Source organism: Quercus robur, chromosome 7 (assembly GCF_932294415.1).
Source record: "Quercus robur chromosome 7, dhQueRobu3.1, whole genome shotgun sequence".
In the NCBI taxonomy this organism is placed as follows: domain Eukaryota; kingdom Viridiplantae; phylum Streptophyta; class Magnoliopsida; order Fagales; family Fagaceae; genus Quercus; species Quercus robur.
Window position 1 is genome coordinate 17,485,527 of NC_065540.1, and position 60,948 is coordinate 17,546,474.

At 34.7% G+C, this 60,948-nt stretch overlaps 2 protein-coding genes and 1 long non-coding RNA gene across 3 annotated transcripts; 2 read left to right on the forward strand and 1 right to left on the reverse strand.

The window, feature by feature from the left end:
- The first annotated feature begins 8,112 nt into the window (after positions 1-8,112).
- On the forward strand, positions 8,113-9,275 carry LOC126692562 (uncharacterized). Its single transcript, XM_050388200.1, has 2 exons — positions 8,113-8,391; positions 8,505-9,275. The coding sequence occupies exons 1-2, from the start codon at positions 8,227-8,229 to the stop codon at positions 9,036-9,038; spliced, it is 699 nt and encodes a 232-aa protein (XP_050244157.1). The 5' UTR covers positions 8,113-8,226; the 3' UTR covers positions 9,039-9,275.
- A 22,076-nt stretch (positions 9,276-31,351) lies between these two features.
- LOC126692563 (WRKY DNA-binding transcription factor 70-like) lies at positions 31,352-33,653 on the reverse strand. Its single transcript, XM_050388201.1, has 3 exons — positions 33,185-33,653; positions 32,664-32,768; positions 31,352-32,174 (listed from the first exon to the last, which is right to left on the reverse strand). Exons 1-3 carry the CDS (start codon positions 33,529-33,531, stop codon positions 31,682-31,684), a joined length of 945 nt encoding a protein of 314 aa, XP_050244158.1. The 5' UTR covers positions 33,532-33,653; the 3' UTR covers positions 31,352-31,681.
- A 21,233-nt stretch (positions 33,654-54,886) lies between these two features.
- Positions 54,887-56,279, forward strand: LOC126690856 (uncharacterized). Its single transcript, XR_007644751.1, has 4 exons — positions 54,887-54,966; positions 55,256-55,332; positions 55,928-55,962; positions 56,077-56,279. It is a non-coding gene; the product is annotated as an uncharacterized LOC126690856 (long non-coding RNA).
- The last annotated feature ends 4,669 nt before the right edge of the window (positions 56,280-60,948 follow it).

Here is a 60,948-nt window from a genome sequence, read left to right on the forward strand (position 1 = left end):
GTGCTGGAGTGGTGATTCGTAACCATCAAGATCTTGTTATTGCCTCTCTCTTGCAAAAAATTTCCCAAGCCTTTGCCCCCCTGGAGGTCGAGGCCTTTGCTGCTACACGGGCTTTGGAGTTTGCTATTGAGTTAGGAATTACACATGTTGTTTTGGAAGGTGATTCCCTAATGTTGATTCAAGCTCTGAAAGATGGTTGTGTACTTGTGTTGATCTATTTCCTTGTGGTTTGCTTTTGGATGATGTTCAATATAGGTCTAATTTTTTTACTCAATTGCATTCTCTCATATTAAAAGAGAAGGTAATAAGGTAGCTCATTGTTTGGCTTGATTCGCTGTTAATGTGCCAAGTTTTTTATTTTGGATGGAGGATATTCCATCACAATCTTTTTCTGTACTCCAGGCTGATTCAGCCGGTGTTTCTTAATTTTTTAATACACTATCTTTTTCCTCAAAAAAAAAAAAATTCAAACTTCAACAAGCAAATTTCCTCCTTAATCAGCGCATCTTCACATTACCTCCATATAAATATAAGTATCCTATAGATATTATAAAGGGTAAATTACAAGTTTGGTCCCTAACTTTTACATTTTTTTTTCAATTTAGTCCCTAACGTTTCAAATGTTTCAATTTAGTCTCAACATTTTTTTATATTATGTCAAAATAGTCCATGTCGTTAAGTAGTGGATGGAAAAACTGACGTGACTATTAATGAGATTAAAATATTATTTTTATGCCACATAAGATGCCATGTGTCCCTAATTTAAAAATAAAATATTTAGAATTAATTTATTTTCATATTTGAAAGTTTTCTCTTCTTTTCCTTTGCTTTCTTGGTAACCAAACAAGTTAAAAACCCAAAATTCAAAACCCAATTTCCATCCTTTTCCCACATTTTTCCAAGGTTTTCATAATTTCTCTAGCCATAAAAAACCTCCAGTAGAGAAACACTAAACAATAAATGAATTTGTCTAATTGTTTTTCTCTCACCTCTTCTTTCTCTCACATGGATTTGGTAATGCCAAAGCTAAAGTGTGTAATGGGAATGGGAAGACATGCCTAGTGGAAAGCTACAATGAAGTACGCAGATGACATGATTGGTTTGGCTTTCGTGCAATTTAGCTCTAAGAAGAAGTGTAAGGAAAGTATTGGTGGCAGTGAGGGTGTGAATTTGGGAGAGATTGCTTGGAATATGAGGGGTGTTGAGGGCAAATGGGTCATTGTCAAAGTTCATGAAGGAGGAGATTCAGGAGGTTACGTTGCTGATGGTGTATGTGATGATGATGTTTAGTTGATTTGCTTGGCATTTGGAGGATCATGATTTGCATCATTAGGCAACTTGAATTACTTGCATATTATGGGGAGATCAATCCTCTTGGTGAGTTTTTGATGAGTGAGTGTGGGTCCTGCTTAATTGGGCTTCCTCTATTTTTTTTCTAAGTTTATAATGTGTATTTGTTTGGTTACCATGAAATCAAAGGAAAAGAAAAGAAAATTTTCCAAATCTGAAAATAAACTATTTCTAAATATTTTATTTTATAAATTAAGGAATTGTGGCATCCAATGTGGCAGCTTATATGCCATAAAAAATAATCTATATATATAACTGAAACTTTTGAAACTCTTACAATTTTCTACATCAACACAATATCTAAAAAATTAAAAATAAAATAAAAAATCTATTTCACTCAAAAGCAAAACTGGATACTTATCTTTAAAAAAACAAAAAACAAAATCGAGCTTAAGAGAGACTCACATTTAGGACTCTACAATAACACTTTCCCACCGTCTCTACTCTCTCCTATTTAAGAACTGCTCTCCCTCATTTCTTAGTCTCTTCAAATGTAGCATATCATTGCTCCAGAACGATCCTACCATCATTAACAAAAATACGGAGACCAAAGGCAAGGTGTTGCGTGCCAAGCTGACTATTGAAGATCAAGTTATTGCTACAGCATATCATGATAACGTGACAGACTCTCTAAAACCAACCATTCTCTCTACCTCTCTAAGATCTTCTTTTTATATCCCCGATAGTTTCTGAAAATACATTCCAAACACAAAAGTCTACTCAAAGGCACAGAGAGAGGACAGACACCCATGACGGAGCCATAGTTGCCGTTACCCATCAAAGCCATCACAAGATCTCCATTGTCATAAAAAGCAGGCCCAGTTACCAATGCTTCAAACTCTAGCCCCAGTTTGCACAGGTGAGATGCTCTGTATCCAATTTCTTTTAGTTCTTTTATTGGTGTTGTTGGCATATAATTGGTATTGGTAGTGCTACTGTTGTTGTTGTTGTTGTTGTTGTTGTTTTTTTTTTTTTTTTTTTTTTTGGCTTTAATTTTGTGGACTTTTATCTAGATTCATTTGGCTACCTCTTATAAACTTGATTTTTTGGCCTATTAGGAAGTTTTTTATTGGAAATTTGGGATTTATAGGTAGTGCTACTGTTGTTAGTGTTTTTGAATGTATATTGAAAAGAATTGTGGATACGTGAAAATGGGGTCATATGTCAAGCATGGTACCACAAAATTATGGTGGAGCGACTCAACATCTAAGAGACTATTAATAAAATAAAACCAACCAAATTTGGGCTGGTAGTGGCGAAGGAGATGATTTGTACTCTTGTTTACTTTCAAAGAATAGTTGGTTGAATCAAAATCCAAATAATTGGTGTTAGCTAAATTACCAACCCATGAGTTGTATTGAAATTATATATAAACAAACAAAAGAAAACAATTAGATTATTAGATAGAATCTAGGGATAAAACATAATGATGAGACATTTGAATTTAAATAAAATACAATAGTTGGAACCAAATCCAGTGCAAGTTTATCTGAAAGTTGTAGAAGCTTGAATTGGAATTTTGATTTGCAACATGATTCTGTAGAGGCAACGTGAGCTGTAGATCAAAGGCATTTATCTTAACAGGGTCTAGAGCTTACAAGTAAATAAGTAATCAAATTCAAATAGCACTTTATGCATTTCTGTATAAATAGAAAAATTGTATCCATGAATCATGTACCTATGTAAAAATTAGTACACTGATCACACTCCACACAGATTGAGTAATGAATTTTGCTTTTGATTTTGGTGAGTGAGTGATTCTACTCTAGGTTCTAATTTTAGTTTTCTGAAATTTAGCCGCTGTTAATTATTAAACAAAGAGTTAGAGATGGAATTTGAGAAGTTGCTTGATTAATGCTTTGTTAGTGCTCTTTGATTCATCTTTTCTTTTTCTGCTCACAATTTGTACATGGTTTTTTTCCTTTATGAATTTGTATAGCTATTTAATTGACTAGTTTAGAATTGTTATGGTTTCAATGATGTCCATTGGTTATTTGACTTATTTCTAACTATGATGTTGCTAACTAATTGTCATGTAAGCCAAATCTAAGTTTAATGTTATAATTTTCCTCTACCATTCAAAGATGTTGCATAATAAATATATTCAAGCCTAATTCGTAGACTGTCCAATCATCTAACATAATCTCAACATGTTCTATTGACAAACTTATATCGATGATAATTGAGATGTTATGGATTGGAATCCTATTTTAATTTAAATTTAATTTGATTGATATTTTTCATTCACTAATTTAATGTTTCCTATGAAGGATAAGAATTTCTGAGATTGAAATCCTAATGTACAATTAAAGAGGAAGAAACAAAGGATTGTTTAAATCTTCATAAACTAGTTTTTTCGTGCATCACACGGGTTTCTGACTAGTATTTTAATATTACCGTTAGTCATGTTAGCTTTTTTTATCCACTACTCAATGGCAAAATGTTAGAAATTAAATTGACATATTTGAAATAATAGGGACCAAATTGAAAAACGATGTGAAGGTTAGGGACCAAACTTATACTTTACCCTGTTATAAAACTAATTGGTTCAAATGGCTGTTGGACTCAAATCTTTTGGTAATAAAATAATTAAGAAACTACAGTTACTAGAAAAAAAAATTGTGTTTCAAAGGTTAGATATGAAGGTAAAATTGTATAAAGGGGCATTTTATGGACTAACTAATGGCTTATGTCCCTTCTCTTGAGAAGTGCTAGAATTTGTATGACACCCCATCAAAGCATGGATCATCATTAAAATTATGAATGTTTCAAAATCTCCGACACGATTACTTTCATGGTCTACTCAAATTATTAAGTATGTCACAAATCGCATAGATACGTTGCTATTGAGCCTCATGTGCATTCCATATGGCTTACACTTGCTCTTCAATGTCGTGATTATTACTCAGCCTAGTTTCCATACCATATCACTGAAAAGATTTTACATGTGAATAAAAAATCTGATATATGGCTAGATCTCATGAATAAAAAATCTGATATATGGCTAGATCTCTTTCTAGCACAATAAAATTCTTAAATCCATAAGGGTTTCTTGAATCAACAAAGAAGACACCTTAATTTTATTGAATGTTGTTCTAAATTTGTAATATATATCTGTTTAAAGTGATCTAGAAAATTTATTTTACAAAAATGACGCAATTTAGAATTTAAAAGTTTTTTTTATTTGAAAAATTTTATTTTATATTTAAAATACCCTATCCATATGAAAAATCCTCATAGCAATGTTGCCATATTTTGCATGAAAGACATTTAACATGTTTCATGATTTTGACATGATCATCATGGTATTAGTACAAGAAATCAATTCAATTGGTGTTAAAATTGTTAAAAATACACAAATATCAAATTGATGGTTTTACAAAGAAGTATTTAACAAAAACCACTATTACTCTGTTAGGATATTGGAAGAAATTAATAATTTTGTATAGCTTAATCCAAATATAGATTCCTTTTCCAAAACCATTCTCAGAGAAACAAAAAGGTAGATACATTATAGAATTGATGGAACAATTGCAAGCCCAATCTTTCATTTTTTTTTTTAAAGCATAATATACCTCAATTCAACTTTAAATAAATTCATTTCAAACTTTGCTCAAATTCATATTCCACAATAATAGGGCCCAGTTTAGAATCAGCTTAGCACATTTTGGAGTCTAAGATGACAATTTTTAGCATGACTTCTCTTATTTTAAATATTAATTGAATTATATTTATGTTTTAATATTTTTCATTTAAAAATCTATTTTTCTTGCTTTTTGCTGCAAGATAGCTACTAATCATGTGTTTCTGTTCAACTTCTGCTAAACTTTTCTTTCCAATTGGTAATATCCTTAATTTGCTCAATTTTTTTGTGATATATTTTATCTAAATAGGATTTTAACATTTTTAATGTTGGATAACTTGTTTCTTCATACGAAAAAGTAAGATGTATTGTTAGTTATTATTTTATAATTAAGCTATACATGCATTAGAAAAATAATATAGCATTTTTACATAACTTAATATGTTAATTGAACTATTTTCATCTATTTATAAAACATATTTTAAAATTTTTAATTCTAAAAATATATCTAAATAATTAGTATCATAATATATATCATGTTTAAGGTACATCATTGTGTATTGAACAATGAATTTTAATAATGGATTTGTTCAAAAAACTATTAATTATAATTTTTAATTTTGATAGAGAGAAATGCAGAGTAAAATTTTGGAAGGATTAAAAAATTTAACTCTCTTAAATTTCCGTAGACATAGTAAAATATATTATTAAAATGCACAGCATTTAAAAAGAATATAATATTTTTAAAAATAATTTTTATTCATTACATTTTTGGGCCATAATTAAGATTTTTCCATTAAAAAAGTGATAGATAAGACATTCTATTGGCCAATAGAAGAAATTTTTTATATTTTTTATTTTTTGCTCAGAGAGAGAGAGAGAGTCCCATTTTAGAAGTGAAAAAATGAAGAAGAAAAAGTTATAGCTATCATTTTTAAAGGATCGCTAGCTAAGCGAGTTTCATGCTAACATTCTATTTGAGTTTCACTTGAGCAAACTGTCTTGCCACCGAGCAAAGTTCCGTTTATATCACCGAGCAAAGTTATTGGGCTTTAATGTTTCCTCTTGAACCATGGTTCGGTCAAGCAAAGTTGTTCAAATTTTTAGAACTCTGCAATATTATGCAGACAGGTTTTCCTAATAAGACTAGCTAGAGTAGGATATTACTTATTAGTTATTACTAACGGGCCTCTAACAATTTTAACTATATTTTGAAAGTTTGTGACGTTCAGTGGTTTCTCTTCATTTACTGTGTGTATTGGTGTTTCATAATAAGACTTAAAGAAATTATGAAATTCTCCAGAATTATCGGTATACTTTAGACTTTACTGTATCCTAGAGGCAATTTGTTAGGAGCCGTTTAGCATTTTTTTTTTGGTTCTTAAAGACAACAATTCAACATGCCTCAAAACCAATATTTCTATAGCTCTTCTTGTTTTCACCTCATTTACTAACATTTTCCATATATTACAATATTTCAGCCATTGAAAAGTTCGAATTACATCAAGAATCCCACTTATCATACTGGTGCTTTAGATTTTCCTTGTTTTTGCAAAGAGATTTTGGCCTTGTTTTTGTGGCCTTCAAGGCATTGTCATCAATATACTATATACACAAGTACAGATTTTCTTATTATTGAAACTTTTGAGAAGCTATGGGCCTATGGCCTTAACTCATAATGAGGAACTACTCCATTGCTGATGGTTGATACTTGATAGGGACTCTAGTGGAATGATTAACTGTCCACTGCTGGGCTGTGCTTCAGTTTGAAGCAATCTTCATCCTTTATTAATGTAATAAACTTTCCATAGTTGACAGTCACTCAAAGCACTTATTTGAAGGATTTATAAATGGGAACTGTCCAATTTACATCTTTTAATAAATAATAATGATCAAACAATGTCCTGCATTATATGAAACAAATAGATTACTCATGAGTGCGCATCTTCTTTTTGTTCTGAGAGATATCTTTTTAAATTTTTAGTACAGGCATTATAACATCTTTTCATTAACAACTCCCATCTACGTATGCCACCATTATTGCATTGCATGGCAGCTCATTCTAAATCAAAGAGAAAATACTAAAACTATTTCTAATTTAATTATAAAAAGATTACTTAGAGAATAGTATTTTAAATGATAAATTTTTAGCATTTACCACATCAAATATTAAAAATATCCCAACATCAAATCTCTCAAAGGCCAACAAAATTTAGCATTTGGTAAAATACATACGCTTTTACCAATAGAAGTATACCATGTGTACCATATGTTATTATTTTTTTTATTCTTTCTTTTCTTCTTCTCTCTCCTCTCACGTGTCAGGTCTCTCATTCTGTGGTTGAAATTTTTTTTTTCTTTTTTAACTGTTAGGCGTTTGTGGCTAAGTTTTTTTTTTTTCTTTTTAATGAAAGGTTGATCTTATTTTAGATTATTTTAATGGTAATGTATTAAAAGTAAAAGATGCAATTTGGTGTGTATTGTCAAATACTATGTTAATATAGATAAAATAATTTTATAATATATTAAAATATAATTTTCTAGAACGCCTAATGTTATTGCTCTAATAATTTGAAAATAAAAATATTACAAACTAACTTAACAATGAATATAATTAGTATTACTTTAACAAGATAATAAATAAATGTTTAAATTATGTTTATTTTAATTGGTAATGTATTAATATTATAAAGCTTATGTAGTAAAATATATAGTATCTTTGCTCAATCAAAAACAACTTTTATTAAATAACAATTTCCTTTGGGATGTTCTCGAATTGGTTACTAATATCTAGTCCACCAATTAAACACACGCATAAGTTCAGAAGATGAAAGAATTTTTCTTGTTTAATTGTATCAACCTGACTTAATTAAGTGTTATAGCCAATCCAAACTATGATAGACTTTTAATTTGATGATTCATCCAATTCCGTAGGGGAAACAATTTTACTATGGTAACATGGTTGCGTAAGGGTAAGGCAATAGGGGCACGGCATCATTGAATAATTCCATTATAAATTTAGTGGGTAGGACACTTGAATCTACTTTTTGAGTAATAGGCATTTTGTATATGTAGTGCAATGCTCACACGTCTCAGCATCATATTTTAATGTCCACTCTACGATTTCCACAAATGAACCCACCCCATCATAAAACAAAGAAAATGCATTACCTTGTCAGCTAGACTTTACTATCATGACCTGCCAAATGCAGAATATCATATCACTTGGCTACACCTTCATAAATAGGTTCCTTTGGCTACCAAACCATGCATGCCTTCAATATTGATCAAAGATGGGAGGACTGGTTGTTTATTTGGACACCATATTGGTTCCCTTCAGTCTCTTCCTTACAGCAGGTTACCATGTCTATCTATGGCTTAACTTCAAGAAGAAGCCCTTTAGTACCAACATTGGAATCAATGAAACAAAGAGGAGAGCATGGTTTCGTGACATATGGGTAAACTCAATTAGCGTTGCTCCAATCACAACAAATCATGTTGACAGTTGTGAAAATTATTGTGTCCTTAGCATTACTTTTTTGCTAATATGTACCCGTGTTTTGCTATGCAGGGTGATGATAAGAAGGGTATGCTGGCTGTGCAAAGCTTGAGAAACACTATATTGGCTACCTCATTCACTGCTTCAATAACAATTCTTCTTAGCGTGGCACTTGCAGCTCTAATCAACAATTCCTACAAAGCAAGCGAAACAATCCACCTCTTTGACAACCCTATTTTTGGCTTGCAATCTGGTGGGATGTTTGCTGTAAAGTTTGGCTCAGCATCACTTCTTTTGTTGCTTAGCTTCTTGTGTAGCTCTATGTCCATTGGGTACCTAATCGATGCCAATTTCTTGATAAATGCTGCTCCTGAATTCTCATCACCTGAACACACACAAATCGTGTTCGAGCGAGGGTTCATGTTGGCTTTTATTGGTAGCCGACTTCTATGCATTACCTTCCCTATGTTGTTATGGCTGCTTGGTCCAGCGCTAGTTGCTTTGTCCTCAATGGCACTAGTTTGGTTGATGTATGAATTTGATTTTTTGGGGAACTTCAAACAAGGTGACAAGCAAATTGGAGGTGAACAGAACATGTACGCATGATTTCAAATATGATATAAAGATGAAAAACTGAACTTGATTGGAAGAGAGAGAAAAAGGGCCAAGTTCATGATGGCAAAAAAATTCTCAAGCTTGAGTCAAAAACTTTATAATGATGTTCAAGCCTCGGTAGGCAAGATAAAACTTGAGCTTGACTTTGTAATATTAGAATTGAAGACTTGAAGTTACAAGGATTTTCTTCTTTTATAGGAGGAATTGATATCATTGAAGTCATTTTAAGGTGAAGATTTATTATGTCACCTTAACATTAGTATATCAAGTAGAATAATAAGATTCTAAACTACCTTGTACCATGATTGTTGCTATACTTAAGCGTAGTATTTATTGTTGCTATACTTCTATTGAACCACCTCATCCGCCATATTATTAGTCTTTTTCATATTTATTTTTTAAATTTAATTTTTTACAATATTAACTATATAAATATATTGACTTTACAAATTCATTTTAAACGGTTTTAACTTTACATATTCATTTACTAAATAATAAATCAATGGAAAATCAAAACAAAAGTGTTGTCTAATATATTCTTCTTGGGCGGTTTTAAATTTAAATATTATTGTGCCCTTTTATCTTCCTTTGGCTCTTCTTATTCTCTTCCTCTAACTATAAATTTGTCACTCTCTTCAATTCTATGCATATTTTTCCTATACAAAAAAGGTTCTCTCTCTCTCTCTCTCTCAATTTTTTTTTCTATTTTTTGTTGGATTTTTTTTTTATTGCATTTCTACCTTAGATTGATGAATATTTGTGTTTTTTAGAATTTTACTTTTGATTGTTTATAACTGAAAAATGAAATCAATAAAGAATAAAAATATTCACAAGTCTTGCTTAATCATTGATGGTAGAAAATATACAACTTGATAGCCGCCTACAGGAGGATCTCCAACTAGAGGTTTGTACCCTCACTGTCCTATTATTGAATAATTCATATGTGTTCCTTGATGCAAATATTTTTTTATCATTTTATTTACAACACTAAATACTTTTAATGAATGGTGTTTGTTGTTGATCTGATTTGGAAAAAAAAAATCATACTATAATATGTTATATTTTGTGTTGTCGTCACATTTTAGCTTATTTGGAAAACTATAAGATAGTTTGAACAAGCTGATGAAGAACAGTTAGTTCAGTTAAAGATGATGGTCTTTGTACAATTTCCTTTCACTATTTAAAAATATTTTGTTGAACAAATCAGTAGTAAATTGTTATTTATTTTTTATATGATGTTCTTAGATGCTTGAATAATTGTTTTAAGAGTTTACGAATATTTTATGTTATTCTTCATCTTCCGTATTGTGAGGGTGAAAGGCCAGGGAGCCCATATCTATGTATATATTGGGCCAAAAGTCCAGTCCGAGTAAGAACACCTCCTCGGCCAGGCAAGGCCGAGGACAAAGGGAATGGTCTGTCATTAAGAGTGACACTGGACCATTTCGTAGAAGATGATAAGTATTAAGAAAGAACAGGACAAAGGAAGGCACGGAAATATCTAAGAGAAAACTACTATTATTGCATTAAATGCTCTGCAACTAACTGAACCAAGTTTTTCAGCTTTTACAACCACTCCCAAAGACTTTGAGGAAGGGCTGATGGGACAAGTATCAGAATGATCAATCTAAATCTACATGTGGACGGTGGAAATGAGAGGAAGACAGTATAAAATAGGGGGAAAGGGAAAAAAAGAGGGGGGGGGGGTTTGGCGACCGAACTTGTAACAAATTCTTAAGAACAGTACTTAAGAATCAACCTCCTCGGGTGAAATCCGAGGATGTCTTTCCCTATTAAACTGATGCTATCTTTCTTTCTTGATCATCAGAACCTATTGGTCGTTCGTTTAATTCGCTAAGGTCCAAGTTTCCAACCCATTCTCTATAAATTCATTGTATTGGGCTCATTACACCAAGATTTCATACATTTTGGGCTTGGGCACTAAATCGTGACCCTACAATTGGCGTCGTCTGAGGGAAACCTAGTGTTTTAGCGAGTTGAACGCTCAACATACCGAGGCGAGGCAGCAATATATCAACCATTGGTGGAGGAGACCACTTTAACCGTGGTGCATGCTATGCGGAGGATTGCTCCGTACGGAACAATATTGGGGGCTTTTAATATCAAATACATATCTCGTGCCTCCGTCAAGGGCCAGGTTCTCACGGACCTGGTGGCCGAGACCGCTAAACCCTCGTCAAATGAAATGACAGAAGCACAGCACATAGATGGAAAATTAGTTAACACGGTTTTACTGCATGGGATCCTTTGTCCAGAATGGTACATGTTGATGGCACTACAAATCAAAGGTGATCCAAAGTGGGGCTAACACTTTACCATCTCTATAAAGTGCTTGAACAAAACCTAATGCATGCCTGAGTCCTCGGACCAGATGCTTGGGGGAAATTAACATTTTACCATCTCTATAAAGTGCTTAAACAGAACCTAACGCATGCCTAAGTCCTCAGATCAGATGCTTAAGGGAAATTAACACTTCACCATCTCTATAAAGTGCTTGAACAAAACCTAACGCATGCCTGAGTCCTCGGACCAGATGCTTAGGGAAAATTAACACTTTACCATCTCTATAAAGTGCTTAAACAGAACCTAATGCATTTAGATACTTGGGGAAAATTAACACTTTACCATCTCTATAAAGTGCTTAAACAAAACCTAATGCATGCCTCAGTTCTTGGACTAGATGTTTAGGGGAAATTAACACTTTACAATCTCTATAAAGTGCTTAAACAGAACCTAACGCATGCCTGAGTCCTTGAACCAGATGTTTGGGGGAAATTAACACTTTACCATCTCTATAAAGTGCTTGAACAGAACCTAACGCATACCTGAGTCCTCGGACCAGATGCTTGGGGAAATTAACATTGTACCATCTCTATAAAGTACTTAAACAGAACCTAACGCATGCCTAAGTCCTCGGACTAGATGTTTGGGGGAAATTAACACTTTACCATCTCTATAAAGTGCTTGAACAAAACCTAACGCATGCCTGAGTCCTCGGACCAGACGCTTAGGGGAAATTAACGCTATGACATCATCATAAATGTTGAACAGAACCTTAGCACACGATGGTCCCCTCGAATCACTTGCTTTAAATTCCGCATCCTTTGATGGTTGCGCTGTTCACAGTATAGAGCACACGGTTATTTTCCTAGTTATTTCTACATAGTTAACTTATTTAAAGTTAGCAGCTGGGTGCTATTGTTGGTTTTGATAAAGTCAGGGTGACAACTTTTCGTTACCGTCAACAACATCAATTCTAAGTCCCATTTAAGAGAAAAATACCAACACGCCCATTCATGAAATAATTATTGCTGAAAAAGGAAAGATTCATAAAGTAAAAAAAGTGCAGCCCTTTTTTATTAAATAAAAAGTACATCATACACAAAGTGGCTTAGGCAAGCTTGTTTCAAGAACTAACTATAAAAGAAAAAGCACATAGGAATGGTAGATCCACAATCTTGTTCTAGCAGCAATCGAGCCAATATGGATGGTACTGGCGATGAGAAAGAAGAAGAAGTGGAAACACTTGATCCACAATCTTGTTCTAGCAGCAATTGAGACAGTATAGATGGTACCGACGATGAGAAAGAAGAAGAGGCGGAAACGCTTGATAGACCCCTCTTCTCCTAACTACAAGATGTTCTGATATCAAGGCTGAGAAACAGGAAACCTTTCTATCCTTGTCCTTGTTGATTTGCTTGATCAACCTTGGGTTGTTTTCACATCTATGCACACACGATATATGTCGCCAGGTGAGACCCAAACTTTGTCACACCAAAAATCTGATGTGATCTACACCTACTTTGGGTCTTGGTTGAAGGAGGAGGGACTTCTTTCTTGCTCGGTTGAAAGGAAGGAACATCTTTGGCCTTTGCTTCCCTTGCCTTAATTGCATCATCCTAGATCTTGGCGGCATCCTTGGTTTCTGAGGAGGGCTTGGTTTCCTTGCCCTTGCCTTTATCCTTAGCCACCTCATCCCCTAGACTTTGATCACCGTCATGGCAGAGTCCCTAGGAATGCCTGAAGGATTAAGAACTTGAGATTCCTGCAGAATTCAAGGATCTATAAATAAGGAAGAACGATTCCCCCAAGGTGTCTTATATAGAAGGCAAAATCTAGTGGAAATTAATTTGCCCGAATTTCAAAGAAAGAGTTACGAGCGAGATAAATCCCGCTCAGTTTCCAAAGAAATCCTCAACCATTGGATTTGCGTTACTTCGTAAAGATATTAATGAAGGCGCGCCTCGTGTACCGAAACGTCAGGAACGTGACTTGGATAAACTAAAAAATATCTTGCGATCAGAAGTGGTGTAAAATGGGCGCGAATGGGCTATTATCACATCAAGATCCTTCTTTCCTCCCATGAATAAGAAAAGAAGAATCCTGATGGGCTATTGTGAGGGTGAGAGGCCAGGAAGCCCATATCTATGTATATATTGGGCCAAATGCCTAGTTTGAGTAAGAACTCCTCCTCGGCCAGGCAAGGCCGAGGACAAAGGGAATGGTCTGTCATTAAGAGTGACACTCTGGACCATTATGTGGAAGAGGATAAGTATTAAGAAAGAACGGGACAAAAGAAGGCATGGAAATATCTAAGGGAAAGCTGCTACTATTGCATTAAATGCTCTGCAATTAACTGAACCAAGCTTTTCAGTCTTTACAACCACTCCCAAAGACTTTGGGGAGAGGTTGATGGGACAAGCATCAACATTATCAATCTAAATCTACACGTGAATGGTGGAAATGAAAGGAAGATAGTATGAAATAGGGGGAAAGGGAAAAAGGAAGGGGGGGGGGGGTCTGGCGACCGGACTTGTAACAAATTCTTAAGAACAATACTTAAGAATCAACCTCCTCGGGTAAAATCCGAGGACGTCTTTCCCTATTAAACTGATGTTATCTTTTTTTCTTGATCATCAGAACTTATTGGTCGTTCATTTAATTCGCTAAGGTCCAAGTTTCCCACCCATTCTCTATAAATGCTTTGTATTGGGCTCATTACACCAAGATTCCATACATTTTGGGCTTGGGCACCAAATCGTGACCCTACACGTATCTTATTAATGTATTCTTTGAGATTTTTAAGAAAACAAATTCAATTTTGTGTTTAAAATTATTTATTTATCTATTTATTTTTCACATATTAGATTAGAAGTTAGATAAAATTATGACAACATTAACACAATACTTATTCTTTTCCCAAAAAAAAAATTATCTACTTTTTCCCCCTTTGGATTTGTACTCTTTGTTTTTTTTTTTTTTTTTAGTTACTTTAAAGTTTGTTTAGAACTAAAAGAATAATTTTCAAATTTTATATACTTTTTGATGACACACAAAATATTATAAATAACTTTTATTAAAAATTAATATTTTTACTATTCTTGAGAAAAATTGTATTGTTTTGATCTTGGTATGACAGAAATTATATATATTACATTTGTAGTTGTTGCTATAATAAATGAAAATATGATTATGTATTACATTACTATTTATTAAATTAGTCTAAATTGAAAAAATATATATATTAATGAGAGTACTTGAAGATATTATCACGCACAATTCATGGGGTACACAATTAGTTATTAAAAGGGAAATGCTAACAACTACCCTTAGGGCATTGGTTAACAATCAATTTTAAAAAAGTTTTGACATTATTTTTATGGAAAATGAAAAAAACTATTAAAATATTACTTTTTTTCTTTTTCCATAAAAACTTTATTTAATTGGATTGTTAACCAATTATAAAATTACATTTTAGTATGAAATGGTCATTGTTTATTTCAAAACACAATATTTTGATTAAATGCTTCCGTCCCTATCTTCTGTCTTTCTTTCTTTTATTGTGTGTGTGTTTTTTAGTTGTGTCTTTTAAGCAAAGAGAGATGCTACGTCTACAACATTTTTACAACAAATCACAGGTGGTTAGTTGTTATTTGTTCAAATTTGAAACTAACAGTAAGATTACTTTTTTGCCCTAATAATAACAACCTACCACTTAGAATTTGTTGTAAAAATATTGTAGACATATCATTTCTCTTAAGCAAAATAACGAATCATTTTAATAAGGTATTAAGATCCTGCTTATTTATAATTTTATTACTGAAAGTGAGAGGTACCATTTCACAAATGAAAATTTAGTTTTTCACAAATTACTATATCATTTTAAAATAAGTTATTCCTTGGTTGTTTTTTCCTTAGCCTTCCAAATTATACAAAGTATAGAGGAATAAAAAATGAAGAGTTGTTCAAGGCTTCAAGTTGTTAGTTAGTTATCTTAGACATGGATGCCATCAATGGCCCAACGAATAGAGAAAAACAAAGATTAATACAAAAAATTATTCAATATAACGGAAGGACATTAAAATGATTCTCGCAATCAATAAAAAGAAGGGAAAATTACACTTTACCACCCTAAACTATCCACTAGATTACACTTTGCACCCTAAACTATCTAACTGCATACTTTGCACCCTAAATTATCACACTTATCACGCTTTGCACCCTGATGTTATTTTTACTGTTATATTTAACAGAATCTTGTTGCATGTGACAAGCACATGCTTCTTACTTAGGTGGAATAAAATTAAAAGACTGAAACACCCTCTTCGTTTGCACTGTTTCTAAAAAAAAAAAAAAAAAAAAACACGCAGCTTTAGAGTTTCTCTTGTATCTTCCTTGGCCATTGACAAAGTTCAAATCTTCTATTAAAGGTTAGCAAAATCAAAATGCACGGATGTAATTCTTGACTGATTTTTTTTTTTCTTTTTATTGTTCTTTTTATCGTTCTCTTCTTGACTGATTTTGAGAAACACAAAGTCCTCGTACCTGCTTTACCATAAGTCTCCCCCCACAAGGGCCACCACCACCAAATAAATAATATAAAAAAACATAATAATAAAAAAAATAAAATGTAATATCTGATCACAACCCAGAAATGCTTTAAATTCCACAAATTGCAAATCAAATATCTGAGAATTAACCACTTGTCACAAATTGCTAAATTGTATGATACAATACCATGGCCTTAATAAGTGTAAAAATACCATGCAAATCATTGCTGGAAAGCAAAATATTTTTGAACTCACAGGGTACCTGGTACTAAACCACCATGATAAAGTGCTTTGAGTTCCACATGATGATGACACAAAATAAAGTGCTTTGACATTAATAGCTTTACTCTTTTTTTTTGAGGAAACAGCTTTACTCATTGCTCACAGATGACAATGACACAAAAAATAATCCAAATGTATAGATTACGTAGAACATAAAATTGTTAATGCCTAGTAAAAATCATTGTTCACAAATTAACAATGACAAAAAAAAAAAAAAAAAAAAAAAAAAAAAAAAAAAAAAACCCAAATGTAAGGATTACATCTTGTTAATGCCTAATACAAAAAGCTTGCACAACCCAACACAAACTAATTATATTTGCTCAAACCCAAGGTTTTTCTTCTTCTTAGCCTGCATCCTTTGAATGGCTTTTTCCAAAGTTGGCACCACCACACGCTCACTATTAGCACCACCACCATATATTGTTAATGGTGCCGTTGAAGTTCTTACACCGGTGGAACTTGCAACAACAGCCTTTGAACCTCCAGCCCTTGAATTTACAGCACTTATAGCAATAGTCTTTAAACCTTTAGCCCTTGAATCTACAGCACTTGCAGCAGTAGCCCTTGCACCTCCAGCTGCTTGCTTCTTGTTTGTTGTAGGTGTCTTCTTAGCATTGGTAAACACTGTACCCTACATTATAACACAAAAAAATATATAAATATCAAGAATTAACGATGGAAAACATAACATAGAGCACACAAAACTAACCTTGTCTTTTTTGGATGGACATGTTCTGCTATTATGTCCCACCTTCTTACACTCAGAGCACTTGATGATTGTACCAGCCTTGCTTAGCTTATATGGGTTTTTGGGTTCTGAAGGATGCCTCTTTCTCTTTATCTTGGGTCTACCACATTGTATCTTATCCTTGGGTGGTTCCAAAGGATCTATTGATGTCCTTCTCCACTGTTCCATGCTAGCCACAAGGTAAATTATTGGTTCATATGCCTTCATGTATGTCTCAATTGTGTAATAAGGATGCACATAATCTTCAGGTACACTTCCATCAAATAGTATGGCAGATATGGCATGTTGACATGGGATGCCAGTAAGATCCCACTTCCTACACTCAGTGAACGATAAAAAGAAAAAAAAAAAAAAAATCAGTCAAGAATTACATCCGTGAATTTGAGACTTCTCACATCCGTGCATTTTGATTTTGCTAACCTTTAATAGAAGATTTGAACTTTGTTAATGGCCAAGGAAGATACAAGAGAAACTCTAAAGCTGCGTGTTTTTTTTTTTTTTTTTTTTATAATTTTTTTTTTTTCAGAAACAGTGCAAACGAAGAGGATGGCCCCACGTGAGATAGAGGGAGATGTGGAAAAATTTAGGTTTTGTTTTAATTAATTTTGAGGAAGGGTGTTTCAGTCTTTTAATTTTGTTCCACTTAAGTAAAAATCATGTGCTTGTCACATGCAACAAGATTCTGTTAAATATAACAGTAAAAATAACATCAGGGTGCAAAGTGTGATAAGTGTAATAGTTTAGGGTGCAAAGTGTAATCTAGTGGATAGTTTAGGGTGGTAAAGTGTAATTTCCCCTAAAAAGAATGTATTTCTATAAATTGTTAATTTTAAAAAATTTACATAGTCATTGAAATGATTACTTGTATAGTTGTATTGATCAAGAGGATCACATGTAGGATCCAATGGCCATGGGAGGGTACAATAATTTCTTCATTAATACACACAGTCATTTCCATGCTTATTGGTGTCAAGAATGGATAAAGATTGACTATGTTCACTTCTTTCTCTAATTCTCTCCAGGTTATGTGATAATCACCACCTTGGTAACAACTAACAAGCCTAGGGTTCAAGGGCTGGTGAGGGGGGTGGATCATTTTGTGGGACTCTTATTTCTTAGTCCACAATGCGCACGCTTGGGATTCTTTCCAATAAGGCCGAGTTTGCTTATTATAGTTGGGCCACAAACCCCATAGGTACTTTGGGCATTATAATAGGAAGAATCATCCAGGAGCTGAAGCAGCCTATTGTAGTTGGATCGAGCCCAACATGGTTTTTGTTTTTTTAATCAGATGATAAGCTTATTTTTATTAGTTATTTAAAAAAAAAAAAATTGCATAAAAGTACAATTATGTTTAGGAAAACTGCGTGAGTTAGAGGGGTTATATACTTCACTAAATAAACTAAAATGAACGGACCAGATAACCCAAACTTTTCATGGGTTCCTTATTGCTTTTTTTTTAATGAATAATATAAAATTATTCAAACTGAAACAAAAGATCACATCTAAATCAAATCAAATTATGAGACAAATGAGATAAGAATTCTTCCCACAAGTTACAAGAAGAAGCCGAGCGAACGACTAGTAAAGTGAGCAAAGGAATTCTCTATGTTAGAGACATTATGGCCTAAGTGGTTTGAATCAATTGTAGGTCTATATACTTACAGGCAAAAGAAATTAATCTTGGGTTAGTTTATAGGGTTAGTCTAGTGGATAAATTCTACATTTGATTCATTTATAATATAAAGTTCTTGATAGGCAATATGTGAGAGTTAGAAGGCTTTTAAGGTTTTAACCCCTTTTATCTTATTTCATGCAAAGTTTTGCAAAAAGAAATAGAACCTAAGACTAAGAGCAGGGCCGGCTCTATGGTGGAGCAAAAAATGCAACCGCCTAAGGCCCCAAGTAAAAAAAAGGCCCTTAAATTTTAACCAATAGGATTATTTATAATCAATAAATAAAATAAATTTTTTTATTAGATGAAAAAAAAAATAAAAAATAGAGAAAAATGCAACGTCGTCCACAATATTTTTCACAACACTTGTACAACTAATGCTAAGTAGCAAGTTATTACAGTCTATTGTTGATGGCAAAAAAATAATTATAGTGATATTTTCAAATAAAAACAAAAAACAGTTTAAAATCTAGGATTTGTTGTAAAAAATATTGTGAATGTTGCACTTCTAAAAAAAAAAGAATAATAATAAGAGTTTAATTAGCAAACTTTTACTAGTTTTCATCTAAATCTACCACTAACACCACTGTTTTACTTACCACTATCAATCTACCACATCAACAAGTATGAAAAATTTTTTCAAATTATTTTTGTCTTAAAAATTCAAAAAAAAAAAAAAATTCTATGTAGTTCATGTTAATTAGTAGTAATTTTGCATCTAAATAAGATGATCAATTTTCGCCTTAGGCCCCCAAATGCATCAAGCCGCCCCTGACTAAGAGGGACCCAATGTCTTCAATAATAGGAAGAAGCTTTAAAGAATCGTCCGGCATCCCCATGAAGCATAATCAAAGAGTATATCCCTCTTCCCTCATCATTTGGACAGCAAATTAACAAGGCTTGCAGCCTGGGCTTCAGCCCATAAAGAATATACCTTATTCCACATAGTGTGCCCCTCCTTTATTGCTCAAAATAATGTGTTTCTTTTCAAGAACGACATATAGAAAGCCCACACTACCTAAAAGCCACAGTTTTTAGCTTTTGTGGAATTAGCACTCCTTGTTGCTTTGTGTTTTTTTTTTTTTTTTTTTTTTTAACTTTTTTTGTGGGTGTCGATGTCTTGACGATGACGTGCAAGAAAATCCGAGACCAAGAGTTCAAGTTCAAGGGGTACCTACCTTTTTTTTGATAATCCAAGGGGTCCCTACCTAGTACTCTAGTAGTAGAAAAAACAAATGTGAAAAAAGAAAATGTTGGATCTTGCCAGTCTCGTGCACCTGGTGTGTTGGGGTGAGCTAACTGTATATGGCATTCTATTATTGTTAATCTTTAATTAAAAGCATAAAAATTAAAAAAGGTTTAGCAAACTGTACTATCCATAATCTTTTCTTTTGGTTTTGATTCGGACAACTTTTGCTGTACAAAGTCTTCTTTTTAATAATACCAACTCACCTGATCAAAGGTCCACCCAGTCAATTTTCATTACAAATTTACAAGCTGCCTTAATTATGAAAAATTATTAGATTTTCAGGTGGGAAAAAAAATAAAGAGCTAAGGAAACAAAAGTTGGGGAAATAATATCAAGAATAGCTTCGAAATAATAAGAACAATATCAAAATAGAAAATGAAAAACGGTAGAATAATTGTGTATTGTATAATTTGTGTATTTTTGTACAATCAAAATTCAAGGGTAAATGATAATTATACAGGCCTCAAAGCCGACTAATTACAGAAATAAATATTTCTAATTGATGCTAAAATCAATGATACATTATTGATCATTAGCTTAATCAGAGACAAATTGATATGGAGAACATATGCATAGTTAACTATATACACTAACAAATTTGTTATATGCATTATTCTTTGCACATGATAAAGATATGAGGTATACACTGTTGTAAGACCTATATAATATAAAAATGGAAGATACATATAGTCAAATGCATAAAATAATTCTTATTACTTAACAAGATTTTCATTCCTTTCTCAAAAAAAAAAAAAAAAAAAAAGATTTTCATTTTAGATGTCACAATTATATAAGAATCATTGAATTAAATTCCCACCCGTTTCTCAAAAAAAAAAAATTTCCCACCCTTAAGATAATTGAAGTTTTGATATATGCATCATTCCTTACACAGGATAAAGATATGAGTCATACATAACTACGAGACCTATACAATATAAAAATAGGAGATACATATAATCAGATGCATAAAATAATTCTTATTACTTAACAAGATTTTCATTTCAAACTTCACAATTATATAAGAATCATTGAATTAAAAACCCACTCTCAAAATGTAGTAATTGAAGTTAATATTTGATATATGCATCGTTTCTTACATAGAATAAAGATATGAGTTATACACAGTTGTGAGACCTATACAATATAAATTAGAAGATACATAAATCAAATGCATAAAATAATTCTTATTACTTAACAAGATTTTCATTTCAAAATTCACAATTATATAAGAATCATTGAATTAAATTCTCACCCTCAAAATATAGTAATTGAAGTTTGATACATACATCATTCCTCACATATGATAAAAATATGAGTCCTACATAACCGTGGGACCTATATAATATAAAAATGGAAAATACATATAATCAGATCCATAAAATAATTCTTATCACGTAATAAGATTTTTGTTTCTCACCTCACAATTATATAAGAATCATTGAATCAAATCCCCACCATCAAAATCTAGTAATTGTAGTTAATATTCGGGAAAAAATATATATATTATTTGTTGGGTAACTTAAAAAATACGATTATATGAAATTAAACCGTGAGAGAGCTTAGTTCCAATTCATTACTGATTCAATAGAAAAGTTCCATCACCTCACTTTGAAATTGAAAAACCAACAAATCTAGAGCAAGAAATAAAGTACTATGTATGTTAATTAAAAAAAAGAAAAAAAGTGTTTTACCTTTATTATTGAGTGATTAAAAAAGTTTTTTTTTTTTGAGAATGAGTGATTAAAAAAGTTGATAGAACATAAATGATTATCAAATTAGTGAATACTTTCACATGATGATACACTCAAATAAAAAAGGCATAAAGTATAGTGGAGTGCATATACCTTAAAGTGAGTAGATTTGGAATGTCACTAATCTATACTTCTTAATTAATTAACTGGAGCCTTGAAGGGGAAAAGTGAAAACTCCAATTATTTGTACAACAGGGCCTAATCGTCTAAACAAACAGCTTTTTCCACGTAAAAAATATCACAAAAAATCTTAATTTTAGCAAAGGAAGGCAGGTCCTATCTTTGCGTGGTGCCCAGGATATAATATATATACGACTAATCTTTATCTCTATTCATTTGTCGTCTTCGTTTCTATTCAACCTTGCTATTATTCTATTTTGTTTTCATTTACTTGCCTGGAAAGGAAGCAAGAGGGTGCCACCATTTTTGTCTCTTTAGCTTAAAGAATTCCCACTTTCTGAACCACGAGGATCGAAAAGCCAATGTGGATATGTTATTTGTGAATGTGAATGCCTCATGCCCTATTCACACACACCAGTCACACATGGGATAGGTACATTTTTTTTCAAGCCGTCTCCAATAGAAATGTTTTGAATCTTTTGATGTTGAAAGGGGCTTGGTTGTTCAATTCTTGATTCAGTTGATTGACTCATCTTTACCCTCTCTTTCCAAGGCAATGTCCAGGAAATTATACTTTCTTTCTTCCTTTCACTCTTACTTTTTTGAAAGGGGTAGGTCAAGAAATGATCTATATTATATTGTGTGTAGTGTGATGCGTAATCTGCTAAGTATTGTTCTTTCACTTTCAACGATGGGGTGGTCCTTCCAACTTGCTTCCACTTAATGTCTAGTTTTTTAAGTTTTAATTTCAAACCTTCCCTTTATTATTCAATTAAAAAACTTACCAACCAGCTAATTTTAAATATCACATTTGGAATCACAGATAGTCTACTATAGGCTTATGCATGAATCTCCGTGTTAATTACAAGTCCTTTTTTTTTTATAATAAATATGATAGAATTTTAATGACGTTGGTTTTGAAAATTATGAGGGCTACATATGGACATCATTCTCAATTATTTATTTTATACATCTGTTAATAAGAATTTGTTACCGTTTTGTATTGATTACATGAAAATGATGCAAAAAAATATACCTACTCTTATCTCTCTTTAAACCGATTACTTCTCCCTCTAAAATAAGTAATTTTTCAATCATCTTAAAACTCACAATTTCGAAAAATTACTTGAAGGAGCTTAGGCCTAGGAGGCCTAGAGGAGTACATCAATCCACCCAATAAGTCAGTATGATAGAATATCTCAACGTGAAGTGAGGTTCAAACCGAGCTCCATAAAAGATCTCAAGTTCACACAACAAATGCTTGACTATTAAATCTTTCTCAATCATTGACCCAAAAGAACCTAAATTGTTAATGTGCCTCAGGATAACATAATTGCACCCTCGAGGGCATCTTCCACTTGAGTAGTTAGACGATTTGATCCTCCTCAAAAAAAAAAGCTCACTATATGTCACTAAATCCCCTCTATCAACGTTTAATGCATCTCACATTCTCACCAATCATCAATTACATTTAACGCAATTGAATTTTTATTTCATTCGTGTCTAGCTTTGGGGACACCAGAGGTAAGTAATATTTTAACTACTATTACCCTACCACTTTTACACAGTAAGATCTTCCATAGACTTAACTATCAAAACCTTCTTTGTCAACTTTCGTGGATCGGTCTTGGTTGCTAAAAGTATTCTTTCTTGGGATTGAGCTGGTTCTTCTATAGGAGTATCCCACTAGAAGTGCTTATTGCAATTCCATGATTCTAGAGTCACAAAACATTCAATATATTATGAAGTGGTTGTATATAATTGTTGCCCCACATGACTGAGATTTCCTCTCCCTCTCCACAACTTCACACTCACCCTATAAACTCTCTCTAATTGTTGTTTCTGATTACTTTAGTCCAACACATGACAACCAATGTACAAATTTCTTGACTAATGTTGACTGTTTGGTTTAGTACAAAATTAGATCTTCATGGTGACTTTTTGGATGAGATTAGGATTGATAATGAAAGATAGATGATGGGAGAGCTAATTTTTCTTCGACATTGAACCCCAAACCCACGGCTTATAATTATAGTGGGCCTCCTCTCCTCTAAACCTACAAATTTCCTCTTTAGCGTGCATTTGGATTGGGCAAAATGACCAATCCGTGCATCTGCTTTTTTTTAGTGGGTCTTATAGGTACTATTTACGAACCCACAAAAGTTAACAAAATACAGATTTCTAGATAAATTTAGGTCCCACAACACTATTCATATTTTTAAAAATTATTTTACTATTTTCAATAATAAATTTTCAATTTTTAACAAATAAGCGATATACAAACACATTGTTAATCTTGGAGATTCTTTGTTCAAAATTTAAAAAATTAAAATTAAAAAAAAAAATAAAAACAAAACAAAAACAAGCCTTGGAGATTCAAAAATATTAGTTAGCGTTTGTTTATTCAAACAAACCTTCTCAATTCCCAATGGACACTCTTGTGTGATGCCTCGGTCTGGCAACTTCATTTTTCTTTAACGCAAAATTAAATTAGTGTTTGTTTATTTTATGTGGGGGGAGCTTGCTGGCAAATTCTACTAGGTAGATTCCTTTTTTTTCTTTTCTTTTTTAGTTGTTGTTGAGATTAACTTTTTTGTATAATACAATCTCTAAACGGTGAAAACACTACTCTATATAAATAATAATAATAAAAATAAAAATACATATATTTCTTTGTATATAAATCTCTCTCCATATATCATCTCCTTACCTAAAAAGAAGAATGATTTTTTTTTTTAAATGTTAAACAAAAAAGTGACATAAAAGATATTACAAAATTAATATATAAGTCTTCCAAAATAATGTGTCATTTAAAATTTTATATATAAAAAAAATTGAATATATATCTAAAATATTGTTAAAATAAAACAATTCTATTTGTTCACCGTTTTTATTTATAATAAATTTTTGTAGTATTTTTCAAAGCAAAAAAGAAGTTTAGAAGCAATTAAGGGTATGTTTGGGATCCACTTATTTTGTTGAAACTGAAAACTTTTTGCTGAAACTAAAATTTTTTTGCTGAAAGTACTATAGTGAGTGCCATAAATAGTAGCAAAAATAAGCTGATTTTTTAATTTGGAGCAAGTGTGCGTTTGACTCCAAATTAAAAAACCAGCTTATTTTACTATTCAGTTGGTTTGCTATTTTAATAAGTGTAATAATATTATATCTAATAAGTTAAATAGTAAAATAAGCTGATTTTTTAATAAACTGATTTTTTTTATTAGGCTCCAAATTTAAAAACCAGCTTATTTTACTATTCAGCTTATTTTTGCTACTATTCATGAGTCCCATTACATTTTTCGGTACTATTCATGGATCTCACTGTATTATTTTAGTTCACTTTTACTTTTATCTACAGTACTTTTAGCAAAAAGTTTTCAATTTCAGCAAAATAAGCAGATCCCAAACATACTCTAAATAATGGCAAATGGCAATGCATATACCTACTCTTATTGCTCGGCTTCACATTTCTCATTTCTTTTAAAAAAATATATGAGATGAAAGGTAAATGCACTCATTAAGCATACGTACAAATAGAGTAAGGATTAGATAAATTAGATTTTGACATTAGCCCCTTTGGCCTTTTCCAAGCAAACCAGTTGGAATGCAAAAGTTCACACTTTGCACGCACGTTTTGAGACAAGTGACCCGAAGAACTCCACACACCTTGCATAAATTGTATGACTTTTTGTGCCACTATTTTTTATTAAAAAAAAAAAACACTTAAGTTAGTATCGATTTTATTTTCATTGAGAGAAACTTGTAAATTAATGTGATAATAAATTTAATTAATGTCACACATTAAAAATATAGTAAATAAATTTGTTACAAGTGTTTCAATTACCCATTTATAATCTAATGGCCAATGACCAAAGAAGCATGAGGGCCTATTTTGCTTAGTTTGTTATTTGAATTATATATATGGGTTGGTTCAAGTTAAACCAAGTGTATTTCTAAGGGTGTGTTTGTTTGGAGGTGAAATAAGGTGGATGGAAAACTTTGAAGAGAAAATGAGAAGGAAAAGTTTTTGGAGTGTGTTTGGTTGGGTGGAAAGAAAGGAAAATAAATGGTGAAGTCTAGGTGTTTTCTCTCCAGTCCCATCAAAAAATTTTCTCTCCAAAATGGAGAGAAAACTGAGAGAGGAAAAGTCATGAAATGAGCTTCCAAAAATACCCTTAGAATTCACCTCCATGCAACATGTTGGCTTTTTTTTTTCTTTTTTTCTTTTTTTAATTTGCTTTGCTTGCTTTTGTTTGGACATGATGGCTTCTTTTCTTCTTCTTCATTTTTGATTTTTTTTTTTCTAGACGTGTAGCTTTCTTCTTTCTTTTTTGGTGCTCATATGTTTATTTTCTCATTAATTTTGGTTGGTTTTTGTTTTTGTTCTTTTTTTCTTTTTTTTTTTGGTAGAAAACAGTTTTGGGTTAATTTCTTATACTTTTTTTTTTTTTTTTTTACTGAAGTGTCCATCTATACACAATTTTTTTAAAGTATAATGTGTTACTTTTTGTTTTATTTAATAGGGACATAATGGTAAATTTATACAAACTTTATTTTCAACCAAACAAAAAAGTTTTCCATCCTTTCACTTTTCCACCCTTCCAACCAAACACAAATGAAGGAAATTAAAATTTTTTCTATCCTCCCATTTTTCCATCCTTTCTCCATTTTCTATCCTCCTACTTTTCCATCCTCCTAACCAAACGGACTCTAAGCAATATTATTTCACCCAATAACTTGTTATTAAATTAATATTTTGAAAATCCAACCATTGAATTACATGTTCTATATGTTCTTAACATGCATGCCAATTTTCATATCAATCGAATGTTATTTATCATTTGATCCATAAATTCATCTATTATACATTATTTTAAACTACAAAAACTTGAATTTTAACAATTGATTGATAACGTGGCTATTAATCTTTCGTCAACTTAAAATTTTGCAAAAATATAAAATATATGAAGATAATGTAATCTAACAGTGGATTTGTCAATATTCAAATTCAATTAAAAAATATTGAGTGGTGTAACATTGATTAAAGTTATACAAGTATAACTTGAACTCAACCCTATATATATATATATATATATATAAATAAAAACTTATTTGAATTTACTTCTTTAAGTAAAATAAGTTTATTTAAAAACGCACGCTTGGTATGTCCACTCCTACCAGCATTATTAAATATATTATTATTACACTTATAAACATATTAAAAAAAAATTAAATTTTATCAAAAAAAAAATTAAATGTTTATACATATTTTTTAAAATGGAGTATACATAAATTAATAGCTCACTGATTTCACGTATATATTCTTGATAATTTAATATTTTTTTACTTTATTTTTAAAAAAAAAATTGTAATAACATTTGATTCAATGACTAGACCAAATGATAGATACACTTGATCAAGATTCTCAAGAGTTTTTAGGGAACGAGTTTAAAATGGAGTATACATAAATTAATAGCTCACTGATTTCACGTATATATTCTTGATAATTTAATATTTTTTGACTTTATTTAAAAAAAAAAATTGTAATAACATTTGATTCAATGACTAGACCAAATGATAGATAAACTTGATCAAGATTCTCAAGAGTTTTTAGGGAACGAGTTTTCTAAAGAGGTAAAGAAGAAAGAACTCTCTCTCTCTCTCTCTCTCTCTCTCTCTCTCTCTCTCTCTCTCTCTCTCTCTCTCTCTCTCTCTCTCTCTCTCTCTCTCTCTCTCTCTCTCTCTCTCTCTCTCTCTCTCTCTCTCTCTCTCTCCAAAATTGGTGATAAGGTCTTCATTTTATTTGAGAAGGAAAGGTAGAACTAATAGGCAGGAGTGGCGTTACTAATGCTTCGAGGGTTCAAATGAACCCCATGACTTGATAAAAAATAATTATATATATAATATTATTTTATTAATTTAATTTACCTTTAAAAATATTTTTAAATACCTTGAATTAAATCTTGCACATTCTAACATAGATCAATTCAGCTTAAAACTAAATAACACAAATCATCCCAAAACCAACCAATAACATACATCAAAAATATCTCTCTCGTGAATTTCTATTCTCTATTTGACTATTGACATCTTCTACTTTATATTATAGTATAAATATAATAATATAATATAACTTTATATAATTTAATAATTAGAAAATATAGAGTGTTTGTTACATGTGTATGTATTGTTATCATGTTATAATATCATTTTGTTGTAAATTTAGTGAATTAAAAATAGTAAAATTAGTGATTCTTCAAACATTTAATTGGTTAAGTAGACACGATGTGTTATTTATATATGTACGGATAGGTGTGGCTCTTTGGGTCAATAATTAAAATAATGCACATGAGTTGAGTTTTGCCATTTAGTCTAAAATATTTTTATAAAAATAATGACAATTGCATAAAAATACAAAATGTTATACAAAATTTACAAAATAAAATAGTTACACCTACACACATTGACAATAGATAATGAAAACTTATGATAATGTCAAAATATAAAAACTTGTAAAAGAAAATTAGTAAAATGTTATGTGTGATTCTTTTTGTCGATAACTCAATATATTCAATTCTTTTTTTTATTAAATTTGTTTAATTTAAGTTTTATAATAACCTCCTAAAAAGAAATTCTAAAGTTGCCACTGCTTATAGGTCAATTTAAAAAAAAAAAAAAAAAAAATTATTTGTTACATCTTTCATGGGCTACTAGTTGATTCTCCCAAAACCAAGATAAACATTGCACATGCGTGCCTAATCACCATGATTGTCACCAAAACTACTATGAGAGCCCTTCAACCTATACCTTCATTGGCTACATCAGTTATAACCACCATGATGTTCCACAACCCCGACAGCCCTCAACTCTTTTTTTTTTTTTTTTTGGGTAAAAAGGGAAATGCATTTAAACTAGAAATTAACAATAGTTTCAGGGCAGTGCCTGTTTAAGTACAAACCAGAACAGTCAAAGTCTAACAAAGATTGCAAGCCCTCAGGGGAACTATCATACAAAATAAAACTGGAAGATTGTTGAGCTCCCATCCTTGCTAGCATATTAGCACTCCTATTAGTTTCTCTATAGCAGTGATCAAAATGAATCTAGGGAACAAGGGAAGCCAGCTACCTGCAGTCATCCACAATGGAGGAAATGATTAGATTAGTATTGTTAGGGTTATTCAGGACTTCAATAATTGCTTTGGCATCCATTTCATAACAACTGCAGTGAAATTTCCTTTCAACACACAACATTAAACCATCCTTCAAAGCCCATGTCTCAGCTATAAAACTTGAGGTAATACCGATCTGCCTTGAGAATCCCAAAACCCAATTTCCCTCTTCATCACAAGTAAGCCCTCCCCCTCCAACTCTGCCTGGGTTTCCAAGTGAGGACCCATCGATATTAAGTTTTCTCCACCCTTTTATTGGTTTTTCCCACCTGACAACCTTCGAAACGTGGTGGATTGCCTCTCTTTCATTTAAGGCACAATGGATAAACTCCATTGCTTTGTGGAGGATCTTCGATTGAATGTTTGGGGTGAAAGGCTTATTTTGGAAGACCACCAGGTTCCTCTTCTACCATATTGTCCAAATAGCGAAGAGAAAAACGAATTTCCAAGGCATCTGATGCTGGCTATATATGGTGGAAGATTTGGCATTCTCTAATAGCCAAAGATTAAGGGAGGGCTCGAAAATCCCCAAATTTGTTGCCTAAATTCCCAACACAACCCAAACCTTTTTGATAAAGTCACAATCTCGAAGACTATGAATGATAGTTTCGGGTTCTTTATGACAGAGAGGGCAGAGAGGGTCCCTCTAGCATTAAGGCAAAATTTAACCCCTAGATTGTGATGAAGACATTTCCATACAAAAAATTGAATTCTCGAAAGAATTTTGACTTGCCAAATCCAATCTCCATCAAAGGTAGTAGTCTCATTACCAGTTGCAGTCGATAAGCGCTTTTGAGATCAAAGCTCCCTCTAGGATTTTCAGACCAGCTCATTTTATCCACACTACCAGCTGAGAACAGTTTAAGAACAGTTTATCTAGTTTTTTGCTGAAAACTTTTTTATAAAAGTGTGCTAAAGTATACTTGTTCCTTGAAAATTTTTGAAAAAGTGAAAAAAATGAGATTTTTAAAAAGCTGTATATAAAAGTTAAAAGCTAAAAGCTAAAAATGACACCAAACTCACCCCTAAATAATCGGTACCCTTCACACACAAAGATGGCTTGCGGTATATGATTTTTACACTTTTCAAGTGCCTGTAAAGATTTTTATTTCTCAAATTTCTTTGATCCCTATAATATCCTCTCTCTTTTTCTTTTTCAGTGGAATGCCCAATTGTGTTGTTTATTAAATTTTGATTGAGAAGGATTAGGAATCTTCTTGGATAATTCTTGAGAACAAGTTTGGTGGAAAAGGCTTTTGGGTTATTTGCCTTTCCTTGAAAATTATGCTAACCTAAGATTGTTTGTAAGTGCGTTTTAACTTATGTGGTAGAATTTCAAGATGATCTTGATGATTCAATCTACCCAACTCATCATTGATCACTGATTATTGCATTTATTGGTTTCTCTACTCAACAAATTCCATCACTAATAGTTAAATCTTTAACTATCATTATAAGACTTGAATATCGCAAACTAAAACATCAATAGATTTCATTGAAAGAAATACCAATAAATTTCTTTTATATATAAATTAATAATCAATAAAATTTATTGTTAATGCGCCTTTTAAGGATATGAATTAAAAGATATTAAAACTTTAATTATCACAATAAAATTTAAATATTATATATATCAAAACATCAATTAGTTTCTTCTAGATGTACGACAATATTCGATTTCAAGTCCATATCTTAAACAGTTGAGAACACAATAAAATAAACAAAAGTATTTAGATCTAGCCCTAAAAATTTTGAACACCGAAGATTCAAAAACTCATTCCCATAGGCTTAAAATTTTCAACAAAGAAAAATTCAACTACTGGAAAAACACACAGCCTTTCACATTCACTTTCACTTTCGAACGACACAAGGGTATCATTGTGCTACCATTTTCCACTGGCCATCGCAATCATCTTTGGTTTAACGTTAAACAGTTGCTTGCTACGGCTACGTAGTAGTCCTTTCAATGGCCCACCGGGTTGTCATGTATCATAAATCATAATATTCAGTGAACCCAGCTAGATTTTTTCTCTTCCTTTCTTTTATTTTCTTCTTTAACCTACTTTTGTCATAGATGATAAAACCCTATATTCCTTTGAATTCAATCATTTAATTGGATATATGTACGGCCAAACAAATGAACAGAGGACAGAAAGAAATATAAGCAAGAAGAAAAGCCATAGCCTTTTAAGCATGTTCATCACTTTCACTTTTTCACATACACTACTTTTTTTCCATCTCTCTTTTGGACTATCAGGATACAGATACAAGCGAATCAAAGGGCCTGTATAACATAACAGTAGTTGCAACTTTGCAATAATAAGTTCACTAGTTTTATATTTCTAGTGAAACGAGTATGAGTACGATGAAGACCAAAATGTGGCATATAATAAAAAGAGTTACTGCATGTGTATTGAACTATGGTTTATGTTTTGGAGAGCTTGTGGGATAGAAAAATATTATAAAGTTTAAACAAATAAAACTAACTCTAATTTATTTGTTTAAAGTTACATTTGGACGCATCTTTGAACAAATAAGCTACCAAAACATAGGTTAATTTAAATACACACATGTTAGAGCTAGTAGCTAGGCTGCTAGCTACAAGCTACTAGCTCTAAATATTCCAAGAAACTAAGCTCACATTTTTGTTTTTCTACATCAAACTTCCAAAGATTCGTCTCCCAACTGTTTTTCTACATTAAACTTCCAAAGCTCACATTTTTGTTATTCTACTAGCTCAATTGACTTCTATCTTTGTTCTCGTGCTGGAATTGTCCATCAAACTTGCTAAGGAAAATCATCTATCAAAAAATCATCGCCAAATTCAACCGAACCCATCATATCCCCAGAAATCACATCCCCATTGTCAGAGTCCAATGTTGATGATAAGACAGACATGTGGGCGAGTGATTCAAATGCCACAGTTCGATCTGGGGAAACGAGATAATCAGACGATGATGATTGGATGTGAGCAATATCATTATGATCACTAAGAATCTCTTCCATGTATTCCTGCTTTATGGAGGATTGGAAGGATGTGAAAAAGGGGCTGTCTTGTTTGTTGGTGATAGTGGACTTGTCAAAACTTAGTAGCACGGAAGAGTCACTAGGTGGGGAAGAATCCAAGAACAATTCAGGGACTTTTAGGAAGTTTCTGTTTCTGCATGTGTGATGGCCTATATATGTGCTCCTATACTTCGGTGGATCATCATGGATTCTTTGCACATGTTTGGTTGCTAGGCACCCTTGATCATGTTTATGAGTGCACCTATAGTAATGCCTGCATCATACCCCACACAATAGAATCAATTTTATGCTTTGATTAGACAATTATAAAAGAAAATCAAGGGTTTGATTGCTTTGTTTTTCTTTTTGGAATGAGTATAGAGAGTAAAGCATTTCTCAATACTTTCTATACATGTTTAAGAAAACTTCAATAGATTAATGGACTATGATGCATTCCAACATGATTTTAGTCACTAACAAATTCTAGCTTTACCTTTTTCTCCAAAAAATAAATAAATAAGGAACAGTTCTTTTTCTCAATTATTTTCGGAAAATTAATAGAGTTTTTTTTTTATAATGTTTAATAATGTCAAAATGCTGATCGGTTTCTTTTACTGGGCAATATTTAAGCCAGAAACAAAATTTTTCTTTTTTGTAGAGTTAAAAAAAAGAAAAAAAAAAGTTTTTGCCTGATTTTGCTGATTACTGAACTTGGGATTTGAGAAAATTAAATAGAATGTATCAAAAATGAAACAATAAATACCTTGGGAATTTGGCATTAAGGATTACTTTTTGTCCATATTTTCTCCACGCATAGCCGTCATCTGTCAGACTAGGGGTTTCTTTTGTCCACGACTGAGCTGTCTTCCTACAAGTAAGGAATCATATAACTTTGTTAGAAAAAATTGAGTTACAAGATTTCAATACAAAAACCCAAGTATTCCATAAAAAAGTCCAGAAATGGCTAATCCGGTTAATGAAACAAGGGGCATACTAGTCTTTCAAAAGCTTATACTTCCTCTTTGTCTTACAATTTACTAGTATTAGTACAGTTTAACACATGATCTTAGCTGTAGAGTAGCATATTAAAAAGGAAAACCTGTCCCTACTCCTACTTGTTAACCATTTACAGATAAGATCACTATTGATGCTAAAGTTTTATATCTGTTTTTTACCTTTGGTAAACTAGAGGATTCATATGGTAGTACAGTACTTCCAAGCCAATTAGACAAAAACAAATAATAAAAACTTACAGTCGTGATAGAGTAAAAGAAATTTTTTTACCTTCTCTTATAACAGCCTCTCCGATCCTTGTGTGCTGTACTCCTGGAAGTTTCTTCTGAAGATTCTGATGACTTGGGGCCACCATTCCAATTGGTGACATGGGTATTGGCCTGAATTTGAGACACCTCATCAGAATCAGCGTTGTTCAATATCGAGAGGCTATTAGTAAAGGACTTCAAGATTTTCAGAACAAGATCGTCAGCTGGAGCTGCCTTGTTGTTGTCTCCAGCTGACTTATTAAGCAAAGAACGGAGCTGATTTGCAATATCACGGCCTTGAACAAGCTCTTCTATTGCCGACGCCGTTTTCTTGCTAGAAGGTATGCTCTCAGGCCAAGTACACTCCATTGTTGCGTGTGTGAGTTTCAGTGTGTTTTGAGACTTTTGTGTTTTGTGTGTATGTAATGTGACTGTCTTTTGAGCTTTGAGTCCCTTGTGTTTGAGCTCCTTTGTTTACAAGCCAAAGTGAAGCAAGGCAAGAGGGTTTTTATGTGGGTTAAGAAAAGCACCTTAGATTAGAGAGCATGTGCAAGGAAAATCAAAGGAAGCTAGAAAGGAAAATTCCTCACGTTAATCAGCTTGTAAAGCCCACGCGCATTTCAATCACAGTGATTCCTGAATTAATCCTAACCGTACACGTGTTCTCCACCTAGGGTCAGATTTGGCGAAAGTACAAAATCCTGCTTTGGGAGCGAGTGGGGGTATGGTGGTTGTTGATTACGAATGTGAACATGACGTCACGAGACGACGTCAGGGGCACAACGTCACGCATCACTAGCTGTTTGCCACGTGGTAGCGATGTTTATTTAATTCCCAAGTGGTACCCCCATTTTCCTTGTCTTTATAAGTTAATACTAAATTTAGTAAATGACGATTGTAACCTTGAATGGTAGTGAGTGTGAGGCAGATGGGTTCGGTGAATAAGGGCAAGTAGGTTGGCTAATATGGGGTTTTTGGCAATACGACAATAACTAGGTGGTTGGATCTTCGAAGTCCTTGGTCGCTGGGTCTCTGTTTTGGATAAGCATTCAATAGGTAGAGATAGTGTGCAGTAAAGGCTCATAGTACTCCGTGTAACCCATGGGTAGGGCACATCTTCTATGGCAGCTATAGGACCACTAAAATTTAGAGTCGTTTGGTAATGTTATTTTAATAATATTTTTTGTATTTTTTAAAAATATATGAATGAAAAATTGTGTGAGAATATATGTAATATTATTTTAAAATTAAAAATATATATTTAACATATGTACCAAATAGGCTTTTAAATTTTGAAAACATATTTTTGTGTCACAATTTTTATCGCAACTATATGACCCATGTAAGCCCATTTAGATTTTAGAGAAATATTTGTGTCACAATTTTTGTCGTGACATTGGCACAATCGAGAAAAAAACAGTTGGTTAGTATGAAAGTACTTATTTCTAGCTACAATTGATCATTTCATTAAATTAGGGCAAATTTTGTTGTCGTAGGCATATTGCGGACGAGGAGGTGTGAGATTGTATTTTGCTTTACCTATAATAATTTTGATTAGAGATTAAATGTTATAAATTTACTATGGTATATGTGTTATCTTATTGAAAATTATAAATTATGCTTTAATAATACTATATGCACCTTCTCATGAGAAAGTAAAATTTTCAATGTGAAATAGTCTCTTGAATAGAGAGAATCATATCCCATTATGGAATATGAGTTCCATGCATATCTTCTCATGGTATGTAGTAGATCTCACAACCGTATGAAACGATGTAAGGGATAATGCATATATGTAGTGCATAGGATACCTTCCTATGAATTAGACTTTCAAATGGAGAAGATTGTATTTCCTCCCAAAATGTGAGTTCTATACATATCTTCTTGTAGTGTGTGGGTCTGACAATCATATGAGATCAATAAGATACTTTCTTGTGAAATAAACTCCCAACTAGAGAGCATCATATTCCCTCCCAAAATCTGAGTTTCATACATATGTTGGCACACATTTTGTGATAAGAGCACGTTATACAGCTGTTATAGGCTACACGAGATAATTATGGTATTTAGGCCTTTGGTTTGAAATTTTTTTTCTCTTTTAGCCACTCTACATACGATAATGAAATAAATTTGTCCGTATGTGGGTAATACATTCTTTGAGAAGAGCACTTTATACAGCTCTCGTAAACTACACGAGATCATTTGGCATGAAGAGGCCTTTGGCTTGGAAAACTTATCTCTTGCATGCGCTTTACACATGATTATGATAAAAATCTTATCGTATGTGGGGCACACATTCTATAAGAAGGGCACTCGACACAGTTGTTACAGCTTATACGTACAAGAGATAATTATGTGGTATGAAGAGACCTTTGGGTTAGAAAAATTATCTGTTGCATCTGCTTTAAGTCAGATAATAAATACATATATATCTTATAGCATATAGGTCTCACAAGTGTGTAAGATCTATAGATAGTGAGACATCTATTTTATAGGGTTGTATGAGATATGAATTGAATCGGGTCCTTACTTTTAAAAATAAATAAATAAATAAGACAAAAGAAAGACATATGAGAGAGAGCGTCGTACGAGGAACGAAAAATCAGACTGGTTTTGAATGAATTTGGAAGAACGTGGGGTTGGTTTTTATTGGAGAAGACATTATTAATATTAACAGATTTTGGAGATTTTGATAAGTGTTTGAAAAATGTTGGGGAAAAAAAAGTTATTAGGAAAGCCAGTGTAAGGTGCATGCGCCTTAATGTGGCTGGCTCAATAGAGGCTTCTTTAATATTTGTCCTTCAAGGATCTTCCAAACCAAACTAAGAGGATATTTTATTTTTCTTCCTTTAAAAAAAAAAAAATAGAAGATATTCCATTTTTTATAAGGTCATGCTAACGAGTGCCCTAAGGGCACTTATTAATAATCTATTTTATGATAGTTTTGATATCACTTTTATGAGAAATGAAAAAAGTTGTCAAAATATTAATTACATTTTTTTCATTTTTTATAAAAACTTTCTTTAAATGGATTATTAACCAGTGTCCTAAGGATACTCGTTAGCATTTTTCTTTTTTATAAGGTGTGTGGGTTTTCTTTTTTCTTTTTCTTTTTTCTTTTTTTTAAAGAAAAACGATATTTGTGTCTTTTGTACTACGTTGTGTTGTTTAGTTTTTTTTTTTTTTTTTGGGGGGGGCTAAATCGTACTATGCTGTTTAGTTGTCCTTACAAGTTAAAGTTAGCGCAAGATTCACCTTGTGGGAGGGAGAGTATATTAGCTTAGACCATAGTGCGATAAAATCAGAGGCAGAGCTACACACACATAGGTGAGGGGCCATGGCCTTCCAAAATTTTGAAAAATAAATTATTATAAAAAAATCTTTATTATATATAAATTATTTTTAAATTTGAAAATTCAGCTTACAAAAATAAGAGTTGGCTCTCCAAAGATGTTTGGTAGTGAAATTTGAGTAATATTGTTTAAGTGTTTTTGATTATGTGTGGGTGAAAAAATGTGTATGTATATTTAAAATGCTCAAAAGTTGCTTGAAATGCCCTACTCTTAAAAAAGTAATTGGTCTAATTGTTATAGAGCCAATATTTTATTTTTCTCAATTTTATTTTTTATTATAAAATGTGCTCTTATATTTATTAAATTTTTTATAAAGTTTTGCTTTAAATATGTTTGAATCTATCTTTTTCAATTCATTACATTCTGATTAAACAAATCATTCCGTCATAAAAATATAAATATATATATGTATATATATTTTGTAACTTTTTTCGATAAACTCACACGCCACACGCAAAATTGCATGCCTATATTTTGTATATTTTGTAACTAGAACTATACATAAAATATGTTTTTAATTGCCACAACGGCGATACAGGGGAAGAGGGACCTCCTCAAAAATCCACATAGGCACATAGTACTGTGATCCAGCAGACCATGACGCTAATAAGGAAAGACAATAAGGAGAGACATTATATGTACTCCACACAAAATGACAAAACAGCTCCATTTTCAATCTCTTTCCAGACAAAGGTAATAAGTAATGACTATTGAGTGGGTCCCATTTAAAACCCAATTTTTTATTATGCTTTCAATGGTTTCTCACGGCAATTCAACGAATTCAATTAAGGAGAATGGAAGGGTCCCACAAAAAAAAAAAAAATGTATAAATCCAAAATTTAAGTGTATTCTAAGGTTAGATTCTACTTAATTTTATAAAAGTTTCAAGATGGTGAGATATACATACAACTTTGTAGCTATGTTACTCTATTCTTATTGCTTGTTACATTGACTTATTTTTTAAATTTAAGGAATTAAATTTTATGTTTAAACTTTGTGTTTAGATCGATATCTTAATTTGATTGTTGTAAGTTCCAGTTAACTCAATTGGTAAAATTTCTAATGGTTGTATAAGAGATTTGGGGTTCAATACCTACCTGCACCAAAAACTGATTGGTGTCTTAATCTGATGATAAAAAACTATCATCAGAAGCGGACGCCAGAGGTTGAAAATTTATCTCAAAAAAAAAAATTTGATGGTTATATTTTTCCTCAAAAAATATTTGATTGTTATTAACTATGATTTTTTTTTTGAATCGTTATTCACTATGATTTTTTTTTTTTTGGGAGAAATTAAGTTATTCACTATGAATTGATTATTAATGTCCAGAGTGATTGAATAAATTAAACTAGGTATGAAAAATAAGAAAAATAAATTAAGTTTACATTTATATTAGATTTTGTATGACAATGTCATTAGTATATAAATATATATATATATACTTTTTCTCTTGTCCGTTAATTATTCTTGCCCCCCCCCCCCCCTCCCCCCCAAATTGAAATCTTTGCTCCATAGGACCACAACTAGGTTAGACGAAGAGAGTTTCAAACATATTTGAAACCAAACTTGTTCCTCCTAGGTTTGGATCATTCATATTTTAAAAATTTTCATTAGTTCAACTGAAATATTTTTACACACTTTGATATACAATTTGATATAAACATCATTTTTTTTTTTTTTGAGATAAATATAAACATCATTTTGATAGAAAATACTAAGCTTCTTTTTTGTATATATATATAACTTATTAAATAAAAAAAGTGTATACATATGTGGTTAGAGTGTTTTGATTAATATATTAATGTCACAACTCGATCCAAACAAAAATTTATGACTCCGCCCCCACATAAAAATCGTAATACATTCTTTGAGAAGAGCACTTTATACAGCTCTCGTAAACTACACGAGATCATTTTGGCATGAAGAGGCCTTTGGCTTGGAAAACTTATCTCTTGCATTCGCTTTACACATGATTATGATAAAAATCTTATAGTATGTGGGGCACACATTCTATAAGAAGGGCACTCGACACAGTTGTTACAGCTTATACAAGAGATAATTATGTGGTATGAAAAGACCTTTGGGTTAGAAAAATTATCTGTTGCATGTGCTTTAAATCAGATAATAAATACATATATATCTTATAGCATATAGGTCTCACAGGTGTGTAAGATCTATAGATAGTGAGACATCTATTTTATAGGGTTGTATGAGATATGAATTGAATCGGGTCCTTACTTTTAAAAATAAAAAAAATAAGACAAAAGAAGGACATATTTAGATAGAGCGCCGTACGAGGAACGAAAAGTCAGACTGATTTTGAATGAATTTGGAAGAACGTGGGTTTGGTTTAATTTTATTGGAGAAGACACTATTAATATTAACAGATTTTGCAGATTTTAATAAGTTTTTGAAACATGTTGGGGGAAAAAAAAGTTATTAGGAAAGCCAGTGTAAGGCGCATGCGCCTTAATGTGGCTGGCTCAATAGAGTTTTCTTTAATCTTTGTCCCTCAAGGATCTACCAAACTAAGAGGATATTTTATTTTTCTTCCTTTGAAAAAAAGTAGAGGATATTCTATTTTTTATAAGTTGTGTAGGTTTTCTTTTCTTTTTCTTTTTTTTAAGAAAAACGATATTTGTGTCTTTTTGTACTACGTTGTTTAGTTTTTTTTTTTTTTTTTTTTTTTTGGGGGGGTGGCGGGGGAGGGCTAAATTGTACTACGCTGTTAAGTTTTCTTTCCAAGTTAAAATTAGCGCAAGATTCACCTTGAGCGAGGGAGAGCATGTTAGCATAGACCATAGTGCGATAAAATCAGAGGCGGAGTTACACACATAGGTGAGGGACCATGGCCTCCCAAAATTTAAAATAAAAAAAAAAATCTTTATTATATATAAATTATTTTTAAATTTAAAATTTTAGCTCACAAAAATAAAGGTTGGCTCTCCAAATATTTAAGTTAGTCCAATGATACTCTTAAAAAAGTAATTGGTCTAATTGTTATAAAGTCAATATTTTATTTTTCTCAATTTCATTTTTTATTATAAAATGTACTCTTATATCTGTTAAATTTTTTACAAAGTTTTGCATCAAATATGTTTGAATCTATCTTTTTCAGTTCATTATGTCCCGATTAAACAAATCATTCAGTCGAAAAAAAAAATATACATATATATATAGTAACTAAAACTATATAAAATGTGTTTTTAATTGCCTGGTGATACCAGGGGAAGAGGGACCTCAAAAATTCACATGGTTGATGGTACTGTGGTCCAGCAGACCTTGACGCTAATAAGGAAAGACATTATCCTACCAAACAATAAATAAATAAATAAGGAAAGACATTATGTACTCTACACAAAATGACAAAGAGCTCCATTTTCAATCTTTTTCCATACAAAGGTAATAAATAATGACTATTGAGTGGGTCCCATTTAAAACCCAATTTTTTATTATGCTTTCAATGGTTTCTCACGGCAATCCAACGAATTCAATTAAGGAGAATGGACGGGTCCCACAAAATAATAATTAAAAAAAAAAAATTAAGAATCCATTTATATTCTTAGCATTTGTTAATAATGGTATTTGTAATATTTTAAAAACATATGAGTAAAAATATGTGTAATATTATTTAAAAATAGAAAATAAATTATTTAATAACTCTATTAAATAAAGCCTAAATTTTTTTATTTTTGTATAAATCCAAAATTTAAGTATATACAAAGGTTGGATTCTACATAATTTTATAAAAGTTTCAAGATTTTGAGATACACGTACAACTTTGTAGGTATGTCACTCTATTCTTAATACTTGTTACATTGACTTATGTTCTAAATTTAAGGAATTAAATTTTATGTTTAAACTTTGTGTTTAGATTGATATCTTAATTTGATTGTTAGTAACCATGATTTTTTTGAATTGTTATTAACTATGATTTTTTTTTTTTTTTTGGAGAAAGTTATTCACTATGAATTGATTATTATTGTCCAGAGTGATTGAATAAATTATACTAGGTATGAAAAATAAATTAAGTTTACATTTATATTAGATTTTGTATGACAATGTCATTAGTATATATATATATATATATATATTTTTTTTTTTTACTTTTTCTCTTGTCCGTTAATTATTCTTGTCCCTCCTAAATTGAAATCTTTGCTCCGCAACTAGGTTAGAGGAAGAGAGCTCCAAACATGCTTGGAACCAAACTTGTTTCTCCTAGTTTTGGATCATTCATATTTTAAAAAATTTCATTAGTTCAGTTGAAATATTTTTACATGCTTTGGTATACAATTTGATACAAACATCATTTTGATAGAAAATACTAGGCTTCTTTTTTGTGTGTATATAACTTATTAAATAAAAAAAGTGTATACATATGTGGTTAGGGTGTCTTGACTAATATATTAATGTCATAACTCGACCCCAAGCAAAAATTTATGGCTCTACCCCCAGATAAAATCTTCTTCTTTTGTTTTTTAGTATATAAAATGATCATTAAAACATAAAATTTTTACTATGTTTTAAAGAGATTTTTGGCATGTTTTAACTTTCAAACCAAATATAACCGTAAAGATATTCTAGTATGGTCACAAGTACATTTTCAATTAACTTGCATTGAGCATGAAAGCACCAGAATGTTGTGTCGCAAGATAATTTTTACAAAAAAAGAGGATACAATTAACTTGAATTATCAAAATATATCCTGTAATTGGATTCTACTGGGAAATAAATTCATCCAAATAAATGAAAAAAGTGAAAATAACATGGCTGGTTGTCATAATATGAGGAGAAATTAATGATATCGAATAGACTCATCAATACATATTTATAGCTATAAGTCTATAACCAGCCCAGCATTAAAAAAATGGGGTCTACCATGTCCATCTATCTATCTACTATAGCTTCTTAACACGTTTAACATATTTCTTATTTCATGAAAACAGTTGAAGGAATTGCTGGGACTTTTCTCATCTCGAGGAGCATCGTACTAGATAATTATCAATGGTAGTTTGACATAATTTACATTCATCCAATTATTATGGGAAGCCACTTTCTGGGGGAGTTGTTATCCTAACTAATACAGATCATTTGTCATTATTATTAGAGATCAAATTCATTGGGATCGATGAATAAAAGATCAATACCTTAATAGGAAGAATGCTAGGTGGCCAAGTTTGAACACAAGATACCATTCACACACCGGTGATGTGGAATAATATTTGGAAAATTACAAAAAATTTCATAACTTCTTGCTACAAACTGTGATGTAGTATAATGTGATTAGTGAAAAAATAATAATAATAGATTCATGTGAAAATAATAATTAACGATTCAGAGTCTACCACATTAAAATTATGACAAAAAAATTGTAAAATAATTTGTGGTATTAAAAATCTAGAACTACTCAACACATTTTAGCACGTTTTGATATGTACAGACTTGATTCTAGTCAACAAATTCTTCTGTAGAATTTCATTTGGGTAGTTGAGATTAGGTGGAGAACAGAAATGTTATGTTTATACTTTCACAATAAATTTTAAGCGTTAAGTTATTACTGGTAAATAAAATGGTAATTTCAATGGTGACTTCAAATTAAAACCAGTAATAATTTACCAACTAGGATTTGTTGCAAAAACATTACTACTTACAAAATTTTCATAATCTATAAAGTTGTCATTAATTTTCATATGAGTCTGTCATTTTATTGTCTACTATTTATAATTTGTCACTTGTACAGTTATATATTAAAAAAATTATGTATCTAGATTTATTAAAAAGAAAAGTAATCGAATAGACAGTTAGATTGAATTGAAATTTGAAAGGTGTAAGGAAACTCCTTTTTTTTTTTTGTGTTTTTGTAGTTCTTTTCTTTTCGTTATTGGTTAAGGTATATATGGTTTTTAGATCCAACCCAACTCTAATAGTTAAGAAATTGAGATTAAAAAAAAAGTTTTTAAGTTCAAAATTTTAAATTCATTAGGGTTTGGGAAATGTTAGGTTTATACATTAGATAATCAACAAACCATGCTTATTAAAATACTTTTATTGGTTTTACTAGCATTATGCCCGTGCGATGCACGGCTTAATCAAAATTCATAAGTAAATAATTTTTTTATTAATTTACATAAAATTAAATAATAGAATAGATAATAAAAATAGAAAATATTTTACTTTTAAGTTAACTAAGGTATTATGAAATGCATATATATTGTAAGGACTTGACTTGTATTGATTCCAGACTCATATTGGGTTCAAACGCTAAAGGCTCAAACAATAAATTTGTAAAGCGTGGATATAAAAGAACTAGATTAACTCTAAAAGAAAAACGATTAAACTCAATGTTTCTAGATGGATTAATACCAATATTACTATCAATTTATCCTTGAAACAAGCTAAGCTCTTTATTTCGTAAGATTTTCTTCTAAGCATCAATTGTTTAAAAGTTCCGATCCCCCTCCTCATTGCATTCTTCCATGTTATATATTGCCATCTTGGTGTCATCTTCACCACACACGTGTAAGTTGGATTCGGGGGATCACTTCCTGTCCCATCCAATACTTCCTGGAACCTTCAACCAACAGCTGTAAGGCTACTTCATCACTGTTCAGGCATCACCTCCACATTAATGCGGCCAGAGAGTTGGTTAAGAGGCAATTAATGCGAAGGCAGCAGTTGTTAAAGATATTTGTTTACCTTTTCTTTCTTACCCTTGGCCTCATGTCCCACGTGGTAATGTAGCTTCAAAGTGTGTTTGTGACAATACGGCGTTCAGGTCGTCCTCGGACACATATTGTCGAGAAGGATTTTGTCCTCGGATGAATATTGGACCCATCTCATGTGATATCTACTCCTCTTTTCATTTGGTTCCCCTTATAACCTTATGTGGGCTTCCTCAGATAGTTTAACATCCTCGGATGCGCCACAGGCCCAGTTAACACGGCTTTAATAATTATTGATTAATTGGCCCCCACATATATATATATATATATACAAAATAAATATGTTTGTTTTTAGAATGCATAAGATGATTTTTTTTTTTTTTTGTATGTTATTTTTTGTCAATATCATGAAACAAAATTTGTATGCTTTTCTTCAAACTTATGTGGATTTGAATTTGTTATTTATTTTTTTGCAAAATTTTTAATTATTTAATATATATATATATATATATTAGTTTTTTTTGGGGTTACTTTATCCTATTTTTTTTGTTTTGACCCAAATTATATTTTTTTAATTAAGTTTACGTTAATGTTAATACATATTAGCTATCATTTGATACTTTATCCACACCAAAAAATAACAATTAATGTTTAAATTAGGCTAAAAGTAAAATTGTTACTTCGTAAAAAAATTGATACAATATTTATTGTTACTTTATCCAAATAAGTCGATAAGAATAAATAGAATTACAATCTTACTTAAACTTAAACCGATAATTGATCATTCAATTATAATTGAATTAGAGTCTTACTTCCTTTTGGGAATGGTGAAACCACAATTGAATATTATCTTCTTTAACTTTTTGTTCAAATTACCAAATACCGTTCATCAAGTACTTTTTTGTGTTATTATATATCAACAATAGATCGAATTCATAAGCTTATGATAGAGTGAATTCATAAGCTTATATATCAACAATGCATAAGCTTATCTCTCCCACACAAGCTACATTTATTCCGAGAAGGTGGATTGCCGAAAACCAAATTATTGTTCAAGAAATGCTGCATAGTTTTAAGACAAGAAAAGAAAAATCTAGATTAATGGATGTCAAAATTGATCTTCAAAAGGCTTATGATAGAGTGAATTGGAACTTCCTCCAAGTAGTACTCAAGAACTTTGGGTTTGATGAAAAATTTGTGAAATGGATCCTTGAATGTGTATCAACAGTGTCCTTTGAGTTACTAATAAATGGGGGAAAGATAGGGCAATTTAGACCTAAAAGAGGGTTAAGGCAGGGGGACCTGCTATCCCCTTACCTATTCATACTATGCCAAGAAGTTTTTTCAAGAATCTTAGAGAAGGAATTTATGGAGAAGAATATTAGTGGGGTTAAGGCTAGTATTGGCAGCACTCCCATCACACATGTAATGTATGCGGATGATATTGTTCTATTCTCAAAGGCATGTAGGAGGGAAGCTAATGCCATCAATGAATGCTTGGAAAAATATTGTAGGTGGTCTGGACAATTGCTTAACAGAGTAAAATCACGGATTATATTCTCCAAACTCACCCACCAGCAAACTTGCTGGGGCATAAAGCATATTCTATAGATGAAAAGTCTTAAAACAGACTTTGTTGACTTGGGGGTTCCTTTATTTCTTACCAAGGCTCTAGCAAATGACTTTAAGTTCTTACAAGAGAGGTTGGAAGCCAAACTGAAAGGGTAGAGAAGTAAGACTTTATCATGGGCGGGAAGATCCACTCTAATTAAAACAATGGCTCAAGCTTTACCTACATACACAATGTCTACTTTTGACATCTCTACTAAGGTGTGTGATAAGTTAGATGCTCTGACTAGAAAATTTTGGTGGAATCCAAAAAACCCAAATCGAAGTTATTTGGCTTGGTTGGCTTGGGAAAAACTATGTCTACCTAAAGGAACTGGAGGGATGGGATTCAGAAAGAGAAAGGATTTTAATAAAGCTCTATTGGCTTAACTTGCTTGGATGATTGCCTCAAAAAGGGACAGCTTGTGTATGAACTTACTAAGAAACAAATACAAGGTCAGAGAGAATTGGGTTCAAAGTGAACTTTCAAAAATGCTTCCCCAATTTGGAAAGCAATTGAGAAAACCAAACCCCTTATTGCTAAGGGAGCTTGTTACCTTGTTGGAAATTGTGCTTCCATTAACGTATGGGTGGACCCTTGGCTAGATGGGTTTAAACCAAATCCAAAGGATGACTCAATTCAAGGAAACCCTTTGATGGTGTCTAACTTGATATCTATCGAGGATCATTGCAGGAATCTATCTCTGCTAAATAAGCTATTTAATTTTGAGTCAGTTGAAGCCATCCAAAAAATACATATTCCTTTGAGGGGTAAAGTTGATAAGCTAATCTGGGTTCCGAACAGCAAAGGGGCATTTTCCGTGAAATCTACATATAAGGCTAACCAAGACACTTCTTGTGGAAGTTCCATAGTGCAATGGCAAAAAATATGGAAGATCAAAGCTCATGACAGAATCAAAATGTTACTATGGAGAATTTGGTCCAATGTGTTACCAACCAAAAACAAATTGGCAATAAGAATAGGGACATCTGATCCAAACTATGTGTTTTGGGGCAAAGAACCTGAAATAGCAACTCATCTATTCTTTCATTACCAAGTAGTAAACGCCATCTGGTTTGGCTGCAGTTAGGGCATAAGAACTGATAAAATGAATATTGCATCAAATGAGGACATCTTCAAAGTGATTTTGAACTTGGATGAGCTTAGTACACTTCAAATGGCAGTCACTATGGAGGCTATATGGCATCTCAAGAATCAGGTTTGGCGTAATGGCAGTGAGGTGAACATCATTTTTACCATATACAATATAGAAAATAGAGTAAAGGAATACCTTAATGCTTTGGACCATGAGCAGGACAATGATAGGAGAGAGGAATTGACTTCATGGATTCCCCCTCCTAAAAACTATATAAAACTAAATGTGGATGATGTTGTGTCACAAGCTTTCACCTTCTTAGCTGTGGTAGCAAGAAATGAGTTCAGAGAGGTGTTAAAGGTATGGGCTAAAATTCATGATTTATGCACTCCTACTCAAGCTGAAGTAACTGCAATTCTGTGGGCTCTAAGCTTGGCTACCGCTGAAAATTGGTGCAACATCATTGTGGAGAGGGATTCAAAAATATGTTCTGATGCCTGGTCCAAAGCAGAAGAACCAGTAAATTGGTCCATCTCCTCCATCATTCGTGATGCTGTTGACATGAGTGTATCTTTTGATAATTATGAGTTTTGCTAATTAAAGAGATCTCTAAACTTAGCAGCCAATTCAGCTGCTAAATATGCTATTGCACTTAAATTATGTTTCTTGTGCAATAACTGTAATTTGCCTCCCCCTATCTTGAAAGCTTGTAGGCAAGATGTTTGTACCTCCTGTTGTTCTAATTAATCTAATGAAATGGCAGATTATCAAAAAAAAAAAAAAATCATAACAACATGACAAACCTTATTTGATATATGATCTAGAAGTGCTTGAGTTAGCCAAGGCAATTATCTAGATCCCAGTAGTCTTATAATGGATTAGATAAAGAATTTGGATTGTAATCAAATTAAAATTAAATAAGAATTATATGGATTTTGTACGACACCGAGATCCCAAGACCCATATAGACCGTGGGCCCAGGCCCAATGGAACAACCCCATTGCCCTGAGCCCTTCTTGAAACTTCCTTCATGTAAAACAAGTTTTGGGCCTCGGATCCTGAGAAGTGTTCGGCATAAACGTTCCCGAACAAACATATGAACCCTGTCCGGGCAAATCACGAAATGCTTGGGAACAGCATTACCGAGCACCATCAACTAAGCTGGAACCAAGTTCCAAGGCCATAATTGTTGCATCCCACTCTCACCTAAACACCCACTTAAAATGGATAATATTGGACCTTCAATTGCACTAGCGGTGGCTGTAATCATAATCTCCCCACTAACCTAAGCTATAAATAGCAGAAGTTTGGGAAGAGGCGGGGGTTCGAAAGGGGGAGGAGAAAAAACAGTCGTTGAGGTAGAGAGGAGGAATATTACTTTGAGTCTTTATGCCGAGATCGACTCAAAGTAGGAAATCTTGAAGCCCACTCTACAAATAAATTGTGAGCCCAAGTGAGTTCAAGCACAATAGTCTCATTTCTGGCACGCATAATTGGAGCCCACCGTGGGGCTCTCCTACGAAGCTGTGGTTCAACTGAAACTCAAACAAGGGAAATGTCCGAGAAGCGTTCAGGAGGGCATGCACCAAGCAGTTCCATAGGATCTTCTCGGGGATCGACATGGAGGGAGAAAAGGCAGAAACGGCGTGAGGATAGGGAGCACCCCAGAGGAGAGGAAAGGTTTGGATCAGGAGAAGGGTCGGATCAGACCCGCCAAACGGTTTCGGGTGTCTCGGTGCATAGGCAGTACGACAATAGAGACCGAGAGCTGGAGCGGTTGCGCAGATAGGTAATGGATCTAGAACTGGAAGCAAGGGGTCGACGCTGAGAAAGGGATCGCAACCGACGGCAAAGGAGAAATTGGGGCGAGGAGGGCTCCAGTCAATCCGATACACAACGATTCCAAAACCGATCACGCTCTCAAGAATCACGCCGGCACTCTTGAGAGACACGTCATCACCGGGACCGTTCACGGTCGCATGGGTACGATGACCGAGGGTCGGACTCGCCGGAGGAACGGCTGCCCCACAATGCTACCATGGACGCCATGAGCTAAACAGGCCCCTATGCCAAGTAGATTTACACGACCGCCATTCAATTCCTACGATGGGAAGACGAACCCTGTGAAGCATGTCAGTCATTACATCCACATGATGTCCTTGCATGCACACAATAATGCGTTGATGTGTAAGGTATTCCCCTCCAGTCTCGGCTCAACGGCCCTGAGATGGTTCAATGGGTTACGAAAAGGCTCCATTCGTAGCTTCGCCAAGTTGATTCAAGAGTTCGGCAGTAGATTCGTGACATGCAACCGAGTGCCACAACCGGTGGACGCACTACTTTCCATAAAGATGAAGGTCGAAAAAACCCTTCAGAGTTATGCCAGCCGGTACTGGGAACTCTACAACGAGATTGGTGGAGGAAATCAAAAGGTTGCGACAAGCACCTTCAGGATGGGGCTCCCCGAAGATTCTGAATTACGGGAGTCATTAACGAAAAGACCTTCCAAGGATATGAGGCAACTTATGAGATGCATTGAGGAGTACAAACGCTTGGAGGATGATCGGCTGCAAAATAGGGGGAAAGCTCCGTTACTCGGGAGATCTCGGCAAGGCGTTATGCAGGCAAGGCCAAAAAAAGACTTCAGGATGTAGGAACCAGATGTGCAAATTGAAGGGGTTAATGTGGCGTTCGAAGAGCCCGTGCACAAAATCTTAGATCGGATCAAGAACGAATCATTCTTTAGGTGGCCAAACAAAATGGGGGGTGACCCATCTCGGAGGAACCAAAACCTGTATTGCACATACCATAGAGACAAAGGGCACACCACCGAGCAGTGTCGAGTATTAAAAGATCATCTCGGGCAGCTAGTAAAAGCAGGGTACCTGAAAGAGTTTGTAGTAGACTCCACTGACCGAGAATTCGGCCAGGGTGTTCAACAGAAAAGGAACCCCTTCCCGCCACCACTGGGGGTGATCAAAGTCATCCACGCTGCACCAAGAGGTACAACAGTAGCTAAAAGGGTATTGACAGTGGCTTGCACGGAAAGAGATTCAGCCCAGAAGAAGAAGAAAGTTGAACAGCTGACCATCTCGTTCGGAGAAGAGGATTTGGAAGGGACGGTCCAACCTCATGATGATGCGTTGGTAGTAACAGCTCGGATAAATGGGTTCCTGGTGAAGAGGGTGATGATAGACCAAGGAAGTGGGGCTGACGTCATGTATCCAGACCTGTTCGAAGGGCTCAGATTAAAAAGTCAGGATTTGGCGAAATACAACACACCGCTGGTCTCATTTGACGGGAGAGTCGTGATTCTCGAGGGACAAATCTCTCTCTCGGTGGACATGGAAGGCAAGGAAGTTATAGTGACCTTCATAGTAGTCCGATCATTCTCACCGTATACTGCAATCCTGGGGAGGCCGTGGACTCACACAATGAAGGCTGTTCCGTCCACCCTCCACGTGAAAGTAAAATTTCCCACTGAGTATGGAGTCGCCGAGGTGAGAGGAAACCAACGAGTGGCGAGGCAATGTCTTGTCGCTGCGGTCATGTGGAAAAGTGAACAGCTCGGACAAGCGGAGCAGACCGATAAAGAAACTTTATAGCAATTACAGAAGCCCCGAGGGGAAACGGGGGCGGCCGTTGCCGAGGAGGTATTGAAGGTTAGAATTTTACCAAATACTGACAGATATTTCCAGATAGGTACAAGCATGAATGACCAAGAAAAGGTAGAGATTGTTGTTGTTCCTTTTGCAGAACGTAGACGTTTTTGCCTGGAGTCCGTATGAAGTGCCGGCGTAGATCCCAAGTTCATTGTCCACAAACTTAACGTAGACCCATCATTTCTCCCGAAAAAGCAAAAACCGAGAAGAGCATCAAAGGAACATGTTGACGCAGTGAACTTGGAGGTCCAACGGCTAAAGGAAGCCGGAGTGATAAAAGAAATATTCTTCCCGGAATAGCTAGCGAATACAGTGGTAGTAAAGAAAAAGAATGGTAAATGGAGAGTTTGTGTGGACTTTACAGACTTGAACAAGGCGTGTCCCAAGGATCCATTCCTAATGCCCAAGATTGACCAACTAGTAGACGCCACGTATGGGCACCTGAGGATGAACTTCTTGGATGCTTTCCAGGGTTACCACCAGATTGCCTTGGCGCCCGAGGATCGAGAAAAGACAGCATTTATCTCCCCGAGTGCAAACTATCACTACGAGGTCATGTCGTTCGAATTGAAGAACGCCTAAGCCATGTACCAGCGGATGATGACGAGGATGTTCCAAGAAAAAATTGGGTACACGGTTGAAGTATACATTGACGACATGGTGGTAAAAAGCAGAAAAGAGTCACAACATACGGAAGACCTCCGAGGAGTATCTGAGATACTCTGACCGCATAAATTGCGCCTGAACGCTGAGAAGTGCACTTTCGGTGTGGGGGCTGGCAAGTTCCTGGGTTATCTGATCTCTACTCGGGGGATAGAGGCCAACCCCGACCAAATAGAGGCTGTGAACCGTCTCAGACCACCAAGCAATCCCAAGGAAGTGCAAGTGCTTACCAGGATGTTAGCCGCCCTAAACCGATTCATCTCCAAATTCGCCGATCGCTGCCGACCATTTTATCAACTTCTGAAGAAATGGAAGGGGTTTCATTGGGACAAGGGATGTGATGAGGCTTTTCGAGAGCTGAAGGAATACTTGGCAAAGGCGCTAATGTTGACGGCCCCGGAGCTCGGGGAGGATTTGTTTATGTACCTCTCGGTCACCGACCATGCCGTAAGTGCTATGTTACTAAGGGACCAAGGAGTATAGATGCCAGTATATTACATAAGCAAAATCTAAGTAGATGCCGAGACAAGGTACCTGCCCCTGGAGAAGTTAGTTTTAGCCCTAGTACACGCCACTAGGAAGTTACCACATTACTTTCAGGCTCATACAGTGTTCATCCTCACCGAGTATCCATTGCAGTCACTGTTAAAGAGATAAGACTTCACGGGCTGAATTGCAAAATGCAGGACTCGGTTGGGTTCATTCGACATAAGGTACCGACCGAGAAGCTCGGTGAAGGGACAAGTTCTTGCAGATTTCATCACAGAATTCACACCTAAGAACAACAAGAAGGTAATCTCTGTAATGCAGAAATTCGCCCATGGAAGGTATTTGTGGACGGTGCTTCTAATGCTATGGGGGCCGGGGCTTTAAAGCCTCCAACAACGAAGCCGAGTACGAGGCCCTACTGGCCGGTTTGAGGGCCGTATTGCATCTGGGCGCAAAAGATGTTGAGATTTATTCAGACTCTCGGCTGGTTGTTTATCAAATCATAGGAAGCTTCGAAGCTCGGGACTCTCGGATGAAGGCCTATCTAAGTGCAGCTAAGCAGATTATCGGTCAATTCGGAACGGTAAAGGTGGCCCAGGTAGGTCGGTCACAAAACAAACACGCCGACTCACTAGCCACGTTAGCGTCATCCGCTACCGAGGATATGCCACGGCTAGTCAAAGTAGAGCTTATAAGGGAGCCAAGCATCAGTGTGAAGAGTATTCACGACCAAGCCAGAGTGGAGGTTGCCAAGGTAACTATGGCCAATCCGTGCTAGATGAACCCGATCATAGACTTCCTTGCCGAGGATAAAGTTCCGGATAATGAAGACGAGGCCAAAAAGATTCGTCAGGTAGCTCCCCGGTACTGGTTGTCTTCGGATCACAAACTGTACCGAAAGTCTTTCGCAGGCCCTTACCTTTTATGCTTACATCCCGAGAAAGTAAGCGAACTTCTGACCGAGCTACATGACGGAATGTGTGGCGGCCATGTTGGGGGACGATCTTTAGCGCATAGAGCGATGACCCAGGGGTTTTGGTGGCCACAGATGCAGAAGGATGTAGCCGAATATGTTCGAAGGTGCGAACAGTGTCAAAAGCACGCCTCTTTGATCCACCAGCCAGTAGGTCGTCTGAACCCCGTCAGCAGCCCGTGGCCGTTCGCGCAATGGGGGTTGACATCCTCGGCCCATTTTCCCGAGCAACAGGTAACCGCCATTTTGTATTGGTGGCTGTAGATTACTTCACAAAATGGGCGGAAGTTGAGGCCTTGGCAAACATCCGGGACATTGATATGAAAAAGTTTGTATGGAAAAATATAGTCACAAGGTTTGGGGTACCAAATACACTAGTTACAGACAATGGGCTACAGTTCAATAGCAAAGCTTTCCGGGCCTTCTGCAGTGAACTCGGCATTAAGAACAAGTATTCAACCCTGGCCTATCCACAAAGTAACGGCCAAGCCGAGGTTGTGAACAAGACGATTTTGAACGGACTCAAGTGGAGGTTGGACGGGGTAAAAGGGAGATGGGCTGAAGAGCTACCTAATGTATTATGGGCTTACCGTACGACCCCAAGAAGATCCACGGGCGAGACCCCTTTCTCTTTGACATACGAGACGGAGGCCGTAATACCAACCGAGATGAGCTTATGCGGTGCACGGGTCACGAGGTTTGACCCCGCCCAAAACACCGACCTGATGATGGAGCATTTGGATTGGCTAGAAGAATGCAAGGAGGCCGCAACCATACGGCTTGTCGAGTATCAGCAGAAACTAACCCAAAGATACAACCAAGATGTAAAGGGGAGGGAATTCAATACCGAGGAATTGGTGCTAAGAAAGATCCTGGGAAACATGCAAAACATAGCTGCAGGGAAGCTTGCTCAAACCTGGGAAGGACCGTACAGAGTTACCGCCATCACCGGCGCAGGGGCCTACTACTTGGAAGACCTTGACAAGAGGCCGCTTCCTCGGCCATGGAATGCCCACAACTTAAAGAAGTTTTATGCGTGACCATCCGTGTAAGCCAAAACTTGTATTTTGCTAAAGTCAAGATTATGAAGGAGTTGCTTGTATATGCTGTTTTCGATTCCATTATTGCACACCAAGAGAATTGCGAATAAAAAACTCTAAGGACAGAAACCTGACCCTTGGCTCGATCAAAATCGCCGAGCAGGTGGAAACCTTATCGTCACATGGGAATAAAAGGATAAGGACAAAAACATTATCCTCGGCCGAATCAAATCTCTAAGCATGTGGGAACCCTAACCCTTTACAAACATTAAATGCATTGTCACTCTCGGATTATCCAAAGCACCGCGCAGCAGGTTTTGGGGTATCATTCCATTCACGGTCAAAACACTGGCATAGTCTAAGCAAAACACACAAATAAATAGAGATTCATGCAACGAATTAAAACCAAAGTTAAATAAGGAAGCTGTTTACGGGTCAATCCCGCGAAATAAAGGAAATTGTTCGTTCACCACACCCCGGTGACATAGGCAAATAAACCATTGAGAAAATAAACTAAAAATGCAATAAAAATAAGTGAAAGCGTAAAAAATCAGACTGCAAATAATTAGCTGAAAGGCCGGGTCGGATTTGTCACTTCTTGCTGGTCGATCAGGGGGTAACGTGAGTCTTCACCGAGAAGATCCTGTACAGTGGGGATGCTGGTGGCTTCCAAGTCATCTGGATCGGCATAAGCATCAATCTGTTCAACCAGCTCCTTCATGCTTGTTGTTTCTTCCTTCTTAGCAGCAACCAAGGGATCCTGCACGGCAGTAACGGGACTCCGGAAGGGAATTTGGCCGGGGTCTCTCAGGTGGGAACCCTCGGGAACTCCCAATGCTTGAAGAGCGGCGAACCACCTGGCCTCAAAACCCAGCTTCCGAGCCTGGGCCACTACCGGTTCTGCAGATTGCTCGGCATCAGCAAATCCTTCGTTGTACCATTTCTACTCACAGGCCTCCAGGGCTGCCCTAAGGTCGGCTAGCTCCTCGGCTTGAGAAGTGTTGAGGCTGATGGCTTCAGCTAGCTTCACGTCCATTTCGTTCTGCTTAGCCAAAAGCTCTACACACCTCTTTTCCGCCAGCGTCCTATTTTTCTCCGCAGCAGCAGCCTTCTTCTCGACAGACTCAGCTGCCTTTAGTTTATCCTTTGTTGTTTTGGCCACTGATTCCCGCGCCCCCTTTTCGCGCTCGACTTCCTCGACAAGATCCTGTGCCCGGCCAGCCATTATGTGAGCCAGTTGAGCAACCTGGTAATCACAAAAGTTAGTAAGGAAGCAAAAGTAAATGTATGGAAGGAAATAGAGAACTAAAGAATTACCGCGATAGCGTGCCATTCTAACCGGCGCCCCACAAACTCCTCAGATCCCTCCTCAAAGGCATGCACGTCCTCGGGAAGAAGAAGACCCTCAACCAGGGACTGGGCAATACGGCCACTAGAGATGGCAATTTCGGCCCGACCCACGGGTACCCGGTCCGACCCGAACCTAATGGGCTGGATTTTACCCGGTCCGATTAAGAATAGGGTCGGGTATGGATTTTTAAAAAAAAAACCCGAAGTGGATCCGGGTCGGGTTCGGGTTTTATTGAAAAAACCCGAAACCCGCCCCGTTTAAAACCCGGTACCCTAAATTACTAAAATGCCCTTTATATATATAAACCTATAATTCTAACCTAAATCCCTAACCCGGTAATCCCCAAATCTGAAATCACTCAGCCTCCCTCACGCAGCTCTCCCTCACTCCCTCACGTAGCTCTCCCTCAACTCTCCCTCACTCCCTCACGCAGGTCTCCCTCACGCAGCACGCAGCTCTCCCTCACTCCCTCACGCAGCTCTCCCTCACTCTGACTGGCTCTCTTTTACTCCACAACCCATCTCCAGTCACCGGCTCTCCCAGTCTCCCTCACTCCGCAGCTCATCTCCAGGTTTGTGTCACCGGTTCTTTTTTTTTTTTTTTTTTTTTTTGTTGTAATGTTGTTGAGCTTCATTGTTTTTGTATTTTTAATTTTAAGTTTATGGGAGTTCAAAATAAATAATAATATGAACTGGGTTTTATTATTATTTTTTTTAATCAGCTTGTAGTTCAATAGGGTTTGGATTTTTTAAAAATGGGGTTTTGATGATTTGAAATTGTAGACATGTTGGCTAACCGTTTCTTGTCTCTGTTGTTTTCTCTGTACAGATTTGTGTTGGTTAGTGTGGACTGAGGCTGCTTGTGGTTTTGGGATTCCAATTAAATCCATTCTTTCTTCACATAAGGTAAGGAAGCTGAATCAAAATTTTGTTTTATTTTGTTCTTTCTGTTTTGATTAATATTGTTATTATCCTAACATTTATATCTAGTTCAGCTTCATTGTTTTTGTATTTTTAATTTTAAGTTTATGGGAGTTCAAAATAAATAATAATATGAACTGGGTTTTATTATTATTTTTTTTAATCAGCTTGGAGTTCAATAGGGTTTGGATTTTTTAAAAATGGGGTTTTGATGATTTGAAATTGTAGACATGTTGTCTAACTGGTTCTTGTCTCCGTTGTTTTCTCTGTATAGATTTGTGTTGGTTAGTGTGGACTGAGGCTGCTTGTGGTTTTGGGATTCCAATTAAATCCATTCTTTCTTCGCATAAGGTAAGGAAGCCGAATCAAATTTTTGTTCTATTTTGTTCTTTCTATTTTGATTAATATTGTTATTAACATAGAAATGTCAATGCTCTGAATATGCATCCCCACTTGTGTGGGTTTGGATCAATATTTTTTGCTGAACGTTGGTAAAGTATTAGGGCAAAATACTGCCTTAGGTTCCCTTCTCAATTTTTTTCCATCTATTTAGTTAAATAACCATTCAAATGGCGTTAAAACACTATATAGAATAACTTGAAGGCCATCTTGATGCTATTTGGAAATACATGGTGAATTCCTAAACTTTTTTGCTTGGAGAGAACAATGAGGCGAGGAGATTACTGAGGTGGTTGCAGTGAGTAGGGGATTGGGATTGGGTTTGGATTGGGTTTGGTTGCTTTTTGGTGTTATTTACTTTTGGAGCTAAAATTTAGTAATTTACATGAATTGTTGTTGCTTTGAGGAGCAAGAAAGTGTTTCAAAGGGTCAATGCCATAGGGTTTTGTGACTTTGTTTCATGTGATAACTTTGGTGTTTTCTTCATTTTTGCATAGTTTGTTTAATGGAAGAAATTGTTTGTTTTTTGTGTTTGTTGGGAATGCAGATCCTAAAACGGAGATGGAAGACACAAACACAACGGTTAGTAATCAACGGTTAGTAATTGTCTAATTTCTATTTATAAAATTAAAATTGTAGTTTTATATTTGCTAGTTACAATTTGATATTTCATTCTTTAATTCATTGTTGTTGTAGGTTCTTCAACTATGTCCGGAGATTGTACCCTTCAATCAATTCTTGATGATGGGGAGCCTAATGAAGAGGATGGGAGTTGTGTTACAATTATGGATGATTAAACATTTTGTATTAATTTAGTAGCCTTTTTAATTTCTTAAACTTGTTGGATTAATTTGTTGGTTTGTAATTATTTTAAGCCTTTTTAGCATTTTGTAATTTTTTAGCCTTTTTAATTTGTTGGTTTATGGAGGATAAGACATTTTGTAATTTCTTACACTTGTAGGATTTGTTTTGTAACTTTTTATTTTTGAATTTCTTGAACTTGTTGGGCTTTTGATACTTAGTTCTTGGACTTATTGGATTTATTTTATTTTTATGTTTAGTTGGTGATTTTAGTTATGATTTATTGATTTATAGATGTATTGGTGTTTGGTGATTTATTGATTTATAGTTATGATTTATTGGCTGCCCAATGAATGGGCTTGAATTGACTGCCTAATAATGCCTTAAATGGGCTTAAATTGGCTGCCCAATGAATGGGCTTGAATTGGTTGCCTAATAATGCCTTGAATGGGCTTAAATTGGCTGCCCAATGCATGGGCTTCAATCTGGCAAAAAACAACTCAATGGGCTTTAAAAAAAAAAAAAAAAATTCAGTTGGGCCAGATTTGGGCCCAACAGGTTAAACGGGGCCCGCGGGGCGGGTCTGGGCCCCGGAAAAAAAAAAACCCGATTAATATTAGGGCCGGGTTCTGGTTTTGGGTCTTGGCCCGCGGGTCGAGCCCGGGTATGCAAAAACCCGGCCCAAACCCGACCCGTTGCCATCCCTAACGGCCACCCTCGCCTTTCACCCACATCCGCACGCAGGCAGTTGAAGGCAAAGGCTTGCAGTCCAGCAAAAACTTTGGCTTCCACGTAGGGGCAGCTTGGGTGGAGGACGCAACCCCCAGACCGACCTGGGTCTGCTGATCGCGGATTACAATCCCCCCTGTTGGCTGGGGAGGAGTCTGAACGGCAGCATCACCCGGACCCAAAGATGGTTGATCGGCGACCCTCTGCTTCTTACGGGCTCACCCAGCTTGAGAAGAGGGCGGAGGGTGAGGCACCTGGCTCCAGCCCTGGGAAGGTGGGGGCTGCGTGGGTTGCCATGCGCCGGGCACAAAGCGGTTAATGGTCATAACCCTCTGTGACACCATGTTTTCGCCGGGTTAGTTATCCTCTGCTTCGGTTGCTGGTTGCTCGGGCTCACCAGGCGAATTCTCGGGCTGCGCCTGCTCTTGAACGGGGTCCTCTTGTTGGATAGCCTTGTGTGCTAACTCTCTAAGGCGCCGAGACACGCATTCCGCGGACTCGTCTCGCAAAGGGGCTAGCTCGTTTGCGCAAGTGAAGCGCTTTCCAAACTCCCTCGCCTCCCCGGTTGTAAGTTTTAGCAGCAAGAAGTTTGCGTAACGGACGTCGATGTATGACAGCAGGGGGCTATTAACTAGAAGTGCCTGCTTAAAGTTCTACCAGGTGGAGTAAACTAGCTCTACTCCGAGGATCAGGTGCGAGGCCCGGAGCTGTCCGTCCCAATGCACGAATATCTCGGAACGAAGGATGAAGTTCAAGTCTCTGACGTGGACGGTTCTGATGTCCGGAACAAACACTTTGCCGTCTGCAAAAGAACAAGTGTCATATCAGTATTTGATAATAAAGATTTACTTCAATAAAATGAAAAGGAAAAGGGGAGGAAAACAATTAGATCAAGGGATTGGAACAAACTCACTTCACGCCGTGAAAGAGGGTAAGGGACATCCCCGGCAAACCAATTGCCGCGCACCCGAACGAACTCCCCGGCGGAGTTCCTGTTCGAATCAGGTAGGCATGATATCAGCCGTACCCGATTATCTCGTCTTTAGGTAATAGTTGGTAGCTTTGTTCCCACAGAGGCTATACGTATGGTTAATGTCATGATAATCTAACTGTAAATCAAAGGTATGGTTCAACCTACTGACGCAGCTAACTACCCGGTAAAAGTTGGGGAGAAGCTGGTCGGGACATAGTCCGTAGTACTTAAGTGTATCTGTTAAAAGGGGATCCACGGGGAACCTAACCCCACCCTCTAAAATTGACATCAAAGGAAAGAAGGCTGTGCCTTGTCCTCGGTGGAAAGCAATTTCACTCTCATGGCAGTAAGCCACTTCCACGTCATCGGGAATACTAAACTTGCTCCTAAAGGTGGCCAAGGCAGTCGGGGACTCTAGAAGGTAAGAGTAACCCATTTATGACGCTTAATGTTATGAAAGGGAACTTGAAGAAATAAACTGAAGGAATAGGAAGGGGAAGAAAACTTACTTTGGGTTCTAAGGAGGAAAGGAACTCTAGGCAAGTGAGTAAGCTCGAAAACTTAGAGGTGGAGAAAAAGTGAAAGAATGTTCTGAGGGGAACTATTTATAAGATCAAAAAGGATGGCAAAGGAACGTTCAATCAAGTAATAAATGGGCACGATTTACGAACGGCCCTGGGAATACCAAAGGTAACCGATACGCGCGCCGCTTCGGTTCACGAACCGTCAGGTAATAATGACGACTGTACCTGGCGCCGCGAAACGACACGTCTTTTAAGATGAGCATTAATGAGAAACCGTAATCACGAGTCCCAGGCCATAAGACCTCCGAGATCACAAGGCTCGGCCAGCTCCTTGATTCTTCCTGGTAACCAGGTATGAATCAAGAGGGGGCTATGTACGGCACCGAGATCCTAAGACCCATATGGACCGTGGGCCCAGGCCCAATGGAACAGCCCCATTGCCCTGAGCCCTTCTTGAAACTTCCTTCATGTAAAACAAGTTTTGGGCCTCGGATCTTGAGAAGTGTTCGACATAAACGTTCCCGAACAAACATATGAACCCTGTCCGGGCAAATCACGAAATGCTTGGGAACAGCATTACCGAGCACCATCAACTAAGCTGGAACCAAGTTCCAAGGCCATAGTTGTTGCATCCCACTCTCACCTAAACACCCACTTAAAACGGATAATATTGGACCTTCAATTGCACAAGCGGTGGCTGTAATCATAATCCCCCCACTAACCTAAGCTATAAATAGCAGAAGTTTGGGAAGAGGCGGGGGTTCGAAAAGGGGAGGAGAAAAAACAGTCGTTGAGGTAGAGAGGAGGAATATTACTTTGAGTCTCTGTGTCGAAAATGACCCAAAGTAGGAAATCTTGAAGCCCACTCTACAAATAAATTGTGAGCCCAAATGAGTTCAAGCACAACAGTCTCATTTCTGGCACGCACAGATTTGATGAAGAATTTAGATTATAATCAAATTAAAAATTTTATCAACTTAGAAATTATAGAGAAGAAAAATTATATTTTTTTTAAATCTAAAAATCTAAAAAAAAAAAATCTTCAATTAAAGATGCATGCCGTGTAGTAATTAAAAAAAAAAAAAAAAACAAAAGTTGTTGTTTTTTTATAATACATTACATGTAAAAAATGAGGATTAGATGAAGAATTTGAATTGTAATCAAATTAAGATTTTTATCAACTTAAAAATTATAAGAAAAGAAAAATTATATATATATATATATATATATTTTTTTAATGTAAAAATTTATAATAAAAAAAATTACAATTTGGTAAAACCACTTAACGCAACCACAGCATCTAAACCCAACTTTTATTATATAGTATATAATGTATTAAAAAAATAATAATACAAGCAAGCGTGACCCTATTTCTCTCTTGAAATAGTTTAAGGTAAAACTGTAAAAGTGCTTATTAATACACAAATTTAAATAAATAATTTTTTAGAATCTTAGATATTAAGTTAACCCCGATTTATTTGACCAATTTCGATGGGCTCATCATGATTAGCTAAACAAATGAACTAGGGATGAGATTTGGATTCTTAAAATATAAATAATACTATGAATATATATATTTTTTAGAAATAAAGAGAATTGAACTCTGAATATGACATCAACTGAACTACAAACCTCTTGACATAATACTATGAACTTGACGTAGCGTTCTTAATATTTGATTATGACTAGAATATAAAATATTTAAGGGCCATGTTAGTGGGTATCCTTAAGACAATTTTTAATAAACTATTTTTAAAAAGTTTTTATAACACTTTTATGAGAAATCGAAAAAGCCATCAAAATATTAATTACTTTTTTTTCCACATAAAAAATTTCTCAAAATGATTTACTAACAAATGCCTTTAAGGCATTCATTTACATTTCCTAATATTTTTAATTGGGTTTAAAATGGTTTATCTCATCCCAAACTCAACCGATTGTACTTTCCTATTTGTACTTGCTTGTTTTTAGTTGGCACTCTTTATAGAATAATAATCACCAACGCCAAATTTTCATAGCCTTTGACTCTTTATAAGCGAATATATTAGAACTTATAGATAACCTCAGCTTGAAATTTATGTTGAGTCATATAAAAGGAAACGTTTACAGTTTACTCTTTACTGTTTTCTGCCTTCGTCCAACGTCAACGTGAGGTAGTGGTTGATGCGTAAAAGATTGCCTAGTAATATGTAAAAAAAGGAAAAAATAAATGGTATTTTGATTGGATCTAAGTAATGTGGGATTCACCCAACTCGAACTCTGCGCATATATATAAATAAATTCACAAGAATAAATTTCACTAGCTATCTATGAAGAAATCCAACGTTAGAAATACAAAAATATATAATTTTAATAAAGAAGAAGAAGGTGATAGGATTAATTTAAAGCTCAACCTATAAGAAAAAGATGGCAGCCCCAATAGTTTAGTAAGGTCTGACTCTCTTGTCTACCTTGCTCTCTTTTTTAAGAATAAGATGAATATGTCATGGACCATTGATGTGAACAGGGATTGGAGTAGTTGCAATAAAGAACGCCAGCTAT

Bases quoted from the DNA above. Each gene is read 5' to 3' on its own strand.
- LOC126692563 (XM_050388201.1), bottom strand. From the start codon at position 33,531: ATGGAGTGTACTTGGCCTGAGAGCATACCTTCTAGCAAGAAAACGGCG. The intron at 32,769-33,184 runs GTAAAAAAATTT...CCTTACTTGTAG, and splicing joins AGAGGCTGTTATAAGAGAAG to GAAGACAGCTCAGTCGTGGA. The intron at 32,175-32,663 runs GTATTTATTGTT...GGTATGATGCAG, and splicing joins CTTAATGCCAAATTCCCAAG to GCATTACTATAGGTGCACTC.
- LOC126692562 (XM_050388200.1), top strand. From the start codon at position 8,227: ATGGGAGGACTGGTTGTTTATTTGGACACCATATTGGTTCCCTTCAGT. The intron at 8,392-8,504 runs GTAAACTCAATT...TTTGCTATGCAG, and splicing joins CATGGTTTCGTGACATATGG to GGTGATGATAAGAAGGGTAT.